The 72,089-nt window shown below is 33.3% G+C and overlaps 1 protein-coding gene and 1 pseudogene across 1 annotated transcript; both read left to right on the forward strand.

Moving 5' to 3' along the window:
* Positions 1-27,814: 27,814 nt before the first annotated feature.
* LOC120165729 (piezo-type mechanosensitive ion channel homolog) lies at positions 27,815-49,151 on the forward strand. The gene is given in 22 exon segments (XM_039175187.1): positions 27,815-28,116; positions 28,870-28,950; positions 29,039-29,198; positions 29,289-29,446; positions 30,874-31,030; positions 31,153-31,339; positions 31,983-32,098; positions 32,624-32,708; positions 32,823-33,038; positions 33,137-33,314; positions 33,648-33,776; positions 39,326-39,499; positions 39,653-39,700; positions 39,703-39,885; positions 40,450-41,997; positions 42,352-44,834; positions 44,948-45,343; positions 45,504-45,662; positions 47,257-47,766; positions 48,017-48,173; positions 48,270-48,414; positions 48,577-49,151. Coding segments are annotated over 22 exon segments (7,458 nt in total). The 5' UTR covers positions 27,815-28,064; the 3' UTR covers positions 48,713-49,151.
* A 6,328-nt stretch (positions 49,152-55,479) lies between these two features.
* On the forward strand, positions 55,480-57,364 carry LOC120165731 (annotated as a pseudogene).
* The last annotated feature ends 14,725 nt before the right edge of the window (positions 57,365-72,089 follow it).

Raw genomic sequence — 72,089 nt, forward strand, 5'->3', positions numbered from 1 at the left:
ATGATGATTTTCATGCGTAGGTTCGGAAAAAAGAAAGAACGTGAAGTGATGAGCATCTTGAGCATCTTTTAAGAAAATCGTACCTAATATCAGTATCAGTAAGACATTTATCTTTAACTTATTACTGGCATGTATATTATATCAGTCTTTATAATTTATCGTATTAATTTTAAAGAGGCATGTAATAATAAACTATGATAATTTATTTTGGGTAGTTTATTTATATTTAAATTTATGCATGAGTATTATATTCACGTTTTATTTTCTTATGTGGTTTTCAAATTAGTATTTTGGAAGTTTTTAGTAGTTTGGGACAATCACTAAAATGTCTAGTGGTTGCCTAAACTTAGATTTGTTTTAAAAGGTTAAATACTATTTTATGATATTTCCTGAACAATTAAATAAATGTAAATTTAATAAGAGGGTGTTTTGTAATGAAACAAATTTTTATGCATTTATGTTCAATGAAATGTCTGTAAGGTTGATGTAACATCTTTAACTCGTATTTGAGACATATATGGGTTATGTGTATTACATTTATTAATATCAGAGCTACAAATTTAGCCGATTCTTGGCCTAAATCGAGTTTATGTTATGTGAAAATGTGTACATGCCACTAGGATGTCGAGATTACTGGTCTAATATGGTTAATTTATTTTTATTGATAATACTTCTCCTCAATAATGTGATTTTAAAAATGTATGCATTATATGTCAGAAGTTACGCTTCAGGGTAAGAAAAGTTGGAGTTGGAGTTGTAAGTAAAGTGGCAATTTACCGTTAAGAGTAGAATGTATGAATGAGATGTATAAAAATTACCTTAAAATGGCCTTTTCTTAGAATTTATTTATAGTAATGAATCAGTTGGGTCTTAGTGCCAGAGTAAAACGGATAAGTATTAATTTTTTGATAAAGGTTCAAAGGATGGTATTCCTGACGAATCTTATGGAATTGACACTTAACGAGTTTGAGATCATCTTCAAAAATAATTTGTTACCTCCTTATAATGGTTGGATAGATTGCCTTAAGAAGCAATTATTTCTTAAGAACATGAAGGGTTCCGAAATAATAGTGATCGGACAAAAAGTGAAAATTATTTCTCAATGTGATTTTGCAGTAATGGCAATGAAGTTGACGTCAAAAGGTTGTTCAACTTTTCTTGTAAATGAAATTGCAACTGAATATTTAAAGTTAGATTGGAGGATATTTTGAACAGTTCAGGAATTTCCAGATGTATTCCCTGATGAATAATATGGATTACCTCCTTATCGAAAAGTGGAGTTTAAGATTGATATTTTTAAAGTACCAATAATAATGGCCCTGTATCTAATGGCTTTGACCAAACTCAGAGAGCTAAAGCACAAACTTAGGAGCTACTTGATTGGGGTTTTATCAGACCAAGGGTATCAACATGAGGTGCACTGGCACTTTTTGTTAAAAACAAAGATGGATCGATACAATTATGAATAAATTACCCTTGCTGAATAAAGTGATGAAGAAGAATAAATAATTTTTCCAAGTATTAATGATATATCAGATCTGTTTAAGGATACTCTAATATTTTTGAAGATTAATCTTTGATTTGGGTATTATTAGTTGATGAATAAAGAGGAAGATGTTTCAAAGACGAGCTGCAAAACCCGATATGATCACTATGAGTTCGTAGTGATGCCTTTTGGGCTGACTTATGCCCCTGCAGCATTCACAGATTTGAGGAATCGGGTGTTTAAATCATACTTGGAGCAATTTGTGGCCACGTTTATTGATGATATTTTTCATTTTTTTCTAAGACTAAAGAGGAACATGACATACATCTCCGCGTTGTACTTTAGAAAATGTGGAATAAAAAGTTATATGCCAAGTTTTCAATTTGTGAATTCTGGTTTCCGTAAGTTGTTTTTCTTAGTCATGAGATTACAATAGAAAGAATTTGAGTATATTTCAAGAAAGTAAAAATTATAGTAGAATGGAAAATTCTGAAGAATATTCCTAAATTCGAGATTTCTTAGGATAGGTTAATTAAGACAACACACTTTATTCCAGTTCGAGCAGATTACTCTATGGATAAGTATGTTGAGTTATACATCATGGAGATTGTATGACTACATGGAGTGTGCGTCTTGATATTTTTCGAAAGGGACCCAAGGTTTACTACGAGAGTTTGTAAATCTTTATATGCAGTTTTGGAAATTCGACTAAACTTAGTACAACTTTTATCCACAAATAGATGGTTAATTTGAGTGAATCATTCATATACTTGAAAACATGCTAAGGGTGTACATTAATGATTTCAAAGGATGATGGGAAAAGTAATTACCTTTAGCAGACTTTTCTTATAACAACAATTATCAGTCAAATATCAAGATGGCTCATTTTTAAACATTGTAAGAAAGAAAGTGTTGAACACCATTGAATTGGTTCAAGATAGAAGGTTGAAATATAGTTGGTTCAGGCTTGATCAAAGAAGTGGAGGTCAAAGTAAAAGTTAATCAAGAGAATCTCAAGATACCTTCTAATAGATATAAATCGTAATATGATTTGAAAAGAAATGATATTTAGGTTCAAGAAGATGATAAAGTATTTCTCAAAGTCACCTTGGAAACAAATCTTTAGATTCGGGCGAAAAGAAAAGGTAAGTCCTAGATTCATTGGCTGTATGAAATTAATCAAAATGTTAGTTTGGTAGCGTATCAACTCGTATTACCTCTAGAGACGAACAAAAAAACTAATAATGTGTTTCATGTATTGATGTTTCATAAGTTTTGATCAACCTCTTTACAAGTTATTAAACCGGAGGAAACTCAGATCCAAATAGATTGTTGTATGAGAAAGAACGATAAAAAAAGGAAATCAAGTTTTAAGAAGATGATAAAGTATTTCTCAAAGTCACCTTGAATAAAGATTTTGAGATTCGAGCGTAAAGGAAAGTTGAGTCCTAGATTCATTAGCCGTATGAAATTGATAAGAGAGTCAGTTCATTAGCATATCAACTTGTATTACCTTTGGAGATAGACAAAAAACTCATAATGTGTTTCATGTATTGATATTTGGGAAGTGACAGAAGACTCTTCGCATGTTATTACAATGAAGAAAATTGAGATCCATCTAGATTTTTGTATAAGGAAGAACTAGTGAAGATATTAGCATATCGAGTTAAAGAGCTGAGAAACAAGATAATTCCATTAGTAAAAGTTCTTTGGCGGAACCATAAAGATGAGAAAGTGCCTTAGAAATGAGAAAAGGATATGGAAAAGCAGTTTTCTAATCTTTTTTACTTTAGATATGTAAATACGTAAGGAAAATTTTATCAGTGATAGAAACGTACATTTTCTTTAAAGTTTGGTGGCTAAAGTATAAACTTTGTAAAATTTTAGGGACTAAAAATATAATTTTAAAAAGTTATATATCTTATTCTGCAAATGAACAGTTTTTTCCTAAAATGAGAATTTTCATGGGAATCATAATTTCGGTATGGTTTTTGTATAAAAAGCTATAGAGTGAAAAAGTTAGGGATATAAATATGATGATCGAATCAAATTGGAATTTCACCAAAATTTTGAAAAGTGCTAGATAAGGGTTGAAAATATTATTTACATACTTTATATTAGTGAAATTTAGGATGAATCGGTGGAATTAAAGTTAATTTGTCATATTTGGCCGATCAGTGCAAATTTAGTGACTAAAATGCAATTTTCAAAAATTACATGGACAAAGTGGAAAGTGAATGCCAAATTGGTTCATATTTGACTATGGAATATTTTAATGGAAGGTATTTCAAAGGGAATTGGTAATTATCACAATTTAGTAAAGGTGAAACTGGAATTTCTCATTAATTGAATTTTAAATTCAATTATATTATAAAGGTGACAAGTGTTTTAAGTGATAATTACATGAAAAAAATCAGCATCTTCCCCAAGCATTTTCCATGAGCTCCATAGCCAAATAGGTGAGGATTTCAATTTGATTTTTAAAGCTTTATGGTTGATTTTTGGATTAAGTTATTTGATAGAGAATTAATCCTCTTGAAAATTTTTATCATTTGGTATAAAACTTCCATGGAAATCATGTTTAAATGTTGAGATTCATGAATTGGGTGGTTGAAGAACATGTTTGATTTTGAAGATTTGATAGAATATTGTTATGTTATTGGTGTTGTAGATTAATTCTAAGGTATGTGTGATGGTCAAAATGAAGTGTAAATACTTATATACCATTTGGCCTAATTAGTATTTTAGAGGATGGTGTGATTTATGAGTTAATTTGATGTTCTAATGAATTATATAGCATGAATTTGATGTAAGGAAGTTGAATGTACGCTGTAAATAAATGGACGAAATACTTTGGAAGGTTCAGCCATAAGCAAATAAATTAGGGGAAAATGTTGAAAAATTTTCTATGGTTTAGAATTGATTTTATAAGTGTTTTATATGAGTTCTAGATCAGTTTGCATCAATTTGGAAGCTTGAAACTGAAAAAGGGCTATTTTACAAGTTTTGAGAACTGTGGGACATTATTGCATAAATTTGTTAATTGGGGTGCTCAATGTTTAATTTTAGTATTGAAATGCTGGAATTTTTAAGTTAGATTAATGATTAAGGATCAAAGTGCAAATTTGGATAAGTATGATGATGGAATTTGAATAGTCTCAATAGTTGGGACTTAATTGTGAGTTTTTAAAAGTGATGGAATTATTTTGTTAAAAAATTACAATGCTGGAAAATTTATTAGTATGATGATTTGTAGAGTTAAATATTAGTTTGGGGATCAAATTGCAAGTTTATTAAAGTAGGTGGTTGAATTCAAAAATTCTAAGGAAATAGATGATGAAATTGCAAGCTTTTAAATGTTAAGGTATTGAATTAAGTATAAAGTTGAGAAAGTGACTTACGAACGAGAAAAGGATATGAAAAAGAAGTTTTCTCATCTTCATACTTTTGGTATGTAAATACATAAGGAAAATTTTGTCAGTGACTGAAACGTAAATTTTCTTTAAAGTTTGGTCGCTAAAGTATAGACTTTGAAAAAGTTTAGAGACCAGAAAAGTAATTTTAAAAAGTTATATATCTTATCCTATAAATGAACAGTTTGTCCTAAAATGAGAATTATCATGGGAATCATAATTTTGGTATGGTTTTTGTATAAAAATCTATAAAGTGCAAAATTAGGGATAAAAATATGATGATCAGATCAAATTGGAATTTAACCAGAATTTGAAGAATGCTAGATAAGGGATGGAAATATTATTTACATACTTTATATTAGTGAAATTTAGCATGAATCGATGGTATTGAAGTTAATTTGTCAGATTTGGCTGAACAATGCAAATTTAGTGACTAAAATGCAATTTTCAATATTTGCATGGCCAAAGTGGAAAGTGAAAGCCAAATTGGATCATATTTGACTATTGAATATTTTAATGGAAGATACTTCAATGGAAATTGGTAATTATCACAATTTAGTAAAGGTGAAACTGGAATTTCTTATTAATTGAATTTTAAATTCAATTATATTATAAAGGTGACAAGTGTTTTAAGTGATAATTATATGAAACAATCAGCATCTTCCCCAAGAATTTTTCGTGAGCTCCATAGCCAAATAGGTTAGGATTTCAATTTGATTTTTAATGCTTTATGGTTGATTTTTGGATTAAGCTATTAGATAGAGAATTAATCCTCCTGAAAATTATTATCATTTGGTATAAAACTTCCATGGAAAACATGTTTAAATGCTGAGATTCATGAATTGGGTGGTTTAAGAACATGTTTGATTTTGAAGATTTAATGGAATATTGTTATGTTATTGGTGTTGTAGATTAATTCTAAGGCATGTGTGATGGTCAAAATGATGTGTAAATGCTTATATACCATTCAGCCTAATTAGTGTTTTAGAGGATGTTGTGATTTATGAGTTAATTTGATGTTCTATTGAATAATATAGCAGGAATTTGATGTAAGGAAGTTGAATTCATGCTTGAAATTAAATGGACTAAATACTTTGGAAGGTTAGGCCATAGGAAAATAAATTAGGGAAAAATGTTGAAAATTTCCTATGGTTTAGAATTGATTTTAGAAGTGTTTTATATGAGTTGGAGATCAATTTGCATCAATTTGGAAGCTTGAAATTTAAAAGGGCTATTTTACAAGTTTTAAGAATTGTGAGACATTATTGCATAAATGTGTTAATTGGAGTGCTTAATGTTGAATTTTAATATTGAAATGTTGGCATTTTTAAGTTAGATTAATGATTAAGGATCAAAGTACAAATTTGGATAAGTATGAAGATGGAATTTGAATAGTCTCAATAGTTGGGACTTAATTATGAGTTTTTAAAAGTGATGGTATTATTTTGTTAAGAAATTACAATGATGGAAAATTTATTAGCAAGCTGATTTGTAGAGTTAAATATTAGTTTGGGATCAAACTGCAAGTTTATTGTTGAATTCGAAAAGTCTAAGGAAATAGAGAATGAAATTGCAAGCTTTTTAATGTTAAGGTATTAAGATTGAGTATATTGTCAAAGTGCTATAAATTTTAGAATATTATGTGAAATGATCATAATGGTGAAGGATTATTATGAATTAAAAGGAAAAGTTGATGATGAAGATCGATATTTATGGAACCGAACGAGGATTTCGGAAAGTTTGAAATTATTATGAATTTATGATTTACTTTTATATCAATTAAGTATCGATTCGTTTCTGTAGATTTTTATATTATTAAGTTTCGATTATGTTAATACGATACTAAAATACAGTTTGACTATTTATTTTATTATACGACATTGTCAGAATATGATAAATCTAGCGATCAAAGTGACTCGAAAAGGAAGAAAAAGTGGGGAATTGAGAAGATTATCATAGAAAATGGTCGATGGTGAGGCAAAGGTTAGTGCATATTTAATGTGTATTTATGTTATCGAACGAACATTGGCTTCCGATGAGCCAATCATGGAGTTATTATGGTAAACAGTGACTCCTATATATTATGTGATTTTTTATTCATGTATAAATTTTCATTTGGTAAGCTAATAGACTTATGGAATAAGCTAAGGGTGTTAATTAGGAGAAGCAGCCTAGTAACTATGACTTGAATTGTAAATTTAGAAAATCACTATAAATTATACAGAAGTGATTAGAAGATGAACTCTATACCATTGGATTTGTATATCAGTCTAGTTTTGTTTAAAATAAACAACTATTGATTTCAAGGTGCATACAAAAATATATGAATTTTTAATCAAGGATAGGTCAAAAAATAGGTCAACATATTCTGCTAAAAACTGTTTCTCTAAGTCAACTTTGAAATTTGCTATAAATTGTACAAGTTGAACTAGAAGAAGTGTCTTATATGATTATATTTATATTCGAGTCTAGTTTTCAGTGGTATAAACGGAATAATTTTTAGTATTAGAGTAATACAGATTTATACTTCTTTAAAGGTAGTGCAAATTGCTAGAGCATGCAATTTCGATAAATTTTGTAGTCCAAGCAATCAAAAGCAAAGGATTTAACCTAAAGCTTATTAAGGCTTATATTTTGATTTATAAATAAAGTGTCAAAGTGAGTACAGTTAGTTTATTTAATTAATTTGATCGAGGATGACTTGTGATAAATCAATCTCGTATTGTTTTAAAGTATGTTATATATTTTGAATATGAATTATTTACATGATGTTTGCATAATGTTTTTAGATGATTAGGGTATTGACCACGTTCTATTTTGACGACGATGAAGTAGAAATGATTCTAAATTTGAAATATTTATTATGAAATGAATAAAATTTGATCCGAAAGCTCATTGTATGTTGCATTGAGAGTCGTAGGTACAATTGGAATGCCATGAGATGGAGTGATTTTGATTATGATCTGGTACATTTGTGTACATTTTGGGTACCACCGTTGGTGCAAATGATATGAATGCACTTGGAGTGCATATTCTGATTCTAATGATAGAATTGTAAACTGCTTATTGTGCACACTTGTCTGATGCATTCTCTTGTATATACATTGGGCTATGAAAGTAAAAGTGAAAATTATGACAAGTATATGAAAGAAAAGAATATGGAAATGAAATGAATGTTCTGAAAATATATACGAATGAGAAGAAAGTGAAATGTTTGATATATATGATGCTTGACTTGCATGATTTTTTATAAAATCATAATATGATAATTTTCAGGTTTTCAAAGAGGAAAATGAGGCTTGAATAGCTCGATTTTAGAGTTTTAATGTTTTCACTTATATTACAATTTTATGTTTTTAAATATTTTATGATATTTATGTTTTATCTCACCTAGGTATTTTACTGCCTCACTTAATTTTACTTAGCACATGATGATTTTCATGCGTAGGTTCGGAAAGAGGAAAGAATATGAAGTGAGGAGTACCTTGAGCATCTTTTCAGAAAAACGTACTTAATATCAGTATCAGTAAGACATATTATATTTGACTTATTATTGGCATGCATATTATATCAGTTTATTTACTTTATCGTATTAATTTTAAAATGTTCTGTAATAATAAAGTAGGATAATTTATTTTGGGTAGTTTATTTATATTTAAATTTATGTATGAGTATTATACTCACGTTTTATTTTCTTAGGTGGTTTTCAAATTAAGTAGTATTTAGGATTCCGAAATAATAGTAATCAAAGAAAAGTAAAAATTATTGCTCAATGTGATATATGCAGTCAAGACAATGAAATTGATGTCAAAAGTTGTTCAACTTTTCTAGTAAATGAAATTGACAACTAAATATTTAAAGTTAGATTGGAGGATATTTTGAATAGTTCAGGAATTTCTAGATGTATTCCCTGATGAATAATCTGGATTACCTCTTGATCGAAAAGTGGAGTTTAAGATTGATATTTTGTGAGTATTGTACCTATCTTAATGGCCATGTATCTAATGGCTTAGACCAAACTCAGAGAGCTAAATCACAACCTTCGGAGCTACTTGATTGGGGGTTTTATTAGACCAAGGGTATCAACATGAGGTGCACTTGTACGTTTTTGTTAAAAAGAAAGATGGATCGATACAATTATGAATAGATTACCCTTGTTGAATAAAGTGATGATGAAGAATTAATACTCTTTCCAAGTATTAATGATCTATCTGATTAGTTTAAGGATACTTTAATATTTTTGAAGATTAATCTTTGATTTAGGTATTATTCGTTGATGAATAAAGAGGAAGATGTTTCGAAGACGGGCTGCAAAACCCGATATGATCACTATGAATTCATAGTGATACCATTTGGGATGACTAATGCCCCTGCAATATTCATATATTTTTGGAATCGGGTGTTTAAATCGTACTTGGATTAATTTATGGTCGCGTTTATTGATGATATTTTAGGTTTTTTCTAAGATTAAAGAGGAACACGACATATATCTTCGCATTGTACTTTAGACACTGTGGAATAAAAAGTTATATGCCAAGTTATCAATTTGTGAATTATGGTTTACGTAAGTTGTTTTTCTTAGTCATGTGATTACAGTAGAAAGAAATTGAGTAGAGTTCAAGAAAGTACAAATTATAGTAGAATGGAAAATTTTGAAGAATATTCTGAAGTTCGAGATTTCTTAGGATAGGTTGACTAAGATAGCATACTTTATTCCAGTTCGAGCAAATTACTCTATGGATAAGTATGTTGAGTTATACATCAGGGAGATTGTACGACTACATGGAGTGTTTGTCTTGATATTTTCCAAAAGGAATCCAAGGTTTTTCAGAGAATTTGTAAATCTCTATTTGCAGTTCTAGAAACTCGACTAAACTTAATACGAATTTTATCCACAAATAGATGGTCAATTTGAGTGAATCATTCATATACTTGAAAACATTCTAAGAGTGTGCGTTAATGATTTCAAAGGATCCTGGGAAAACTAATTACCTTTAGCAGAGTTTGCTTATAACAACAGTTATCAGTCAAATATCAAGATAGCTCATTTTAAAAAATTGTGTGAAAGAAAGTGTTGAACACCATTGAACTGGTTCGAGTTAAAAGATCGAAATATTGTTCAGGTTTGATCAAAGAAGTGGAGGACAAAGTAAAAGTTAATCAACATAATCACAAGATAGCTTTTGACAGATAGAAATCATCATATGATTTGAAAATAAAGGATATCTAGCTTCAAAAAATTATGATAAAGTATTTCTCAAAGTTACCTTGGAAACAGATCTTGAGATTCGGGCGAAAAGGAAAGTTAAGTCCTAGATTCATTGGTTGTATGAAATTATTAAAAGTGTTAGTTTGGTAGCGTATCAACTCGCATTACCTCCGGAGATGAACAAAAAACTAATAATGTGATTCATGTATTGATGTTTCAGAAGTTTCGATCAACATCTTCGCAAGTTATTAAATCGGAGGTAATTGAGATCCAACTAGTTTTTTGTATGAGGAAGAATGAGAAAAATAATCGAGTTTTAAGAAGATGATAAAGTATTTCTCAAAGTCACCTTGGAAAAAGATTTTGAGATTTGGGAGTAAAGGAAAGTTGAGTCCTAGATTCATTAGGCATATGAAATTATTAAGAGAGTTAGTTCATTAGCATATCAACTCGCATTACCTCCAGAGACGGACAAAAAACTCATAATGTGTTTCATGTATTGATGTTTGGGAAGTGACGGCAGACTCTTCGCATGTTATTACACTGAAAGAAATTGAGATCCAGCTAGATTTTTGTATGAGGAAGAACTAGTGAAGATATTAGTATATGGAGTTAAAGAGCTGAGGAACAAAACAATTCCATTAGTAAAATTTCTTTGGCGGAACCATAAAGTTGAGGAAACAACTTGGAAACGAGAAAGGATATGAAAAAACAAGTTTATCATCTTTATACTTAAGGTATGTAAATACTTATGGAAAATTTGAGGACTAATTTTCTTTAAGGGGGGAGAATTTTAATACCCCAAAAACTTTTCAATGACTAAAACATAAATTTTTAAAGTCTGGTAGCTAAAGTATAAACTTAGTAAAAGTTATGGACCAAAAATGTAATTCTCAAAAGTTATACATTTTCGCATGTATATGAAAAATTTTGCATAAAATGAGAATTTTTGTAGGAATCAGAATTTCGATATGGTATATGTATAAAAAGCTATAAAGCGATAAAGTTTGGGATAAAAATTGGATAATCAGATCGAACCATAATTTCACAAAAACGTTAATGACACTATATAAGGGTTGGAAATATTATTTTCATACTTTAGATTAGTGAAATTTAGCATGAATCAGTGGAATTGAAGTTAATTTGTCATATTTGGCATTACAGTGGAATTTTGGTGGACTAAAATGCACCTTTTGAACATTCATGGCCAAAGGAGAAAGTCAAAGCCAAATTGGTTCATCTTTGACTATAGAATATTTTAATGGAAGAAATTTCAATGGCAACTGGTAATTATTTTGATTAAATAACGATGAAATTAAATTTTCTTATTAATTGAATTTTAAGTTTAATTATATTATAAAGGTGACGAGTGTTTTAAGTGATAATTACATGAAAAAATCAGCATCTTCCCCAAGCATTTGTCGTGAGCTCAATAGCCAAATAGGTGAGGATTTCAATTTTTATTTTTGAAGTTTTATGGTTGATTGTTTGATTAAGCTATTAGATATAGAATTAATCCTATTGAAATTATTTATCATTTGGTATAAAAATTACATGGAAATCATGTTTAAATGTTGAGATTCATGAATTGGGTGGTTGAGGAACATGTTTGATTTTGAGAATTTGATGGAAGATTATTATGTTACTGGTGTTGTAGATTAATTCTAAGGCATGTGTGATGATCAAAATGATGTGTAGATGTTTATATACCATTTCACCTAATTAGGGTTTTGGAGGATGTTGGGATTTTTGAGTTAATTTGATGTTCTAATGAATAATATAGCATGAATTTGATGTAAAAAAGTTGAATTCATGCTTGAAATTAAATGGAAAATTTACCTTAAATACTTTGGAAGGTAAATAAATTGGGGGAAATGTTGAAAAAATCCCATGGTTTAGAATTGATTTTAGATGTGTTCTATATGAGTTGGATATCAATTTGCATCAATTTTGGAAGCTTGAAATATAAAAAGGGTTATTATACAAGTTTTGATAATTGTGGGACTTTATTACATAAATGTGTTAATTGAGGTGCTCAATGTTGAATTTTAATATTGAAATGTTGGAATTTTAAGTTAGATTAATGATTAATGATCAAAGTGCAAATATGGATAAGTATGATGATGGAATTCGAATAGTCTCAATAGTTGTAACTTAATTGTGAGTTTTTAAAAGTGATGGTATAATTCTGTTAAGAAATGACAATGCTGGAAAATCTTATTAGCGTTCTGATTTTTAGAGTTAAATATTAGTTTGGGATCAAACTGTAAGTTTATTAAAGTAGGTGGTTGAATTCAAAAAGTCTAAGGAAATATAGGATGAAATTGCAAGCTTTTGAATGTTAAGGTATTGAATTGAGTATATTATCAAAGTGCTGGAAATTTAGTAAATTATGTGAAATGACCATAATGGTGAAGGATCATTATGACTTAAAAGGAAAGGTTGATTATGAAAATCGATATTTACAAAATCGAATGAGGATTTTGGAAGGATTGAAATTATTATGGATTTATGATTTAGTTTTATATCGATTAAGTATCGATTCATTTCTACAGACTTTTATATTATTAAGTTTCGATTATGTTTGTACGATGCAATCATATAGTTTGAATATTTTATGTTATTATATGGCATTGTCAAACTATGATAAATCTAGTGATCAAAGTGACTCGAAAGAGAAGGAAAAGGTGTGGGATTGAGAACATTATCGTAGAAAATATTCGATAGTGAGGCAAAGGTGAGTGCATATTTAATGTTTATTTATGTTATCGAACGAAGATTGGCTTGCAATGAGCTAATGATGGAGTTACTATGGTAAAAGTGACTATTAAATATTATTTAATTTGTACTTATTGTATAATTGTTCATTTGGTAAGCTAATAGACTTATGGAATAATCTAAGGGTGTTAATTAGGGGAAACAACCCATAAACTATGATTTGAATAGTAAGTTTATAAAATCACCATAAATTATAAAAAAAAGTGATTAGAGGATGATCTCTATACAGTTGGATTTATATATCAATCTAGTTTTGTTTAAAAAATGGATATTGATTTCGAGGTGTATAAGAAAATATATTTATTTTTAATCGAGGATACATCAGAAAACAAGGCAGCAGATTTTGCTCAAAACAGTTTATGTAAGTCAGATTTGAAAATTCGCTATAAATTGTACAAGTTAAACAAGTAAAAGTGCCTTTTATGGTTAGATTCATATTCGGGTCTAGTTTCTAGTGGTATAAACAAAATCATTTTTACATATGTATATTAATACAAATTTATACTTCTTTAAAGGTAGTGCAAATTGCCAGAGTATGAAATTTCGATAAATTTTGTAGAGCAATCGAAAGTAAATGATTAAACCTAAAGCTTAGTGAGGCTTATATGTTGATTTATAAATAAAATTTCAAAGTGATTATTGTTAGTTTATTTAATTAATTTGATTGAGGACGACTTGTGATAAGTCAACCTCGTATTGTTTTAAAGTATGTTCTCTATTTTGAATATGAATTATTTACATGATGTTTATATAAAGTTTGTGGATGATTTAGGGTAAGAACTACCCACGTTCTATTTTGATGAAGTTGAAGTAAAAATCATTTTGAATTTGAAATATTGATTATGAAACAGATAAGATATGATCTGAAAGCCCATTGTATGTTGCATTGAGAGTCGTAGGTGCAATCGGCATTTCACGAGGTGGAGTGATTCTGATTATGATCTGGTGCATTTGCGTACATTATAGGTAACATTGTTGTTGCAAATGATATGAATGCACTTGGAGTGCATATTCTGATTCTGATGATAGCATCGTGAAGTGCTTATTGTGCACACTTGTCTGACTCATTTACCTTGCATTCTCTTGCATGTACATTGGGCTATGAAAGTAAATGTGAAAGTTATGACAAGTACATGAAAGAAAAGAATATGGAAATGAAATGAATGTTCTAAAATATACATATGAATGAAAAGAAAGTCTGATGTTTGATATATCTGATGATTGACTTACATGATTTTTGATAAAATCATAAGATGATGATTTTTAGGTTTTCAAATATGAAAATAAGGATTGAATGGCTCGATTTGAAAGTTTCAATGTTTTAATTATATTACAAATTTATGTTTTTAAATATTTTATGATATTTAATTTTTATCTCACCTAGTTATGTTTGTAACACCCTTAACCCATATATTGTACTCTTATGAGTTAAAGATGTCACGTCAAATATTCAAAATATTTTATAAATCAAAATAGGTAAAATCTAGTTTCATTCACAAATCCCATATTTGTACATTTATTGTAAAATAAATAATCAGAGGAATTCAAAATATAATATTTCAACTTCTAATTCAAATCCGATCTCAGGTTGTAACAAGCAGTTATGCTTTGTTCATAAATAAATAAAATTGTCTAGCTTAATATCCCATTTAAAATACCTTTTAAATCATGGTTTAGTATCATAATATATATTTATACTAATTTATATTTAATACTAACCATACTTCTAGTTTGCAAACACTTCATACCCATATACATGTCATCTAGAAAATTTTGAAACATAGTCTGATGTCATTACTGTTAACTGTACATATTCCTTAGTAATAGATACCAAGCTCAGCTCCCTACTCCTTCCGCATTAATTTACCTACTCGTGAAAATCATAACAAGCTAAGTATACACTTAGTGAGGCATAATAAGAGTAAGCAAACATTTTAAAGCATAAGTATGCCATAAAAGATCAAAATAAGAATCAAATCGTATAAAACATAAATAAACGCATAAAAGTGACTTGATAAACCAAATTTTCGTCACATAACCTGTGAAACATTATTTCATATGCATAGCATACTTATCAATCGGTCTATTAAAAATATCCATTAACAGCCTAATATGACAGGTGAGAATGCAAGGCACATAAGTGCTAAACGAAAATATAGGTATCATAGTAACATCAACACTATATTAATATATCAAAATGGTAATTCACAAACTCATTATGAAAAAATCGATGCACACATAGTGCCGAAAGTAAGCAAAAATACTAATACAAAAATTCACCAAATGCATTAAAAAAATCTATCGATAACCACCTAATTCAAGGTATTAACAATGCTTATTATGAACACTATCATTGAACACAGTGCCATGGTACACAAAGTACTACTACAAGTAAACAAAGTAATAGTGTGAAAATAAAATAATGCATTAAACAAAATCGATCGATAACCATCATACTCAAAGTATGTCGAAATGCACCTATGACTCTCAATATACATACAATAGGTTGTTATATCCCAAAACGCAGATTAAACATTTATTTTGAAACACCAATAGATATTAAATAGAGTAAAATAAATCCAATTGTTTTAGGGCAGTTCATATCTTAAAATCCTTCAATAAAGAGTTAAAAACATGCTTAGTAAAAACACTCAACGTGGACTCATCGTAAGTAATCCTTATAACATATAAGTACATAGTAAATACACTCACTTTAACAATATTTATAAAATTCAAAATATAAGCCTAATTAAGCTTTAAGCTTGATCCTCTACTTTAAATTCACTTTTATTAAGAAGTTCATCATAATTTCGTATTTTGGCAGTTTGCACTACCTTTAAAGAAATATTATTCTGTATTAATCTACTCACTCAAAATTATTATGTTTATACTACCAAAAACTATACTCAAATATGAATCGAATCATATAACTAACTTATTCTAGTTCAATTTGTACAATTTATAGTAAATATTCAAAGTTGACTTACAGAATTTGTTTTGAGCAGAATCTGTTGTCCTATTTTCTAACCTATTCTCGATTAAAAATTCATATATTTTGTATACTCCTCGAAATTAGTATCAGATTGTTTTACACAAAATGAGACTGATATACAAATCCAACGATATAAGATTCATCCTCTAATAACTTTCGTATAATTTATGGTGGTTTTCTAAACTTAATGTTCAGAACATAATTTCTTGGCAGATTTCACCAATTTGCATTCCAGCTTATTAACTAATTATATTAGCTCACCAAATGAACAAATATGCATGAACCACAAAACACATAACAATTAGGAGTCACTTATTACCATATTAAATCTTTCATTGGCTCATCACAAGCCAATATTTGATCGATAACATAAGTACAAATTAAATTTGCACTCACCTGGTATCCTTAGCTTGCAAACCTTCCTTAGAGATTCACATTTCATCCTTAAGCTTGTCCTTAACTTTAATAACCTTTTATATTTATTTCAAGCACACAATCTAAATGAGCACCATTACAAATCATATACAAATTCGAACCACATGTTAGAATCTTACTAACATATGCACACATTAGAAAATAAATTCCTAAAAATCTTCCGATGCTCATTCGATAATAATTCCATGTCACGGCATAAATGTTGACCTTAACACTTCCAATTGACCATTAAAATTCCATTTAATCCAAATTTCACATAACATTTTCACTTAAGCTTCCAACTTTTCCATATTTATAATTTAAGCCTCAACTTTTACCAACTTCCCAAAATAATTTAATTTCACATCCTAACTTCAATTTCAACACTCAAACATTAATTTCCAGCATAGTAAATCAACTATTGAACCATTACAAAAAGATACCATAATTTTCATAATTACCAAATAGGTCCCTTAACTTTTATAAAATTACAAAATAGTCCCCAATTTTTTTCTAAGACTTGTATAATACTTCCTACATCATTTACAGTCCCTACATAATTTTTATCATCCTTAAAAGCCAAGGCTAAATAGTAAAAGTCTAGGGTTCCATAATTTCACTTGGTTTTGATTCAATTCGAACATGAAATTAAACTTTATTCAACTTTATAAAATCTCTACAATCAAAGCCCTAATCAAATTTCATCAAATAACAACTTACTCTAATTTTTAGGTTTAGGCCAAAACTACCAAATGCATTTCTAGAAGGTTTGATCATGATTTAATCATCAAACAAGCTTTGAAATGATTCTACAACCTAAAAAACCTCAAAATTCATCGTCAATCCCATAAATCGTAATGTGAACATAAATCCTAGAATTTGGGATCTTTGAACTCAAGCAAGATTAGCATGTAATAATGGTACCAAATGATAAAGCTCATCGAATAGAACAATTTTCTATTTCACGTCTTAATCCAAAAACCGAATAAATTAGCTTAAAAATAAAAAATTGAAATTCTCTTACGTAGGGTATGAAGGCCACAAAATGGAGGAGAAATATGACCAAGTTTTCATAAAATTTTAGTTAACTTCATGTTAATTTATCATGTATTTAAGCTTAAATGAATATAAAATTCATTTAATGAGAAATGACAATTTTACCATTAATGAAATTTGATAATTACATCCATACCAAGCCACATAATCCATATCATCTTTATAAATTCAAATATGAACAAAATATTTTATCCTTTTTCCAATATAACCAAGCAACTTTCCAAAAATTGTAATTTTGCCACTTTGATCCAACGGTCCAAATTAAACATTGAAATAAGTTCTCAAATCCAATGGTTCATATTATTTTCCATATTTTTAAAATGTGGAAATAAATATTTTTAAGCCTAGTTTATCATCCTTCAATTTTTCCCAAAATATCTATTTTATCCGATTTACCGAATTCATATCGAACTTTAACCATTTCTAGTTTTTAACATTAGTTCCAAATCAAGAATATGTTTTCAATAAAACCTCACTTTCAAGAGTAAAATATCCATTTACGGAATAAAAATTCATTTTGGGAAAATTCTCACTTTAGTCCCTACACTTTTCCAAATTATACTTTGGCTACTCGAGGTTGACTCATTGCAAGTCGTCCTTTTATATCATATAAGTACATGGTAAATAAACTCACTTTAACACTATTTATACTAGTCAAAATATAAGCCTCAGTATGCTCTAAGCTTGATCATCTGCATTAAATTCGCTTCTATTAAGAAGTTCATCACAATTTCGTATTCTGACAGTTTGTACTAACTTTAAAGAAAATTATGATGTATTAATCTACTCACTCAAAAATTATTATGTTTAACCCAATAGAAACTAGACTCGAATATGAATCGAACCTTATAAAAACTTCTTCTAGTTCAATTTATACAATTTATAAAAAAATAAACAAAGTTAACTTACAGAATATGTTTTGAGCAGAATCCGCTGCCCTATTTTTTGACCTATTCTCAATTAAAAATTCATATATTTTTATACTCCTCGAAATTAGTAGTCGATTTTTTTACATAAAATAAGACTGATATACAAATCCAACGGTATAAGATTCATACTATAATAACTTCCATATAATTTATGGTGATTTTCTAAACTTACTGTTCAGACATAATTTCTAGGCATATTTCACCAATTTGCATTTTCAGCAATTTGCATTTTCAGCTTATTCACTAATTATATTAGCTCACCAAATGAACAAATATTCATGAACCACAAAACACAAAACAATTAGGAGTCATTTATTACTAGAGTAACTCTTTCACTGGCTCATCACAAGCCAATGTTTGATCGATAACATAAGTACAAATTAAATTTGCACTCACCTAGTGTCCTTAGCTTGCAAACCTTCCTTAGATATTCACATTTCATCCTTAAGCTTCTCCTTAACTTTAATAATATTTTTATCTTGATTTCAAGCGCACAATCTAAATGAGCTCCATTATAAAACATATACAAATTCGAACCACATGTTAAAATCTTACTAACATAAGCACATATTAGAAAATAAATTCCTAAAAATCTTCTATGCTCATTTGATACTAATTCCATGGCACAGCATAAATCTTGACCCTAACACATCCAATTGACCATTAAAAATCCATTTGATCAAAATTCCACAAAACATTTTCACTTAAGCTTCCAACTTTTCCATATTTGTAATTTAAGCCTCAACTTTTACCAACTTCAAAAAATAATCTAATTTCACATTCTAACATCAATTTCAACACTCAAATATTAATTTCCAGCATAGTAAATCAACTATTGAACCATTACACATAGATACCATAATTTTCCATAATTACCAAATAGATCCCTCAACTTTCATAAAATTATAAAATGGTTCCCAAATTTTTCTAAGGCTTAAAGAATACTTCATACATCATTCACAATCCCTACATAATTTTTCCATAATTTTTCTCAACCTCAAAATCCAAGGTTGAATAGTAAAAGTCTAACGTTCCATGATTTCACTTAGTTTTGATTCAATTCGAGCATGAAATCAACCTCTATTCAACCTTATAAAAACTCTATAATCAAAGCCCTAATAAAATTTCATCAAATCACAACTTCTCCTAATTTTTAGGGTTAGGTTGAAACTACCAAATGCATTTCCAGGAGATTTGATCATGATTTAATCATCAAACAAGCTTCGAAATGATTCACCAATCTCAAAAACCTTAAAATCTATTATCAATTCCATAAACCCTAATATGAACATAAAGCCTAGAATTTGGGAAATCAAGCAAGATTAGCATGCAATAATGGTACCAAATGATAGAACTCATCGAATAGAACAATTTTCTATTTCACGTCTTAATCCAAAAACCTAATAAATTGGCTTAAAAATGAAAAATAAAAATTCTCTTACATAGGGTATGAAGGCCACAAAAATGGAGAAAAAAGATGACCAAGTTTTCATGAAATTTTAGTTAATTTCATGTTAATTTTATCATGTATTTAAACTTAAATGAATATAAAATTCATTTAATGAGAAATGACAATTTTGTCATAAATGAAACTTGATAATTAAATCCATACCAAGCCACATAACCCTTATCATCTTTATAAAGTCAAATATGAACAAAATATTTTATCCTTTTCCAATATAACCATGCAATTTTTCCAAGAATTGCAATCTTGCCACTTTGATCCAACGTTCCAAATTAAACATGGAAATAAGTTCTCAAATCCAATAGTTCATATTATTTTTCATCTTTTTAAAATGTGGAAATAATATTTTTTGTCTAATTTATCATCCTTCAAATTTTCCCAAAATTTCTATTTGATCTGATTTATCAAATTCATATCGGACTTTAACCATTTCTAGTTTTTAACATAAATTCTGAATCAAGAATCTAATTTCAATAAAACCTCGCTTTCAAGAGTAAAAAATCATTTATGGAATAAAAATTTATTTTGGGAAAATTATTACTTTAGTCCCTAAACTTTTCCAAATTATACTTTAGCTACTAAATTTTCAAAACTTATATTTTGGTCACTAACCAAAATTTTGGGGCCTCACTAAGTTTTATTTAGCGCGTGATGATTTTTATGTGTAGGTATGAAAAGAGGAATGAACGTGAAGTGAGGAGCATCTTGAGCATATTTCTAGAAAATCGTACCTATTATCAGTACAGTAAGGCATCTTGTCTTTGAATTATTAGTAGCATGCATACAATATCAGTCTATTTACTTTATCGTATTAATTTTAAAATGGCCTATAATAGTAAAATAGGATCATCTATTTTGGGTAGTTTATTTATATTCACGTTTTATATTCTTAAGTGGTTTTCAAATTAAGCAGTATTTAGGCAGTTTTGAGTAGTTTGGGATACAACCACTAAACTTTCTAGTCGCTGCCTAAATTCAAATTTGAGGTTAAATATTATTTTATGATATTTTGCGAACAACGAAATATATGTAAAGTTGATAAGAGGGTGTTTTGTAATGAAACAAATTTTTAAGCATTTATGTTCAACGAAATGTCTGTAAGGTTGATGTAACATCTTTTACTCGTATTTTGAGATGTATATGAATTATGGGTGTTACATTTATTGGTAACATAGCTACAGGTTTAGCTGATTATTGGCCTAAACTGAGCTTATGTTATGTGAAAATGTGTGCATGCCACTAGGATGTCGAGATTACTAATTCGGTATGGTTAAGTGATTTTTATTGATGATGTTTCTTCTTACTATTGTGATTTTGAAAATGTATGTGCTGGATGTTAGAAGTTAAGACTCGGGGTATAAAAGTTGATGATGTTAAAAAGAATATCGAGATTGAAATAGATCCATACATACCCGAGAGGACTTTAGTATATCACCCTAAAAGAGTTTGAGCTGCAAGGGATTTTCCTTCATTCTGTAGAAGAAAAGCCCTAATGTTTATTGAGGTTACTGAATTAGAGGAATCTATTAGAAGGTTTAAAAGGGTTACATGAGAAGTTGAGTCTAATAAGGATCCAGAGATTATTGAATTTACTAGTGATTTTGGGGTTTCTACAGGTAAGTAAATTGTCTGCTAAAGGTTTAAAGAAAGCTAAGTTCTTAGTGAATCATATGATAATTATGCTATACTTCGAAAGGATTTAAAATGAGTTTGAATGAGAGTACTTGTTGATCTGAAAGACTTGAAAGGTTTCAAGATTATAGTAACTGAAGTAATACTACAAGAAAAAAATTATAAGGAATAACTACAAGTGGTAAAGTAGCAATTTACCGTTAAGAGTAGAATGCATGAATGGGTTGTATAAAAAAATTACCTTAAAATTTTATTTTCTTAGAATTTATTTATAGGAACGAATCCACTGGGTCTTAATGCCAGAGTAAAGTGGATTAGTAGAATTGTTTTGATAAAGGTTCAAAGGATGGTATTCCTGATGAATCTTATGGAATTATCACTTGACGAGATTGAGATCATTTTGGGCAATAATTGGTTACTTCCACATCATGGTTGGATAGATTGTCACAAGAAGTAATTAATTCTGAAAGATATTAAGGGTTCTGAAATGAGCAGTAACGGAAATGAAATTGAAGTTAAAAGGCTGTTCAACTTTTCTGTTAAATGAAATTGACAACTAAATATTTGAAGTTAGATTGGAGGATATTCCGAATAGTTTGGGAATTTCCAAATGTATTCCCTGATGAATTTTTTGGATTACCACTTGATCGGAAAGTAAAGTTTTAAGATTGATATTTTTGTGATACAGTACCTATCTCAATGGCCCTTTACCAAATGGCTCTGACCTAACTCATAGAGCTAAAGGCACAACTTCATGAGCTACTTGATTGGGGTTTTATCAGACCAAGGGTATCGCCATGAGGTGTACCAGTAGTTTTTGTTAAAAAGAAAGATGAATCGATACAATTATGTATAGATTACCTTTAGCTAAATAAAGTGACGGTGAAGAATAAATACTCTTTTCCAATGATCAATGATCTATCTGATTTAAAGATACTCTAGTATTTTCGAAGATTAATCTTCGATCTGAGTATTATTAGTTGATGATTAAAGAGGAAGATGTTCCAAAGACAGGCTACAAAACTCGATATGATCACTATGAGCTTGTAGTGATGCCTTTTGTGTTGACAATTGGCCATGAAGCATTCATAAATTTGAGGAATCGTGTGTTTAAATCGTACTTGGACCAATTTTTGGTCTCATTTATTGATGATATCTAAGGTTTATTCTCGATACGGTAACCATCACTTCACCACTGTGGAAATCGTATACAATGTTGTTTCCTTCATCATAGCAATTATCACCACAGTTGCTTTTACAGTTTATGCAAAGAGAGCTTTAAACACTCTTGGTAACCGAGAGTCTGACGTGGAGGATGGGTCTGCCTCTTACCAGGGTAGCCTAGAGATCAAGAAGCTTCTGGATGAAAAGAGGTAAGCTTGTTTGACTAATTGATTTAACGAGTTAGGAATGTATATTGCATGGAAATTAGGTATATGATGATCATTTCTCAGTTTTCATCTTTTGAGACTAGATTTCTGTTGTTGATCTTTGTGTAAATAAAATTAAACAAGGTAAAGTATACCATAAAAAATTTGACATGTTTGCGAAACCCCTTCTTCCCTGTTTGCTTTGCGCCTATGGCATATTAAAATGGTCCGACTAGAGTTGAGCTTTCGATCGAGTCGAGTCTAATCTAGTCGAGTACAAAAATTTAGACTTATTCAAGTTGACTAGCCCTATTTTAGAATCCAATTGACCATGCAACGTGTTTTCAAAAGTCAATCCAAGCTTTAGAGATGGAGTGCCAAAGCGATGAACAGTTAGGTCGATCGATCGAAGTGGGGCAGAAATCGGTTATTTTGTATTTCTCTTTAAGAATGTGAATCCATAGCGACGTTGGGTTGGATAAGTGTCCATTGCAAATTTTAATTAGAAAAGCGTAATTCTGTTTTCTCATGGATCTTAAACCCAGTCCTCCATTAGGTTTTGGTTGACAGACAACTTCCCAGTTTACTAACGAGACATGTGAAGAGGAATAACCCAGTCAACTTGTAATAATGTTTTCTTTTTTTAAATGTTCCTTTTTTCTCATTTTTCTGAATACATTAATGCACAATTTCAGCTCAAAACAACTATCAATCGTGCAACAACTCGGAATGATGTTTTGACTATTAGGGATTCCCTGGAAGTGTCTGCTGAGATGTATAAGGAAGATGCTAATAATGTTCCCGACTATGTTCAGCGCCATCTTATTTCTCTGACTATATGGGAGGAGTTATGGTATGTACAACTGGGTATTACTCTCTTGGCTTCAGTTTCATGGTCATTATCTCTTTTGCAAGTTGAACCTTTCTATAAACTGAAAGTTAAACCAGTTATGCTTATGCAATATTTACTTTTAGAAGTGGTCTTCGTTTCTTCCAAAATTTAGATCATTGTTTTATCCTTCATTTTCCTTAGAGAACTTTGGTTAGTTCCTGGGTTTTGTACCAAAATACTGTAATCTTATATAATCGACAAGATTAAAGATGTCTTCCCTCTAATTGATATAATTTAACTTTTTTTTATTTACACGTAGGTGTGAAAGAATTTATGGATCTTCATGGTGGATTTTAATTTACTATTATTTATAGGAAGGACTTTATTTTTTTCGCAAATTTATTATAAACATTTTATGTTTATTTTAATGATATTTAATATTACTTTTATTGTTATAAGATTTTAAAATATATTTTTAGTTATCATAATAAATTATTTTAGTTATAATAACAAATTTAAATAAAATGCTATTTTGTAACATCAAAAAATTATGATAATTTATTTAGACAAAATAAAAAATTAAATTTAATTAAAATAAAAAATTATGTCAAAAATATTTAGTCAAAATAAAATTTTTGACAAATTTATTTAATCAAAATAATAATTTATAACAAATATTAATTTCTCAATATAAAAAATTGTGAAAAGTAATATTCTTTCACAATAACAAATTGTAACAAAATAATTTAGTCACAATAACACGTTAAATTTAATCAAAGTAAAAAGTTATGTCAAAAATTATTTTGTCATAATATTTTGTCAAAATAAAAAATTGTGACAAATTTATTTAATCAAAATAACAATTTATAACAAATATTAATTTCTTATTATAAAAATTTGTAACAAATAATATTCTTTCACAATAACAAATTATTTAGTCACAGTAAAAAGTTATAAAAAAATATTTAGTGAGGAAATAAAAGTAGTGAAAAAATAAATTTTGTTGTAATATGTATTTTTGTCACGCAAACTTTTTTGTGTGATGTTATAATTTAAGTTAATTGTGACGAAATTTACTTTTGTGATTAAATAATTATTTTTATTTTAACAAATATTTTGTCTTTGTAACTTACATTTAATGACGAAATAGTAATCGTGACAAAATAATTTTTGTTGTCTTATATATTTTCGTCACAAAAACCATTTATATTTGATGTTTAAATATAAGTTAGTTATGACAAAATATACTTCTCGTGAAGAAATATTGTGATAAGTTAATTATAGTAACGAAATTTCATTGTTACGATAAATATTATACAATGGTAACGAACACAATTTTGTCACAATATACTTCTTAAGCCTATAAATTACTAAAAACGACCTGAAATCTTAAAAACTCTTAAACCCCACAAAAACCCGTTATTGGTTGCCATGGTGAAAATGTGGAGTTGAGGGCTCAAATGAAAGCTTTAAAGATGTTGGATTTGTTTCTTACCTTGGTGTAGCTGAGCTAGGGTTGAAATGATACCAAGTTACCTCCTTTAACTATCTTACTTGAAGGATGAAGAAGAAGAAGTGATGAAAGCTTGTAAAAAGATAAAGGCAATGAAGAAAAATATGGGCTTGCTCAGACGGTGATATCACTCAATTTTAATGGAATTCAATGTTATTTTTGAATAAGGGTATAATTGCTTCCTTAGTCCCTTTAATCCTTACTACATATTAAAAACACCCTCTTTGCTCACTATTGGGCTAAATTAAAGTCCAAAGTCACTTCAACTTGGGTCAAATCTTCCCACAAGCTAGAAATTAATCCAAGGCCGACTCAGATTAGCCCAAAACTTTTAACTTGGGATTTGGGGTGTTACATGCATAATCTTGATCTTTAGTAATGTTGTATGCGAAAGTGTTCTCGATGCTATGTTGTTTGAATACTCAATTGTTACCATTTGCTTTGGAATGTTGTTTTGTATGTTTGGACATGTGTCAATATGTTTATAGAATGTGCTAGGTTCATAGTTTATACAAAATGACTTAAAATGCACAATATGGTTATGTGACTTGTGTAAAAGTTGACCTTATATGCATTATTTGACTTTTGATGCTAAATTATTGTATGTTGTGTTAAATGATGTTATGAAGCATGCTACACATGTGTTTTGATATGTTTTAACTGGTTAAAGTATGTTCAAGCATGTTCATAGGTCATAGGATCAATTGCATGGAAGTTTTTTTGGCTTGTTCTTGCATGTTTAACTGAAATATCTGTATTTTCCAGAAAAAAGATCGATCCCTCAACTGAAAGGATCGATCCCTTACCTAAAGGATCGATCCAAAACTTACTTCTTTACAAAGGACCAATACGCCGTGAAAAAAAATCAATCCATTCGTTGTTTGCTAGGTGAAAAGGGTAAAATTTGGTTCCTTAAAGGTTTTAAGTGTTTCTAAGTCTTAATTTCACCATAGTATGTACTTCATTTTAAATTGGAATTTGGCGAGACTTGGTTCATCACCCTTAAATAAACTTAATTACATAATGGAAGTGTCAATTGCATGTTTGCTGCTCGTATGTACTTTTGCATTATGTATGTTTTGGTCCTTAGAATTGCTTGTTTAATTAGGTTTCTGTTTAGCGTTCGATTGATCTAAAACTTTGCATGTGTTTAATTGGCTATTAGTAATGATTCATGGTGAACTTAATTTATGTATTTATTGTTGAATTAATTATGGTATGTAAAATGACTAATTTACAACTATGTTGTATGATTTTGTTTTCTTCGCAATGTTTAATTGTATGTTTGTTGATAGCCTGATTTTGTGGAATCTTGTTATGATACATTGTGTCTCAGATTTTTACTCGTATTTGTTTCCACTTAGTGCGCATGATTAGATTTTGTTTGTTCGATTTGCTTCGAATCTAATGTGCACTCAAAATATCCATGTTAGCCTATGTGGTTGGGTGTTACGAGAGCACCTAATCATAATCATTTTGGGTGACTCAAATGGAAGCCCCGAAGGGTTAGAGTGTCTCACACAGGAGCACCCAATCATAATCATTTTGGGTGTTATTTGGAAGTATTAACTACGAAGCCGGAATAAAATGAGTTATGTGCATATTTATTTTTACTTGCTTACATAAATTTATACCATATGAACCTTATGGAACATTTGTTCATTATTGAGCATTTTTGCTCACTCTTTCAAATGTTTCCTTCTCAAGTTAGGAGTAATGGATATCCGCTAGGAGCGTCATCACTATTGGAATCCCCGACACCGCTTTAGAGTATACCTCTAGATTCTTTTGTTGGGTCTCATATTCATGTATATTTACTTTTATGAGTCTAAAGGTACTTTGTTTGAAATGTATAAGGAGTAATGCAAGTCGAAACCTACCTTATTTTGGAAAATGTTTTAATTATGGAGCTCTTTCTTTCGATAAAGAAAATATTTATAAAAATCTCAAGTAATTCACATGCTTGTTTGTCTTTTATTTGGTTTCTTTCGTATACAAGTTTGTGTTGATCACGATAATGTGGTACATGAGCCCGTAGTGGGTTGGGTGGCAGAGGTCATTTAAGTTGTTTTACCCTTAAGTAAATAACACCATAAGTCATTTCATTATTAGTAAGGTTATGATTGAACAACCACTTATTAATAACATTACAAATATTCATTAAATTTTAAAAAGCCACAAACGAGTCATTCAATTAATCGGGAAAAATTCATTTTGGGGCTTCTTGAAGATTGAAGGCTATATTTGATAATCCAAATAACGGAGAGGTTGTGTTCGTTGAGAAAAAAGAACATATCTCGAGAAGAAGGCCATCTAGTGAAGGATGATGTATATCGAGATTCAAGAAGTTTTAAGTTTTTAAGGTGATTTTATGACTTTTAAGAGAGATTCTCAAGAATCTAATCCAATATATTGAATGGGATAAAAATAAATCTTATGGTATAATTTTGGGTTCATTGATCACTATATACGATGACCCATGATGATTAGTATGGTGGCACATGATCTGATAGTGATTCATTTGTGATAATCGATTAATTGAATGACTTATTTATAAGGTTTTGAAATTGGGTGGCCCATTGTAATTTTGGTAATAATTGAATGAACTATGATACGATTTACTCTTTTTATATTCATAATCTTACTTTTTTTTTATTTCTTTTTATTTTTTATCATTTATTCTCTTTCAATATTTACACACTTTAGGTCATATTGATGATTAGAGTTTGTCCTTAGAAAACCGTAGCTAGTTCTGTTTTATTCCCTCTGATACGTTCTTTTACTGCAAAAACACGTCACCCGAAGTTTCTTCGGGTTTCAAGTCAAAAATTTCTTCTTTCATTACGTTGGAGGAAATTTTTAATTTGACGTGAAATGGGTTTTCACTGATTTTAATGAAAACTGAAAACCCATGAACCGGTTCTGCGTTTTCTGTGAAGCGATCTGGTTGTTGGTGGAATTGAAGTCCTAATCTCATGGGTGGGAGTTTTCTTGCTAGGTTTGCCTTGCCTCTGCTGCTTCTGACGGGTATGCTTTGTTTCTTGTTCTCGTTACTTTAATTTCACTCCTTACAAATTGATATGAAAGACTGAGCATTTCTTCTTCTCCTCCTTCGTCCCATATTCTCTTTTTTATTAGCAATTCCTTTTATGATGTTGGTTTTGTGTTGGAATCTGCTTTATCCATGTATTATTTGAGGTAAGTTTTTGGGTGCGTTTGTCTATCAGTATGATTTAGTAGCCCACATTAAATTTTACTCCTGGATTCTATCCCATGAAGAAATTACTCCAATTGCCATGAGGGATGTGTTAGGCAGTTGAGGAGAGTCTAAATGACCTTTTATTTTATTCTAGCTGGTGTGCTAGATTAAGGATTTTGTTTCCTGCTCACAAGTTCATGATGAGAACACTACTCTTTGCATTTATATGCAACCTTCAATTCATTTAATCTATTGTTTGGGTATTCACATCTGTTTTCGGATAGGTCTATCTTGAACTAGACCGGTATCAAATGTATTCATTTCAAGTTTTATGAAACTTACAAAATCTAATACCTGGATAACCTAGTTTAAAATTAGCTTATGGCACAGCTCATAATGCAGTCTTCGTTTTTATTCTGCATGTAATTTATTATCCGATTTTCCTTACTATGGAACCTGAAAAGGTGGCAAGTGTAGAATGTATTTTTTAGTTAAGAGTCACATGAAAAGTGAAAACTTCATATGTTCTCTGCTATCGAAGTAATTAATTGTTTTTTTTCATGTTCTTTTCTTTCTTGAAGCTGCGTTGCTCAATTGGAGTTTGATCTCTCTTGTTGATTTGATAGCTTTCCTTCTTATTCAGTACACTGCACCCAAAATAGGTAACCAATGAAGATTTTCTGGGAAAATTTGCTTTATTTAAAGTTGTTGTCATTACTCATAACGGAATGTGGGGTTACTTTCCTGTAGGATTCCGTTTCAGGAGGAAATATTTGTTACTATGGCCTGTCATCGTTTTTTCCCTCCTTGTCTTTCTTTCACAAGCTGCATATCTTGTTATATGGGCCGTTGAAGGTTATAAACAAAGTGTAGGAAATGCTTGGTGGATGAAGCTAATTGGTTTTATGATGTAAGAATATATTTTGTTTCTCTAATTCTATTGTCCCATCTGTGTTTCCGCATATTCTGACTTCTTGGCTATTTGGGTATGCTTTTGCAGAATCCAGTCTTGGAAATCTCCCACTGTGATATATTTCTTGGTCACACAACTGCTAGTGGCAGTTGATGCTTTGCTTGATATACACGGGAACAGATTTGGTCTTGTTGCAAGGCAGTATTCTTGTTGGGGTGATTTCTTAACAGTTGTTGAACATTTAGGTTTGTAGGTGTTCCTTATTATTCTATTTCTGTTGAGTTGCACTATGTACTCCCCCCCCTCCCCCCAAAACAAAACAGGCTCAGTTTAGCAACCTGATATGAATGCTTTAGGATTTCTCATTGCATGCAGAGGATATGAGCTACGGCTGATTTTTTCACTTTTTCATGACTAAATCATGTTTAACACTCCTCCCAATTGTCCCTCTTCTAAAGCAGTAGCGAAGTCTTTTTATTCTCCTTTTTTTTTGTTTATCAATGATAGCTAACTTTTTGACTATTGGAACATTTTTCTTGTGCACTTTTGGACCTTGTGAATTGGAGGTCCAATTATTGATCTCTGTAACCTAGGGAAATTTTCATTCTAGATCACTGAACTAAATTTTCACCTTTATTTAGATCACAAACTTTCAATTTAACCCAATTACATCGTTCAACTTTATTATGAATAAAGTAAGTCACTTATACTACTACCGTCAAATAATTCCAACGAAAAAACTGAAATCGGCACTTTTACTAACATGTTTCACATATCATCATCAAAGAATGTTTTATTGATAATTTAAATAATGTTCTGTTACCTTTCATTTAAATAAATTCAAAAAAGAAAAAGGAACTAAAATTTCTAACAAAAATATTTGAATTGTCAATTAAACATTATTTGATAATGATATGTAAAAATATGTTATGTAAAAGTGCCAATTCAGTTTTTCGTTAAAATTATTTTACAGTGTTAGCATAAGTGACTTGACTAATTAATAATGAAAGTTTAATGAAGTAATTTGATTAAACTAAAGGTTTGTGATCTAAATGAAAGTTGAAGTTAAGTTTTTGTGATCTAGGATGTAAATTACCCTTGTAGCCTACTTGAAAGCTTACTACTAGAACTTCTATAAACATTATTTTACCTTTTATTCAATGAAAAGTTCTTTTCATTTTTAGTCGTGGGTTTTCATTTGGTAATAAAATAGGATGTTGCATTTTCTTCTTGCACCAATTATCGGTATTTTATGCATTACAGTTCTACTGTAATTGAGTTGTGTCTCTGCGGTAAAATCAAATGTATGTGCAGAATGAATTAATAATGTATAATGTGCCTGTCTGGTAGGTTGCTATTTCACTGGTTTGCCACAGAAATGATTGTGCCTTTTAATTGTGTTGCAGTCAACTTTGTAACTTTAGATAGAAATCTAATGCCCATTAAGCCTGTGCTGTTTTCAGTTAGTCAGTGCTTTTCCGGTCTCTGACACTAGAGTAAAAGATAGAAAAGTTTAAAATATCTTAAAGCGTTTCTTTCTTGATCTTCTTATTGCTTCAGTTCCTGAACTTCAAATTACAATGAGATTTATTTTATTTTTCTAATTACCTGAGACATTTATATTTATATCGAAACTGATATAGAATTATTTCCATGGTTTACTTCATGAAAGGTTCCCATCTTAAAGTTGCTTCCTGTTTGCTTCTACCTGCTGTTCAGCTGGTTGTGGGAATTAGCCATCCCTCCTGGATTTCTCTGCCATTTTTCATTGGTAGTTGTGTTGGGCTAGTGGATTGGTCTTTGACAAGCAATTTTCTGGGGCTATTCAGGTGATAGCTTCTTGACTCTTTGCAGACCACTGACTATTGTTCTATTTCATTTTCTTTGTCAATGAATTTGTTTTTATCATTTGTTAATGCTTTTATTAGCTTATGTTCTCGTACTTGTCAAGGTTGTGGAAGGCTCTCCAGCTTTACGCAGGCTTCAGCATTTTCTTCCTTTATGTGTATCAACTCCCTGTAGAGTTCTCAAGTATGTTGCAGCGGATAGCTGATTTTGTTGGTCTATTCAAAATATGTTCAACATCTGAGTGGACTGAAATTTGCTCTGCTGTTTCTCTTGTACTTTTTTACATCATGGTACGTACTTGTTTTCTTACCATAGGTCTGATTCTGTTCTAAGATTCTAGCTGAATCTTTCAATGAAGTGCAAAACACCCTTTTCTCAACCTAGAATCTTATACCATGAAATTGACTAGTCTTTCTTGTGTCCGACATTTGTCCATCTAATTTAGTCTTTTCACCATATAACAAATTTAAGATGGTCTGAACTATTCAAATGCAAACCAGCCTTTGGAGTTTGACGACATTAATGACATTATGGATGGAAACTTTGTTCAATTTCCTCACTTCAGTAAGGTCGCTGTTGAAAATTTGAGAACTTCCAAGTTGGAAACCACATGTTTATATAATTTATGTTCTTAATTGTTTTTGACACGTCAAATTATAATTACTAAGAATATAACGGAGAACAAGATTTGAGCAGCTCCCCCATATGCTTAATACATGTTCTAATTTTACCATTAGTGTTAAGTTTTGTTTAGCAATTATACAGATATGCTAACGGTTACCTGAAGTTTGGGTTTTCCCGTACCACATAATATAACAATATTTTGAAAAAATATTTGTTATTTGCCTTCTATTTTGGCCTTTTAAATATTTCTGTGCTGCTTATGCCTTGTTGTCTATTTCCGCTATTTAAACATTCCAACTTGTACTGCAGCTATCATATGTCAAATGTGATTTGGAGGAAATGGATTTTATCATGTCCATGCGAGACAGTAACTTGACAGAGAAACTGCTTCCTTCAAAGCATTCATTTTTCATTCGTGAATCAAGGTAACATACTTCATTGTTATATACTTTGAATTCTTAAAATGAAAGACAAATATTCTGCACACCATAAATTTCAAACTCTAGGGTACTTGATTTGTTCATAGATTTAGTTAATCTAGAAGTTGCTTATTAATCCAACTAACTAGGTATGCTGCTTTACTATTTTGGGCAAGTTTCTCTCTTTTTGATTGAGTTGTCCTGAAAAGAAGTTGTAGTGGGAGGATACAAGATCAAGTTTTCTGATTCAAAATAATGAATTGGCTACTTTACACAATAATATTTGGCAGAATGAGAAGCAACAATTGTGTATTTTAATTGCCAGCACTCAATTACATCTCATTTTCCTGTTCTCCTGGATTTATTATATGTACTGATGTTTTCACCATCATGTTTTTTTTGGATCTTGATACATTGCACAAGATGTTCATGTATCATTTGTGCTTCTATTCTTTTTTAGAAAAAAGAAAAATTCATGCTTTAAATAATAGGTTGTTTTCAGTTTGTTAATGAGTTATTCCAATTCTCCAGTTCCGGTGTAAGGCATACCAATGTTTTACTACGACGAACAGCTTTCCGGACATTCACCATCAACTTTTTCACTTACGGTTTTCCAGTATGATTGCTACCTTTTACCAAATGTTGCTATATTCTCATGGGTCTTTTTATATTTTATCAATATTAAGGTTGATATGTAAATTGTCTAACTTGTCAATGGAAATTTTTACAGGTATCCTTGTTTGCTCTTTCTTTTTGGAGTTTTCATTTTGCTAGTATATGTGCTTTTGGGTTACTGGCATATGTTGGCTACATTGTTTATGCCTTCCCTTCCCTATCTCGTTTGCATCGCTTAAATGGACTTCTCCTTGTCTTCATTCTTTTGTGGGCTGTTAGCACCTATATATTCAACGTGGCATTTGCATTCTTGAATAGGAATTTTGGGAAGGTACTCCTTTCTTTGGAGTGTGTAAATTCTTCTTTTTTCATAAATTAAAATGGTTCAAATTTTTTCTTATGTTTTGATCAATATAAGTGCTTGTGCAGGATATGGAAATTTGGGAGATGGTTGGGTTTTGGCATTATCCCATACCTGGATTTTTTTTGCTTGCACAATTTTGTCTTGGAATTTTGGTTGCATTGGGTAATCTTGTAAATAATTCAGTTTTCTTCTATTTATCTGATGAGAATGCACTATCATCAAGCAACAACTCTGCTGTTGAAGGTATGAATTGTATATTCTGAGTTCTATGTACCTTTTTCTTGGCATCTGCATTTTGGGGACCATCACTAGGTTGGCTTTAGACTATTAGAATTACATTGGAGAGATATATTTCTAGGGTTGTGCATTTATGGAGTTAGATTTCTATTTTACAACAGTGAGTTTGAGGAGTTAGTTTTTTGTTTCAGCTTTAAGATTTAATTTCGATCTTGTCTTCCTGACAGCACATAAAACTCATTATTTCGTCATGCTTTATTTTGTTATATCTGGCATTGCTTTAGACTTCTCTTATCCACTTTAATCTATATATCACTTCCTTATGCCCTTTATTTGCAGTGGATGGGGAGACCAAGGTGTTCATTGTGGCTACAATTGCATGGGGACTACGCAAATGTTCTCGAGCTATCATGATTGCACTGATATTTATCATTGCAATGAAACCTGGACTTATCCATGCTGTGTATTGTATGTTCTATTAAACCTTGTTTGTTCTAGTCCTTGCTTGAGCATGATGTAGGAATTATAGAGATATGATTTGTTATGATTTGATTTTCGGGGCGGTAAGAATTGATGGCTTACAGGGAGGAATAGGAGGAATTCTTAAAGACTCGAATGGCTCTGATTTTATCTCTTTTTCTACTGTTGTGGGACCAGGTCCTCCTATGTTGGCTGAGTTGAAAGCAATTAAAGAGGGAATTGATTTATTTCTTTCTTCCCAATGGCGGCGAGAGGAAGACTAGTGTTAGAGAGTGATTGTTCATCGGTAGTGGAATGGATTTTGAGGCCTTTTACTGCCCCTTCTTTTTTCAGGTCCCTCGTTGGGGACATTTGTGCCTTCTCTGCTAAGGACATTATGGTTAGATGGATACCTAGGAGCTGTAATTGGGAGTCGGACAAGCTAGCTAAGGAGGGAATAGGTTGATCGCTTTTAGCTTTAGATATGTTATGTTCTGTTCTGTTAGGAGGTTTATAGTGTAAAGTGTATCTTATGTAATTCCGGGTTATTAATAAATTGAGGTACTCTTTTCCTCCTTCATTTTGTTGTCTCCTCTTTAGAGGCAACGATGAGGGAGGTTTTTAACGAGACCTCCTATTCCTATCAAAAAAAAATTATTATGATTTGATTTCATTCCTTTAGTTAAGGGATTCTGTAAATATGTTTATGCAATCCCTTATTTTAAGGGATCACATCCTAGGATTAGTATCTTTCCTTTCTTAAGTATTTCCTACTTTAGAGCTTAGGTTACGATTTCTTTCCAACCTAGACCATGTCCGTAACTTCTTCTCCTACATCTCCTTCGTTAACTCAGGAGATCATTTCAAATCCAGAAAATCTTTCTGATTCTAACACTCAAACAAATTCATCCGGTCTGGTTATTACATGCCATCGATTGAATGTTAAAAACTTTCTTGAATGGTCCCAATCGGTTAAGATTTTTCTCTTAGACAGAAAGATTGGGCTATGTTATTGGTGAAATCCAGAAGCCTGCTACGACTGACAATGTTTTTTCTAAGTGGATGCGTGACAATGGTCAGGTTATGACTTGGCTCCTCAATTCCATGATCCCGAGTATCAGCAGAAATTTTCTTCTATAAAACACAGCCGCTGAAATCTGGAGTGCAGTCTGCGAAACATACTCTAGCACTGATAATATTGCCGAGTTATATCACATTGAAGATCAAGCAGCCACTCTTAAACAGGGAACCATGCCTGTCACTCTCTACTACAATACCTTAATTGGCCTTTGGCAACAATTAGATTTGTATCCACAACATGATTGGGCAGATCCAAGAGATGCTACCCTTTACCAGAAAATTGTAACTCAGCGAAGACTTTTTCAATTTCTCCAAGGCTTAAACAAGGAATTGAACGAGGTTCGTGGCCGAGTACTGGCTATTTCCCCTATTCCCTCCCTTTGAGAGGCTTTCGCTATTGTCAAGAAGGAAGAAAGTCGTCGGTGTGTGATGTTGCCTAATGAACCATATTCCACTCCTGAAGGATCTGCCTTACTCATCAATCATCTAATACTTCGAAACGGGGGAGACCTTGGTGTGAACATTGCAAAAAGCTCGGCCACTCCAAAGAGAAATGTTGGAAGATTCATGGTAAACCTCAGGACTGGAAGTCCAAGACCTCTCAAGATAATAAATCTAGCCTAGTCGCTGCCAACTCTGTCACTCGTTTCACCAAAGAACAGATTGATGAACTTCAGAAACTGTTTGAAAAGTTTCAGGGGCCTTATGAGAGTAATCTGGTCATAAAAGAACCAGAAGGTAACCCTTATCCTACAGCTTTTTTATCCTCTCAGTTGACTTCTAATTGGATCCTCGATTCTGGTACAACGGATCATATGACTGGTAACAAGGAGTTGTTTTATAATTTTTTCCCAAACGTCGGTAAGGCAGTCAAAACGGCTGATGGTTCCATGTGCAAAATAGAAGGTCATGGCACTGTGGTTCTCAATGAACATATGACACTTAAAAATGTTCTCTTTGTACCAACTATGGCTTGCAATCTCATTTCAGTTCGTAAGCTTTCCATCGACTTGCACTGCTCTGCAATTTTTACTGATATTGACTGTACTTTGCAGGCACTGAACTCGAAGAAGATGATTGGTAAGCCAGCTTGCAGAATGGCCTCTACATCCTCCCTTCAACTACTACAACCGAGATCTCTAAATCGTTGACTGCTTTAGAACAAAATGATACCGTTATGCTATGGCACTTTCGTTTAGGACATCCTAGTTTCCATTATCTTGCAAAGTTGTTTCCTGCTCTATTCATTAATAAAAAGCCAACTTTTTCTTGCAAAGTTTGCTTTCTTGCTAAACACACTAAATCATCTTATTCTCCTTCTAACTACAAGCCTTCTCACCTTTTGCCTTGATCCACAGTGATATTTGGGGCCCTTCTCGGGTGAAGAATGTTGATAATTGTAAGTGGTTTATCACTTTTATTGATGATCACAGTAGGATAACTTGGACTTATTTGCTCAAAGATAAATCCGAAATTGCTGGTGTTTTTGCCCAATTTTATAACATGGTTCTCACTCAATTTAGAACCAAAATCCAGCTCTTTATATCTGATAACGGCAGTGAATTTTTTGCTAGTCTTTGGGTGTTTTTTTCAGGGAAAAGGGTATAGTTCAGCTTAGTTCTTGTGTTGGAACCCTATAGCAAAACGGCGTTGCCGAAAGGAAAAATAGACACCTCCTTGAAGTTACTCGTTCACTTCTATTTACCACTAATTTTCCAAAATATTTGTGGGGGGAAGCCTTATTAACTGTCACATATTTAATCAACGGAATGCCTAGTAAGAATTTACACTTTAAAACACCTCAATCTATATTTTTGCAATACTTTCCACATTTTAAACATATATCCACCATTCTACCTCTTAAAATCTTTGGTTGTACTGTTTTTATCCAAAACATTGCTACTAATAAGTCCAAGTTAGATCCCAAGTCTATAAAGTGTGTATTGGTTGGGTATTCTTCACTCAAGAAGGGTTATAAATGCTATCATCCTCCTTCTAAAAGATTTTTCACCACTATGGATATCACTTTTTATGAGTAGGATCCCTTTTTCACTCGGGCTGAAATTCAGGGGGAGACATGGAGGGATTTTCAGCCGTGTCAGGTATCTCCACCCACTTTTCATTCTCAACCTTCAGAATTGCCATCATCCTTATCTTTACCTATAGATTTGTCACCCGTAACTATTCCCATTGATCCACCTGTAGTACCTATCACTACTTCACCCATACCCACTTTAAATACCTTTCTTGAAAATACACCTACTCCCATTCAAAATCTTCCACAAACAACACAAATCAAACAACTTCGTTTCTATACAAGGAAAAGAAAACATATTCCTGAGGCTGTTTTGCAATTTGATTCTTGCCGAGAATTGGATTTGGGTCCAGCTGCCGAAATAGAAGAAGAAATCAGTAAGTCTACTTCTACTATAGATGACTTCCCTATTGCTATTAGAAAAGGGGTTAGACAGTGCACCAAGCATCCTATTGAAAAATTTGCTGGTTATAATTCTTTGATGCCTTCTTTTCAAGCATTTATAGCAACCTTGGATAAAGAACAGGTTCCCACAAGCATAACTGAAGCTCTAAAGGATTCTAAATAAAGAAGGGTTGTTGAAGAGGAAATTTCTACACTAGAGAAAAATGCTACTTGGACTGTTACAGACCTTCCTCAAGGAAAAAAGGTTGTTGGTTGTAAATGGATATTTCCTGTAAAGTATAACTCTAATGGCAGTATCCAACGATACAAAGCGAGACTAGTGGCCAGAGGTTTTATGCAAACATATGGGATAGATTTCACAGAAAATTTTGCACCTGTGGCGAAGCTGAATACTGTTCGAGTACTCCTAAGTTTGGCTGTAAATTGCGATTGGCAATTACATCAACTTGATGTAAAAAACGCTTTTCTTAATAACCAGCTAGAAGAAGAAGTCTATATGAAAATGCCACCTGGCTTACAGTCTGCTGAAGGTAGCAACAAGGTTTGCAAGCTCAACAAGTCTCTATACGGGTTAAAACAATCACCCAGAGCTTGGTTCGAGAGGTTTACTAAAGTCATCCTAAAAAACGGCTACAAGCAGTCCCTCGCCGATCATACTCTTTTCATCAAGGTAACCTCTACAAATAAGAAAGCTATTTCTATTGTGTACGTAGACGACATAATTCTTACCGGAGATGATGAAGAAGTGATTTGCAATTTGAAGAAGTTGTTAAATAAGGAATTCGAAACCAAGGACTTGGGAAAGCTAAGGTATTTCCTAGGAATGGAGGTGGCAAGGTCAAAAGAAGGACTTGTGATCAACCAAAGAAAATATGTACTTGATTTACTCAAAGAAACTGGTTTTTTGGTTGTAAGCCGAATGATATACCAATGTAGGCAAGCTTGAAATTTAACAAAGAAGATGGGTCCTTAGTAGACAAAGAGAAATTTCAAAGATTAGTTGTGAAACTAATTTATTTATCCTTGACAAGGCCATATATAGCATTTCCTGTAAATGTGATAAGTCAACACATGACTAATTTTACTGAAGAGCATATGGCAACAGCAAATAGAATTCTCAAGTACTTGAAAAAAACTCCAGAACACGGTTTAATGTTTAAGAAGACACAAGACAGAACTGTTAAGATCTTTACAGACTCTAGTTGGGCCGGATACCTTACTGAAAGGAGATCCACTAGTGGCTACTGCATCTTTGTTTGGGAAAACCTTACAACTTGGAGAAGTAAGAAACAATCTGTCGTTTCAAGAAGTAGTGCTAAAGCTGAATTCAGAGCATAAGCATTGGGAATATGCGAAGGAATTTGGCTACTTAAACTACTAAAAGAACTTGTCACTAATCAAGAGATCACTTTGAAGTTTTGTGTGATAATCAATCTACTATTCAAATTGCCAAGAACCCAGTTCAACATGATCGGACAAAGCATGTTGAGATTAATAGGCATTTTATTGCTGATCAAGTTAACAAAAAGACAGCCACACTTTCATACATTCCTTCAGAAGAACAAGTTGCAGACATTCTGACTAAGGCTTTGCCAAAGCCTGTTTTCAATAAATTCCTATTCAAGTTGGGATTATACAATGTATATTCTCCAGCTTGAGGGGGAGTGTAGGAATTATAGAGATATGATTTGTTATGATTTGATTTCATTCCTTTAGTTAAGGGATTCTATAAATATATTAATACAATCCCATATTTTAAGGGATCACATCCTAGGATTAGTATCTTTCCTTTCTTAAGTGTTTCCTACTTCAAAGAGATAATTTATATATAAAGATGTAATTTGTCCTATTGAAAATAATAAGATTACAGAGAATTACTATGATTTCTACACATAATTATAATTTTACCTTTAACATAAGACCTTGCTTTCCATTGTTCTTCCACAGTTCATAAAAGCAAGTGCAAATTTGTATTATTAATGTGAGTTTATACATGGCAGTTTCTCTAAATGGCTTCATATTTTTATCTCTGCTTCAGTGGTTTTCTTTTTGATCTATCTTTTGAGCCACAACATCAGCAGGAAGATACGCCAGTCTCTGATTCTCCTTTGTGAAGCTCACTTTGCATTATTGTATCTTCTTCAGATTGATTTGATCTCTAATGCTTTGGAGCAAAAAGGCTCCATAATTTTGGAAATCATGTCACAGTTAGGTATGTATTTGTTTTAGGTCATTTAAGTTGATTTGTATGATATAGCTGTGGTTATTAATGAACTTTCTTGATGCTTTTAGGTTGTTTACTTAAAATGAAACTCTTGCGCGGTAAAGCGAAAGAAAGTAAACAATCTTCTCTGAATTTGTGCAGGTCTCCTTAAACATAGCATTTCATTGAACTTTCTGGAAATAGCTTTGCTTGCTGCTTCTGTGCAATTCATAACCATGGGTTTGAGATGCTCTTTTCATTCTCAGCAATTGTGCAACACACCCCTAGCCCCCCTGTTGGGTTTAGCATCTTGAGAGCTGGTCTGAACAAGTCTGTCCTCTTGTCAGTCTATGCATCCCCAAGCACATCCTACTGCCATGATAATCCTTCATATGGTATAATCTTTACGCATGTCAAAGTTTCTATCCAAATTTAACTGTAAAACTTGAAAAAGAAAAACCCTCCGCTATCAGTTACAAATGCTAAAATTATTTTAATATTTAGTCACTCTTTTTTTTCCTTATCTAAGTAAATGCTGAAATATTATGTGCATTGGGTGTAAAAAACTAAGTAGTAAAATTGCCTATCTTATGTCTGTAGTTGTAATCTAAGTAGAAAACAATTTATTCAATTGATTTCATGCTTTACATTTCATTCAAACATTGTAGCAAACTAAAACTAGAACAAGTTGGTCTCATCCCATTATGATATGCGGGTTTTACAGATCTAAATATGATTTTAAATGCTTTTCTATTATTTTCTAGCTGATTTTTACCTGAACATAAGGCACTTATGAGATGACTGATTTCTCATGAAATTGGACTTATAGGAATATTCATGATAGCATTAGGCCATATTTTTTTTGCTGCTACGAACGTGTCTACCAATATTTCGATTACCTTCTACCATTGCAGCTCTATTGACATCGTTTTTGTAATTATTTGTTTGATGTTATTCAGAGAGGAGGATAGCATCATTCCTTAGCGAAATTGGGCAGAAGTTTTTATCAATATATCGATCAAGTGGAACTTACATTGCTTTGATGACCATTCTTCTTACAGTTTACATGGTGATACCCAACTATATATCATTTGGATACATCTTCCTTCTCCTTGTTTGGATTATCGGAAGACAACTTGTTGAGAGAACGAAAAGACGTCTATGGTTTCCATTAAAAATATATGCAATCATGGTGTTCATTTTTGTTTATAGCTTAAGTGTTTTTACCAGCTTTAAGATTTGGCTCTCTGGGTTTATAGATCTTTATTTTTATTTGGGTTGTGACCTTGAAGCTTCGTTGTTGGATAATATTTGGCAATCTCTAGCTGTTCTAATTGTGATGCAACTTTATAGCTATGAAAGGAGGCAGAGCAAGTTCAACAGAACTCATTGTCCCAATCCTTTAGGTTCTGGTATTCTTGGCTTCACCAAGCGGTTTCTGATTTTGCACAGCCAGAAGATCCTGTTTGTCTCATTATTCTATGCATCTTTGTCTCCTATTTGTGCTTTTGGATTCTTATATCTACTTGGCCTTGTCATATGTTCAACTTTACCTAAGGTTTCTCTGATCCCATCCAAATCATTCTTAGTTTATACAGGATTTCTGGTGACAACAGAGTATCTTTTTCAGATGTGGGGTAAACAAGCTGGAATGTTTCCAGGGCAAAAGCATTCTGTTTTGTCACACTTTTTGGGTATTCATGTGTATGAGCCAGGATTTTGGGGTATAGAATCGGGCTTGAGGGGAAAGGTGCTGGTAATTGCTGCATGCATCCTTCAATACAATGTCTTCCGGTGGATGGATAATATGCCAAATGGTATTTCAAACAAAGACAAATGGGAAGAGCCATGTCCTTTATTTTTATCAGCGGAGGATACTTTCACCAAGGGCTTCATGTCTAATGGGGAAGATGAACCATCTTCTAGTGTTGGGGTAGGACCTATAAGACAAGACAGTGTTGTAGCAAGCAATTCATGGTCATCTTTGAACTCTTCTTTTTCTCAAGCACCTCATCCTATATCCTCCAGAGCAGGAAGTTCTGAGGTTAATAATGTGAGAAAATTTTCATTTGGATATTTCTGGGGAAGCACCAAGGAGAGTCATAAGTGGAACAAGAAGCGCATCCTTGCATTAAAGAAAGAGAGATTTGAAACACAGAAGGCTCTCTTAAAAATATATTTCAAATTCTGGATCGAGAACATGTTTAGCCTTTATGGCCTTGAGATTAACATGATTGCTTTGCTTCTCGCAAGTTTTGCTTTGTTGAATGCCATCTCTATTCTATATATTGCAGTGCTTGCTGTTTGTATTGTTTTGAATCGGCAGATTACACAAAAATTATGGCCAGTTCTTGTCTTCTTGTTTGCTTTGGTTCTCATCCTCGAGTATTTTGCCATCTGGAAGAGTATGTTTCCTCTGAATCAACCAAGTCAGTCTGAAATACGTTGCCATGACTGCTGGAAAAGCTCAGCTTCATATTTTCAGTACTGCAGGAGCTGTTGGCTGGGTATTTCTCTTTTAATCTGCTTATTACTTAACTGCCCGGCTTAAACTTAGCTTTCGATGGGGAGAAGAAAATTTGACTATCTTAATGAATCTTATTTTGGCATCATCATGTTTCAAGGCCATGTTTTTATCCTTTTTCTGTCTAAAAGAAGTGGTACATTTGATATGGTTGTTTGATCAATTTTTAGACTGCTTTCCAGCTTAGCTTAAATCGGCTTATGCTCGGAAGAGTTCGTGTTATGCCTGTCTGTCAGTGATTCATGTTTATCTATCTATTCATTGTTCATTTTTATTGTATGTGCACTTTAAAGTATGTTCAGACTAATCTGCTCCTAATTTCCCTTTTTTCCTACAGGACTGATCATTGATGACCCCCGAATGCTTATCAGCTATTTTTTGGTATTTCTTCTGGCTTGCTTCAAGCTTCGTGCAGATCTCTTGTCTGGTTTATCTGGGTCATCAACGTACTGGCAAATCCTGTCTCAACGTGAAAATTCTTTTGTTTGGCGAGATCTCTCTTTTGAAACCAAAAGCATGTGGACCTTTCTTGACTATATTAGGCTTTATTGTTATTGCCATCTATTAGACCTTGTCCTTGTGTTGATTTTGATTACTGGAACTCTGGAGTTTGATATTCTGCACCTTGGTTATCTTGCTTTTGCTCTTGTTTTTTTCCGGATGAGGCTTGAAATTCTCAAGAAGAAGAATAAAATATTCAAGTTCTTGCGTATCTACAACTTTGTGGTCATTGTTCTTTCTCTTGCTTACCAATCACCTTTTGTAGGGGAGTTTAGTTCTGGGAAGTGCAATACTGTGAGCTACATTTATGAAGTCATTGGATTTTACAAGTATGACTATGGGTTTCGAATTACGTCCAGATCTGCACTTGTTGAGATTGTCATATTTATATTGGTATCACTTAAGTCCTATATGTTTTCCTCCCACGAGTCTGATTACGTGTCACGATATCTCGAAGCAGAGCAAATTAGTGCTATTGTACGTGAGCAAGAGAAAAAGGCTGCATGCAAAACTGCACAGTTACAACAGATTCGTGAAGCTGAGGAGAAGAAACATCAGCGCAACTTGCAAGTGGAGAAGATGAAATCTGAGATGCTTAACTTACAAATAAATTTTCGTAGCATGAATTCGGTTGCAACTCTTAGTAATGTTTCTCCTGGCGGTGAAGGGCTACGGAGGCGAACTTCTCTTACTTCAAATAGGGATGCTGGGCCAATGGACAAAGGAGAAGGCACTGTTTGGAAGCAAGAACAAGTTATTAAACAGGATTCAGTGTTCCCCCCTGAAGCACATGCCTTTGCTGCACATATGAAGGGTGAAATTCCTGAAGTAGTGGAATCTCCAAAGAATTCAATGGAATATGCATCGTGTGAGATCACCGAAATTGAATCTTATGCTGATAGTGCTTTTTTAGATCCAGAGAAAAGTAGGAAAAAACAAGAAAAGGAAAATCCTTTGGTTTCTGCAGTACACCTCCTCAGTGATGGTGTCTCCCAGGTACAATCTATCGGAAATCAGGCTGTTAATAACCTTGTAAGTTTCTTGAACATTGCACCGGAAGAATCTGATATGAACGAGCATTCGTCTGCTGAGGATGAGGCATTTGATGAGATGGAGGGTCAAAATATGCAGAATACCCATTTGAACCGCTCGTCTTCCCTGCAATCTGATAAAAGTTCTGATGCCACGAGTTTGCAGCTGGGGCTGATCTTACGGCATATATGGTCCCAAATGTGGTCAAATATTGATGTTGTGTGCTACTGTTTGTTTGTCCTCGCCTTTCTATGGAACTTCAGTTTGCTATCTATGGTGTATCTTGCAGCTCTTTTCTTGTATGCTCTATGTGTGAATACGGGCCCCACTTATATCTTCTGGGTTGTTATGCTGATTTACACAGAAGTATATATGTTGCTTCAGTATCTTTATCAAATTGTAATCCAGCATTGTGGACTGAGTATTGTTTCAGACCTGCTCCGTGAAATAGGATTTCCTGCTTATGAAATCAAATCATCATTTGTTGTGAGTTCGTTGCCTCTATTTCTTGTGTACTTATTTACCCTCTTACAAAGCTCTATAAGTGCAAAAGATGGTGAATGGAAGTTCTCTACTGACTTTCACTTCCTTAGGAGTTCTCCTTATGGAAAAGAGATTCATGTGAACTATAGCTGGAGCGAAAGGGTATCACAGTTGTTTCAGTATGTAATAAATATGGCAAAATTGGTAATTAGAAGCTTTTGGTGGTACTGGAAATCATTGATACAGGAAGCAGAAACTCCTCCATACTTTATTCAAGTTTCAGTGGATGTTCATTTGTGGCCAGAGGATGGGATTCAGCCAGAAAGGGTTGAGTCTGGAATGAACCATCTGCTCAGACTAGTTCATGATGAGAGATGTACTCAAACAATACCACATGATTGCCCATTTGCTAGTAGGGTTCAGGTTCAAAGCATTGAAAGAAGCCGTGAAAACCCAAATGTTGCTTTAGTTGTTTTTGAGGTAGTGTATGCATCTCCCTTGACAGGATGTACCTCAGCAGATTGGTACAAGTCACTAACTCCAGCAAATGATGTGGCGAAAGAAATTCTTGAGGCACAGGGTGCTCGGTTGGTAGAAGCAATGGGATTCCCATACCAAATACTATCTGTAATTGGTGGTGGAAAAAGGGAATTTGATCTGTATGCTTACATATTTGTTGCAGACATGACTGTGTTTTTCCTAGTTGCAATGTTTTACCAATCTGTCATAAAGCACAACAGTGAGTTGCTTGATGTTTATCAACTAGAAGATCAATTTCCTATTGAGTTTGTAATTATCTTAATCGTAAGTTTTTTAACTTTGCTCGAGTATTTTTGTCATTTCCTTGCGTTCTTACTTGGGCTGTGGGATATGTATGTTATCATCTAATCCTAACTGTGTCAAATTCTTTTATGCAGATCATATTTTTCTTGATTGTTGTTGATCGCATACTTTATCTCTGTTCATTTGCAACTGCAAAAGTTATTTTCTACCTTTTCAACTTCGTTCTCTTCACGTATTCAACTACAGAGTATGCTTGGAAGATGAAACCTTCTGACCAGCATGCTGGACTGCTAGCACTGCGTGCAATATTTCTTGCTAAATCGATTTCTCTAGCCCTTCAGGCTGTACAAATCCGACATGGAATTCCTCATAAAAGCACCTTGTTTCGACAGTTTTTGACGAGCGAGGTTTCGCGAATTAATTACTTGAGCTATAGGTTTTATCGGGCTCTACCATTCCTTTATGAATTACGATGTGTACTTGACTGGTCATGCACAACAACATCTTTGACCATGTATGACTGGCTCAAAGTAAGCCCATAGTTTCTTTTATTATTAGTTTTTCTTGATTTTTGTAGTACCTATATAGAATAGTTTTTTTATTTTGAGTTTTACTAAGCTGTAAGCAAGGATTCTTTGATTAAATTATTTATCATTGATTTTTAGAACTGACTTGTTGCTTTCTTCTTAGCTGGAAGACATAAATGCAAGTCTGTACCTTGTCAAATGCGATAATCTGTTGAATAGAGCTCAGCACAAACAGGGAGAAAAGCAAACAAAAATGACCAAATGCTGCAATGGGATATGTCTGTTATTTATCTTAATTTGTGTTATCTGGGCTCCGATGCTGGTAAGGGCTTCATAACCAGATATATGATTTGCAATATATATTTTTCAATGTGCAGTACTTATTACCTAGAAACCATTTGAAAACACTTCTTAGAAGGGATTCAATTTTATTATTGGCAATTTCTTATTCTTTCTCGTTCTCGTATGCCAAGATCTGTTTCCTTCATAATTTTCGGCATGAATAGCGAATTATGTGTATGCATTTTTTAGGTGCCCGGACCACTGAATATGTAAGACAAACACTTGAGTTGGCAATGTTCTGCATTGAACATTTTAAAACAACTCTACAATCGTTTATGTATTTACCACTAATCTCTTGAGTGCACAAATGTTGTCAGGAAATAGCATTTTATCATATATGGATGTGCTAATGTGAAAATGCATATGAACATATTGCAAAGAAATTTTGGTATTATGATTTGACCTGCCATCAATAATTTGTGTTCCTTTTTTAAACTAGATCATTATAGGTAAGATCGGCTGTTCCTTGCTTTTACAGTTCTTTTGAGTTAGGATGTACAATCATGATTCCCCTGTTCCAATTAGGTTACATTTCTTGAACGTATTTGTATCTTTCCTTTGAAGCTTGTGAAGTGTTGACAATATAACATGTTACAATTGTCTTACCGAAAGCAATAACATTGGTATTGTACTTACCTTGGTTTTAAAATGCGCGCTTAGGCGCGAGGCGAGATACAAGAGGCGCGCGCCTCCGGGCTTTAGGTGCCGGGCGCAGCGACTGGAGCTTCTGGGGTTAAAACCCTAACTTACAAAATCTGTCTTTGGTTGAATCCTTTGGTGGTGGCTGCTGGTAATCACTGGTTAGGGTTTCTCTTTTAATCGACATTTTGATAAAGGGAAGGAGAGGAAAGGAAAATTGGGGTATTGAAATAGCAGAGAAGAAGATGAAAGCAATATTGAAACAGTACAATCAAATGAATTTTATAGTGAAGAGTGATGAGGTTAACAGCTATAATGCATGGATAGATGTGCTGCATTTAACAGCAAGATAATGCATTGAATTAGACTTGCTGCATTTAACAGTAGGATTAAATGCATTGAATTAGACGTGCTGCATTTAACAATAGGATTAAATGTTTTGAATTAGACGAGGAACTAGCTCACATCTCTATTTTGACTGATGCATGCATCTAACTGTATAGAAGGAGAAACGACACTTGAAAAAAACAAAAAGGAGATAGCTAGGTTAAGCAAAATAGTCACTCTTCCGTTATAATTATCAATAAATTACAAAATAGTCACTCTTCAGTAGTAAAAAAAAGGTTTATTCTCTCTAAGAAATTCAAGTTTTAGTAGTTGTGTTTGCACTACAAAGTATTAGTGTGTTGTCAAAGTATTAGTTTGATTTATATTATATAGTACAAACGATGCGCCTCGCATATGAAAGGCGCGTGCCTGCGCCTTGCACCTAGGCTTAAAAACCAAGGTACTTACGGAGGCTGTGAACATCATTAATGATTTTACTATAAGTCGTGCAACTATGAACATCTAAGTAAATTGTTACTTGTAATTACGTGGAATGAGCATTCTATATCTTGATCCTTCTATAAACTTATTTTGTTTTGTTCTGCCAGATGTATAGCAGTGGCAACCCGACAAATATTGCAAACCCCATCAAAGATGCAAGTTTTCAAATAGACATCAGTACTGTTAGTGGAAGGTTGACCTTGTATCAGACAACCCTTTGTGAAAAGATTCCATGGGATAAGCTCAATTCTGATGCTAATCTTGATCCCCTAAACTTTTTGGACACCTACAATAAGAACGACATACAATTGATATGCTGCCAAGCTGATGCAAGTACGTTGTGGCTTGTCCCTGATGTGGTTCAAAGAAGATTTATTCAGTCCCTTGACTGGAATATGGACATGGATATCACTTATACTTGGCTGCTGTCAAGGGAACGACCGAAAGGCAAAGAAATTGTGAAATTTAGTAATCCTCTTGATCCTAAGGATCTTCCAGAACCATCTGACATCCAAATGGTTCTCAATGGTTCTACAAACAGCTTTAGGATACATAATCTTTATCCGAGATATTTCCGTGTTACCGGTTCTGGTGAAGTCAGAACTTTCGAGTCAGAGGTACACTCCACTTCCAATTTGGGTTTTATTTCTCTTCCTCTCCTTCCCTTCCATATATGATACTTAATTTAGTACTGTTTCTCACTGTTAGCATTTCTTTTCTAATCATATCAGTGAAAGTGTTATCATTACTTCATTTTAAGCCATTGACCTTTCAGTCTATCAGGAAAGAGACTAAACTAAAGGTAGTGATAAAGAGGCACATAAAAGTTAATAATCTATTATTGACGTATTAAACCTATTTCTGCAGGTTAACTCAGTTGCTAGATCAGTGAGTGCAGAACTTGTAATCAATCGAGCCACTTTTGATTGGTGGTCCTTCCATATTATCAATTCATCTGCGCTTGTTAGCAGTGGAGGTTTCAAAGGACCTATGGCCACCGTAGTATCTGAAGAAACACCACCACGTTAGCTCTCAAAAGCTGTTTCTATGTTTTATGTTTATTGATAAATTTTTTATGATTTTCATTATTATACTGATTAATAATGCAATACTACAACAGAGGGCATTCTTGGAGACACGCTAAGCAAGTTCAGCATTTGGGGTCTCTACATAACTTTTGTGCTCGCTGTCGGCAGGTTTATCAGGCTTCAATGCTCTGATCTAAGAATGAGAATACCATATGAAAACTTGCCTTCCTGTGACAGGTAATCATTTTTTTCTTTTTATTTTTCCAAAATCAAGAAGCATCCTTGTAAGCAAAGCGATGATAAAATTCCATACCCATTGAAGGGTCAACAATGAAAGCACGAGCACTTTTTAATTTGTTTCTTATTTCACCAACATCTGTTTATCCTGTTTTAATGAAGGTTGATAGCCATATGCGAAGATATATATGCTGCAAGAGCTGAGGGGGAGCTTGGAATCGAAGAGGTCCTTTACTGGACCCTAGTGAAGATTTATAGATCACCACACATGCTGCTCGAGTACACCAAACCTGATTAGTTGTAATCAGCGATGCTATATAGGTTGCAACAGTTTCTACAGGTTTTTGATACAAGCTTTGACTAAAACAAACATACTGGAATTATTTAAATTGGTCTTACTTATTCTTCGGTGGCCGAGAAGCTCTATGGTGGTTGTGGTCTCATCCTCCTTGCATACCATGCCAAAGAAAATGCTAAATGCTACACTGGTAAAGATGAACAAGTATCCATGTTATGGAACTGCAATGCAGGTTCTTGCTGTGTGAACTCTGTTTCATTGGTGGGGTAAAAGAAAGCACCCCCTTAGCTTTACATAAAATGGGGGAAAATGGTTTCTTGGAAGGGATTGTGTATTTGTGTACATGTATGTTGTACAATATTAGTTTAAAAAGGACAAAAAATATTGTATATATCGGATTGTATATACTCTTTAAAGTTCTATAACCCCTTCTACTATATACAAGGATGATAATTTTTCTCATACATGTTTTTTTAATAGAACAGATTAAACAAATGAACATAAGAGAGGATTTATGTCTAAGAGAATTGTTTAGTTTTGAATAGTTGGGCAATCTGCCTAAGGTTTGGCATACTTTGAAATTAGTTTTCAATGTTTATACAAATGATTATTTTGTCCTTTATTTTTTTCCCCGAAGCATGGCGTTTTAATATTTTTGTTAAAATAGTCAATGTTGGTTAGAAATTGTTAGTTGATTAATAGTCAACACAAGTTATTAACGTGATATTTTTACATGTGTTTAAATGATATGACATGTCATGTCACTTAAAACAATAAAGACATATATCACGTTACTTAAAATAATGATGTGACATATATTATGTTAATATATATATATATCCAAAGTAAGCAGCTAATAAAATTGCACGTCCAAAATCTGCATTTAACTAACGTAATATTTTCCTTTGAATTATATCTACTGAATCGGCTCTACTATCAGGTAAGAATAACATATATATATGGTTGGCATGGTGCTACCACTATGACGAGAAACATGCTATGTCTCATGGATCACACCAATTTTGTTTAGTCTAGTTGTGAAGTTTCTTTAAGATAATGATATAATTAGTCAATAATTATGTCAGGATCGTTCGATAAAAATGGTGTTATAAAAGAAAGAAATCAAACTTTAATGAGCATAATACAAAGTATTTTTAGTAACTCTAAGCTGCATAAGTCATAGGTTGAAACTCTAAAAAAATTGTAAATATATTAAATTAAGTTGCAACCAAGTTTCTCTCAAAAACATCTTTTGAGTTGTTCAAAAGTCAGAAATCGAGTTTGTAAAATATACACGTATGTGGATACTCGTATGAAGTGAGAGTTTATAATTCATTAGAAAAAATTGAACATGAGGATCATTAGTGAGTATTTCGTTTGATATGCCAAGAGGTTCAAGAGCTACAATTTATATTATCATCTCATAGTACTAAAATTATGGAATGAAGAAACTTAAATTTTTTTGAGAATGACTCATTCAATGCGAGTGATCTCTGTCGGGACACAACTGAACAACTAGTTGAACTACATGATCTATAATAAACTTGGAATCAAGAAATGTAAAATTGTTTACTTTCGTACTCGGAACTTGGAAGTGTAGATCAAAACAGTGTTGTGACGTATTTGCAATGCAAGAATAGCCAAAATATTCATTAAGATTAAGCCACTCTACTTGATTATGAGGAACTAATAAACTTTTTCTTATCTTAAGCAATTCTACTGTGACCATGATTGTTAATGCTACTTGGATTGTGTACAATGGAAGGCTATCCTTAATTATTTGTTTTGTTTTTCCCTTTCTGTGAATAGAGAAATAGTAGTGAAAAAATGGAGAGAATGGAACGAGACAATATCTTGTAATTAACCCCATTGCCCTGGACTCTAGGCTGCTATGCACTGGAAATGTTTACTTTCGCTGACACTTCAAGCTCGGCCATGGTCCAAAGCAAAGAAAGCAAATGATAGTTCTCATTTGTATTCTTCTTTGTCAAGTGGAAATTTTTTTGCCATATTTGGATGTTTTCTTGAATTCTGACCAACACCTCAAGGTTCAGAGTTGGGACAATATTATGTACTCGTTCATCATGCCATAATTTGAAAAGCATTGCTAATCGATATACGTCCTTTGACTGGTGATATTCAAATGAATTCTCAGTCATGTGTAGTTGCCTCTTTTGGCGATATGTAACAAGGGGAATTGGCTTATATATTGCTAAAGGAACATCTATGGTTAATCCAATCTGATATTCTTTAGAAATATCTTTTTCATGTGTCCTACTTGTATTTCTGATAATCATACATTAGTAATACGTTCTGCAGGTGGATCTCTACTTGCTTCATCAAGCAACATTTCCAATTGCAGCAAACAAAGGGATTGCATGCCATACTTCATAATAATTACATCCTCGGCTGTGAGAAGAAGATCAAGCGCTTCCGAGGCATGTTCTTTGATTGGTTGATGATTATGCCCACGAGTCTCGCCTGGGCAGATTGTGAAAAAGACGAAAGACCATGTGATTGCTTTCTGCACAACCAATTGAAGCCCAAGGACCACCCTCGGAGGTGGAGCATCCAGTTGGTTCATCTTCTTCTCGAAAACATATGTGCTTCTAAGCTCTACCATGACATGGACCATTAGGCAGCTGACAATGCAGATGACACGGACCATTAGCAGCTGGGAATGCTCATTTCTTGAGCACAATTTTCTGCATTTAGGGTTCAATCAGGGATCAAGTCCAAATATCCTGTTGAAGTTCACCATAACATTATGCGAATACAATTTGTTGTGTTCTGTGTAAGATCTCTGTGTCGCGTACCTAGGAACTGTTCTTTGGTAGCTTTGCTGAGGATCTAATTGCAATATGTCGAACCCGGGTCTATTGCTTGGAAGACAATTATCCTAACCGTTGGACTACAAACGCTGGTTATTAATGTAAGCATCTGAGACTCTTAAGACTCTGTAAACAGCATAACAATTTTTGAAAATAGATAATATTGTTTTGTATCACTAATAAATATTCGGAGTCAACCAAGGATTTCTCCGGTAACCAGGCCGAGACTCTCCGCTCCATCCTCCAACACCAGCGCGGCGTTCATTCTCCCCGACGTCGGGGATCACCATCTCCTGATTGGCGCCACCATTTTTAGATTCTCCGTGCCGTTTTCTTGCTACGATGATTACGTCGATTATATCAATCAATTAGCCAACGGAAACAACTACAGTGATGATAACGATCCTCCCCACATCTTGTCCGTCCACCCTTTCGTTTGCTTCTTTTTCAAGTGAATATCCTGCTCCACTTATTTCTCTTAAAACTCGTTTAAGAAAAATATATATACTTGACTTTTTGAACTTCTTTGTTTTTGGGTAGTTTACGGTAGAGTCTTTTAAAAATTGATTTTTTTACTAGATTCTAACTCAAATTGATTCTTCTCCTAATTTTATAAATTTGAACTTTTTTTTAATTTGAGTCGAATTATAAAATAAAATTTAAATAAATCAAAATTTTTAGTAATTAGAGTATTGATTTTAATTTTTAGTCGAACCCTTCAATTTTGTGTGATATATGTATATCACACATAAAAAGATAAGAATAAATATATATATATATATATATATTGTATATGATCATAAAAAATCGTTTTAATTGACATCAAATAGTATCATAATATTATAAATATTCATAATTAAGTTTTGATAGAAACTCAAATAACTTGATTCGATTTAAATTTTATAAACTCGACTTGATTCGGAAAAAAATTGAAATGAAGCTTGAGTTATAAAATAGTATTTATCAACTTGAATAACCTAAAATTTTTTAACTCGACTCGACTCAACTTGCTTGCCCCTAAGATAGTTCTGAAACAACTTCAACGAAGCCTAAATCGATACCTTACTTCGATAATCAAATTGAACAATTTTTAACATTATATCTAAATTTAAGTATCATAATATTCTTTTTGAATAATTTATAAATCTAATCAAATATAAATTTTTTAAATATTTTTTATATTATTGAATTATATATAGTCTTGTTTTACATAGAAAAGATAATTGGAATTTAAACTTGAAATTAAATACAAATAAATTTAACCAAACCATTAGGTTTAAGGGTGAGATGACTATCCAGCTCAGTTGGTAGAGCACAAGGTTCTTAACCTTGAGGTCGTGGGATCGAGTCTCACGGAGGGCATTTCATAATTCGGAGGTCTTCTACGGAAACTGCTCTCAACCTGGTATTGGGGGCAGCCTACTATCTTACCTCCCCCTTACCCCATTACATATGGGAACAAGGGACAACCATTTTATTAGGTTTAAGGGTAAAGTACACAAATGATTCCTGACTATACGACAATTCTTTGTTGAGTCACTGACTATAGGACGATGCTTTGTTGAGTTTTCCTATTATAGGACGATGCTTTGTTCAATCCCCCGACTATTAAAAGTTACAAAATGATCTCTGACTATATAGTATTGCTTTGTTGGATCTCTCGACGATTAAAAGTTATAAAATAGTCACCCGACTATTTATATGTTTCAAACTCGACATTTTCTGTTACAATTTTGACGATCATCTAAGCTGAACATTAACATGTTGACTGGATATAATAGTCTTTTAAGATTCTAATATCAGATTTAATCATATCTCAAATTGATTATCCTTCAAAATATTGACTATTGAGTGGAGCTCAAATTCAAGCAAATCACTCTTTGAACTCACCTTATACCCCTAAACTGAGGGGAGATTAGAGAAAAGGTGAAGGTTTCCACCGACGAGGAAGAAAATTGGCCTTAGGGATGAACGAAGGGGAGCGGACGACGTAGTTATCCTTTATAAAAATTTTAAATTATCATTTATTTTTTTATTAATAATCTATTTTCGCCCCTAGAATTTTATAAGTTCATCATCACATAAAATTTTAAAAATTTATCGTTTAAAGTATTAGTCCTTAATTGACCTTGAAGTGGAGGGCCCGAATTAAATAGTTATTATAATTTATGGCTAACATTTATACACCTTAAATAAGGGAGAGTTTAAAATACAACTTGTTAATATAATGCTAAAAAAAGTATAAATTGGTTGTAACCGAAATTTTTTATCAAAACTGAATAACTTTTTAGGCTAAAGATATAAATTTTTGATATTGTCTAAAGATATTATAAATTCTAGGGTAAAGTATACAAATGATCCCTCGACTATAGCATATTGCTTTATTGAGTCAATTGACTATAAAATATTAAAAAATGGTCCCTCGAATAGACGGAGTTGCTTTGTTGAGTCTTTTGACTATTAAAAGTTACAAAATAGTCACTCGATTATATATTGTGTTCCAAACTCATAATTTTTTGTTAAAAAAAATAACAAATCATCTGAGTTGGAAGTTAACATTCTGACTGAGATATGATAGCGTTTGAGATTATGAGATCATATTTTATCATATCTTAGTCAGCAGATTAACGTACAACTCATATTGTCGTCAAATTTTTAACGAAAAATGATGAGTTTGGAACATAATGAATAGTCAAGTGACCATTTTGTAACTTTTAATAATCAAGAGACTCAACGAAGCAACTCACTATAGATGGATGACCATTTTATAACTTCTAATAGCCGAATGAGTAAATAATAAAGTAATATCCAATGTCTCATTAGCATCTTTAACTATGAGTCTCATTAAAGTGTGTATACATATTTTTAATAAAAAAATTAGACACCAAAAATTAATTTATAGTAAATACTTATTTTTATATTAATCCTTGAAAATATTAAAAAAAATATAAACAATACACCAGTTCAATGATATTTGATGTAATATGAAAAAATTCCAACTTTATCTACAAAAATTTGTTTTTCTATCGACATTGACATCTATAATTGTCAAAGTCAAAATATCAGACATTCAAACTCATGTGCGTTTTTATTTTTTAATGTAGAAGTGGATAGTCTAATTTAAGGTTGGTCCCTATTTTATGTACAAGTTTCAAATTTAATCTATATTTTTTAGTTTGACAGAATTTGATCCACTTACTTTGTTGTGTTATTATTTAATCCAAATTATTAACATCTTTAACTATGAGTCTCATTAAAGTGTATATATATATATATATATATATTAAAAAAATATCCATGTTAAACAAATACTCAAGGATGCCTTTTTTTAAAGAAATCAATTGAACTTATGCGGTTGGGAAATATAAAAGAAAAACTTGTGCCTTATGATATTCATTTAAATACATAAGCAATTTTTTTTATTAATATGAGATGCTTACAAAATAAAATTTAGTTGAAAAATTCTCAATCATTTGACAATGAGAATGTTTAAACATCCTTGTAGATGTCATTCTCGAACTCATGACCACTATAAATAATAATCATCACTTTAACGACTGAGACCGCTTGGTTCGTGCTTCACATAAGCAATTTAATTAACAATTTGAACTCATAAACATGATAAAAGTAGGAGAACCAAATTATGTCATATTAAAGTGAAGATATCAAATCTTAAAATCCTGCATAACAGAAGGACCAAACCAAATTATACCATTCATCTTTGGATCTCGGATAACAAACGAAAGGAAGAAACAAGGGCTAAACTTATCCAAACACACATTGAATCTTTCCACTTAACAATAGACAAATAATGTTGTAGCATTCTGACTTTGGGGAAATAAACCAAACCAGACCTTTTTGTTCCAGCTTTTGGTGTCCTTTCCAATCTCCATACAACTCTCAACTAAGGCTTCTTTCAAAACAACTTCCACCAGAATGTACTTTAAGTACCTTTTCTTCTTCCTACTCTCGACTTCCCTCCCGTTTGGGCTTGCTCAAACGTGTCCCTTGTCCTTCTCCATCCTCCTCCCCTTCCTTTTCCAGCCAAACATGCCCCTACTCAACACCTCCTTCCGGTGCAACTTCCTCCGCCAGGGCCTCCGCCTCGTCTTCTCCGACTACCTCAGACGTACCGGATCATTCTTTCCTCCCTCAAACACCTCCCTGTCCTGTTGGCAATCTTTCCAATCTCTCTTCCCAAACTTCAACATCCGTTCCTCGTGCGGTTTCCAAAGTACTGCTTGGATCTCCCAGGGCTGCATGAACTTAACCACAAAGGCCGACTTCGAAGCTTTGATCCCAAACACTACCTTAACCGGCGTGTCCATAGATTGTAACCAGTCATTGAATGGTACTGCTTGTGCTTCATGTACTAGAAGCTTGTCCAATCTGCATGCTTTCTACTTGAGGGACAGTTCAGTTTCAAACGTGTCTGGCTGCGTGGCCTACCCGTCTATTTATGCAGCAGGTGCTGCTATTTACTGGGGAGAAACTGAAACGGCCTTTTGTTTATTTTCACTTGGGTTCCTTGATAGCAGCAATGGTGAGGATAAGAATAAAGGTGTGAGTTTGGGTGTATTGATCGGTGTTTGTGTTGGTTTAGCCGTTTTCATTGTTGGGTGTCTGTTTGGTTTTAGAAAACATCGGGATTCAAGGAATAAAAGGAGGGATAGGATTAGGAATCTTGAGAGCGTTTCTGAATCGGATCCAATTGGTGAAAGTATTGATGTGATCAAGTTTACATTCGATGAGATTAAGGAGGCTACAGGGAATTTCTCTATACATAACATTATAGGAAGAGGAGGTTATGGGAATGTGTACAAAGGCTACTTATCTGATGGCTCTGAGGTCGCTTTGAAAAGGTTTAAGAACTGTTCCGCCGTCGGTGATGCCGATTTCAAGCATGAAGTTGAGGTTATTGCTAGTGTTAGGCATGTCAATCTTGTTGCTTTAAGAGGATATTGTACAGCTACGACGCCATTAGAAGGTCATCAAAGGGTAATTGTCTGTGATTTAATGAAGAATGGGAGTTTGTATGATCATCTCTTTGATCTGACTAAAACGAGACTTAGTTGGCCTATTCGTCAAAAGAGTGCCCAGGGAACGGCTAGGGGACTGGCTTATTTGCACCACGGGGTGCAACCGGCAATCATTCATAGGGATATCAAAGCAAGTAATATACTTTTGGATGACATGTTTGAGGCCAAGGTAGCGGATTTTGTACTTGCCAAGTTTACACCGGAAGGGATGACACATTTGAGCACTAGGGTAGCCGGAACAATAGGATATGTTGCCCCTGAGTATGCTCTGTATGGTCAATTGACTGATAGGAGCGATGTGTATAGCTTTGGTGTAGTGCTTCTTGAGCTGTTGAGTGGAAAGAAGGCGCTCACTGTGAGTGATGAGAACAGAACTTCTGTAGTGGCGGATTGGGCATGGTCGTTGGTGAAGAACAAGAAAGGTTTGGACATTATCGAAGACGGAATGCTGGAGCTAGCGCCGCCAGAAGTTCTGGAGAAATACGTTTTGATAGCAATTCTTTGCTCTCATCCAAAGTTACAATGCATGCCATCTACGGGTAGAGGTAGTGAAAATGTTGGAAACAGATAATTGGGTTCCCTCGATCCCTGACCAGCCAAATCCGCTGGTTGCTCATTTCGATGACATTGAGAGTTCTATAAAAGGTAACGGCTCGTGTCAGGTCTCCGGTTTTGGTGGCTATCAGATGTTTGGTTATGAAAGTAATCATTCTGATGATAAGAGGGAAGGGACAAGCTCAGGCTCTTCAATAGAAGTTTCTCATAAGCATAACACAGCATAATAGGGTCATTGAACTCTGCAATGATGTTCCCTGATAAGTTCAGACTTTGCTTCTGTCGCAGCCGTCTCTTTGGAGACGCCCGGAATTAAGCTTCGACTTGAATAAAATTATTAAAGTCGCCATCAATAATTTATTTTAAAAACAAATAAGTTGATCGGATAGCTCGATTTCTTACATAATCTATATTTTATCAAAAATATGTCGGATTCGGGAGTCGGTTACAGTCAAAGAAATATTAGTACCCTTGAACTGCTCTTTCGGTACTAATTAATTTTCAGTCATCTTAATAAATTGTAGGTTAAATTAAAAAGTAAAGTTTGATCTAAATTACTTATCTCCGATCTATTTAAAAACATACCCTTAAAAAGTCAAAAAAATGTTAGATTGGTAAAGAAAAATGTTGAATCAAAAAAGAAAGAATAAATGTTAAATTATAATGTTTTAAGTAAAAAAAAATACAAATGTTGAGGAATTAACAGAAATAAAAACAAAGGGCTCGTATTAAAACACATAGCAAATAAAAATAATGCAAGGACAAAAAGTCTATTAAACTAAAGATAAAAAAATAAATATAAATATACTAATTGCAAGATTAAATATACACGATTACTAAAATAAAAAAATGAAGTAGAATAAAAGTATAAAAACCCTTAAAACAATAGCTAAATAAATAAAATAAAAAATAAATAGAAAAGACTAATGTCAAAATAGAGGAAAATGATAAATAAAATAAATAAGAAAAAATAAAAACAAATAAAAATAAAAAATAAAAAATAAAAAATAAAATGAAATTAAATTAAATTAAATTAAATTAAATTAAATAATGGAATTAAATAAAATAAAATAATAAGAAAAAAACATAAACAATATATATATATAATATAATATAATATAATATAATATAATATAATATAATATAATATAATATAATATAATATAATATAATATAATATAATATATAAATAATATAATATAATATAATATATATAATATAATATAATATAATATAATATAAATAATATATATAATATAATATAATATAATATAATATAATATAATATAATATAATAAATAAATAAAAAAAAGTAAAATAAAATAATTAAAACGGGAATTAAAAAACAAAAGAAAGACTAAATTAAAATAAAAAAAATTGGGTGGTAAATTAAAAAAGGAAAATTGGGGTTAAAGCTCAGTTTATGGGGCAAAATAAACTTTAAAAAGAAAACGAGGGACCAGAATTGAGATTAGCCCCTTTTCACACGAAAACACGCGGATCCTAGGGCCTTGGATCAGGTCACGGATCGGGTCACGGATCAGGTCGATGGGTCCAATATATAAACCAAAACTCAAAAACATAATTCATTTTTCTCATTTGCTTCAAAACTAATCAAACACACTCCTCCTCGTTTTCTCTCAAATATTCAAAGTGTTCTTCATCTGATGAAGAACACGACCGTCTGGATTCATAGGAACCAGATTGCGGCCACCGCCGCCTCGTCGACCGTCGTTCATCGGCAGCGAAAAATATTTTTTTCGAAAGCTTTTCCCACTCCCACTTCAAAACCTAAATATTTTTTACAAAATCGCCTCGGGGAGGGCTAGATCTGAGAAGAAAGTTCTCGAAACCCTCCCCTATTCATCAGCTCAAGCCTTCTTTTTCTTGTTTTTTACGAAGCAAAAAACAAAGAGAAAAAACAAAATACCCACATGCAAGTACCAAAACCGAGAAAATGAGAGAACTTTTAACCTTTTATTGTTTTTCAAAGCTTTTACAGTGCTTTGACTCCTCTCGTATTTCTGCTATAATTTCTTTGTATTTTTTCCTTGTGTTTACATCAATTTATAGCCCTAAAAGAACCTATTTTTAGTTCGATTTGTTCGGTTTTAGACTCCTAATAGGACTAAACTATTGTGGTTGTTTGTGTTTGTGTTCTATGAAACCACTTTGCCAGAAAATTCGGGGATGGTGACCATGGCGTGAGGCGTGAGGACTCTCATTGCTTGTTTAGTTATGCAGCGCTGAAGAGATGGGCTAGGGTTTGAAAACCCTAAATGCTTTGGGTTAGGCCAATTCATGTCTGAACTGGGTCTCGAGTCGAGTTCCAGATCCGGGCTGCTACTGTTGGATCACTATTGGGTTTGGTGTATAATGGGCCAGCCACTTTGTAATGGACTGCTGGGTTTGAATGTGGGTCTTCGGGTTTGGGCCTGACACATGTAATAAAATAAAACAAATGTAAATATATTATATTATAATGTGTATACCCTATGCAATATAAATATACTATATATTACAAATAAGCACATGAACATTATAATATAATACAAATCGAGCCGGATGAAATTATGTGTCTACAGCTGCCCCTCTTTGCCCATTATCATGTAACGAAAATAGGGAAAAGATTAAAGACACAAATTTCGTCCATCATGAATGTATCATTTAACGTCCTCTATTATGGGAATCGATTCCCATCTCATCGAATATCCTCCGTCGTAGAGTTGAAATCCGATGTTATGTTTGATTTGTTAAAGAATAATGAAATATCTCTCTCGCATGAGGTTGAGTTGAACTGGAAAATTCTGAGTATGATATCCTTCGTCGTAAAGTTAAAACCGAGCTCAAAGTGTTGGAAAGTTTCCCCTGGATCATCTTCTAGCCCAATATACTTCGTCGTAAAGCTAAAATCTGACCTGAAGAATTTAGCATGAAATTGTTTTTTTTCTTGTTGTGTTACGAATGACTCATTCGTCGTGAAGTTGGGTCAATCTTTTGGGTATGATATCCTTCGTTGTGAAGTCGAAATCGTAGGTGGCTCCTTCGTTGTTAAGTTGAGCTTCGATTTGGAAAGTGGCTTTTTGTTGCCAATTTTGGTCAGCCTTGGTCTTCTTCTCGATTTAAAGACCTTGGTGTAAAAATTGACCGGAAAGTAGTTCCTTGCTGCTACCTTGCGGTAAATATACTCTCGAGCTGAACATAATCAATCTCGAAAGTTCTTGTTCACAGATAACTCCTCTCGCCTTGAGTTATGTTGTACTTGGCTAGGAAATAAACCCATGTTTTTACGGATGACTCATTTGCTGTGAAATTAAGTCGATCTATTAGACACGATATCCTTCTTTGTGAATTTGAAATCGTGGATGACTCCTTTGTTGTGAAGTTGATCTTTGAATTGGATATCCTTCGTTGTGAAGTTGACATCCTATCTTGTAAATTGATCACTTCGAGTTCAATTTCTTTCGCTGTGAAGTTGAAATTGACTCTAACAAGAATCTGCAAAATTATGCATATATGCGATGCTATGGATGCAATTCTCTTAGGTGTACCTAAAATGCATATGTGAAATATGTTATTCTAGGATTTGGAGAGAAATCTCAATCTCTGGTTGTCAGTCTTGATGAATCTTGACTCTGGAATCTTGAATTTCTGATTCTTGATCTTTAATTCTTCAACAAGTTTAAATCCGATGTACAAAACTTTATTTTTATCCTTTATTTGGGAAATGCTTTTCAACCATCTCAAGTATAGTGCATGAGCTTTGACTAGCTTCTGAGTATCTGTAATTTTCAAAAAATCTCTGTACAGTAATATACAATTATCTTTTTTAAAAGTGAATAAATCATTAGGTTTAAATTAAACCCAAGATGCTTAAAATTAATTGATTTAGAGAAGTGGTCGACTTTATTTATAAGGGGAAAATAGTACATGACAAACAAAAGTCAATACATAAAAGATATATAACTAGATGCTCTAGAACTCAATAATGTGGGTGCTTCTGAACTGATATGTCATTAGATGACTTTGAACACAACCTTTGCCAAGGGGCATTCGAAAATGCGACAATGTTTAGGAGAGTGCAACATTTCTCCGAGTTGTTAAGTCTGTAGAAGGTTCGGATGTCGTGACGCTTCACTGTCAGGACCCTTTCTGAATCATTATCCAAATCACCTTTCGGGTTTTCAACTTGGATCCATCCTTAGTTTCAAGATGCCCTTTTTGGGTTTTCATCTTGGACCTACCTTATATTCTTTTCTTTTTCTTTTTCAATTTTTTTCTTTTTTCAATTTAAGGCGCTCTTTCGGGTTTTCACCCTAAACTTTTTTTCTCTTTTTTTCTTTTCTTTTTATTTTTCAACTTAGGACGTCCTCTCGAGTTTTCATTCTAAGCGAAGTATTTTTTGACTGTATCCGAATTAATGGGATTTGGCAGTTCTGACCCATCCATTTCAGTTAGGATAAGTGCTCCTCAGGAGAATACCCTTTTCACGACATAAGGTCCCTCCCAATTTGGCATCTATTTCCCTCTTGAGTCCTTTTGAATTGGCCAAATTCTCTTTAGCACAAGATATCCTTCACGGAATACTCTTGGGCGCACCTTCTTGTTATGTGCTTGAATCATTCGTTTCTGGTAGAGTTGACCATGATGAATGTCTTTCAATCTCTTTTCCTTTATTAGGTTCATCTGATCATACCGAGATTCATTCATCCTGCATCATCTAGTTTGACTTCTGACAAGACTCAGAGTGATGCAATTTCTATCTCAATGGGCATCACTGCTTCCATCCCATATGCCAATGAAAATGGGGTTACCCCAGTCGAAGTTCATAAGGAGTTTCGATAAGCAAACAAAGAAAAATTCAATTTCTCGTGCCAATCTTTGTATGTCTGAGTTGTTTTCTCCACTATCTTCTTGATTTTTTGTTTGCTTCTTCTACTGTTTCGTTCATATTCGGTCTATAAGCAGTAGAGTTATGATATTTTATGTTGAATTGCTCACAAGAAGCATCCATCATCTTATTGTTCAAGTTTATAGTATTATCGGTAATGATCATTTCAGGTAAACCATACTAACATATTATCTCTTTCTTCAAGAACTTACAAATAGTGAACTGAGTGACACTGGCATATGATACAGGCTCTACCTATTTTGTGAAATATTCAATTGCCACAAGAATGAACCGATGACCATTTGAAGCCTTTAGATGGATTTGCCTGATAACATCCATGCCCCATATAGAGAAAGGCCATGGTGATGTTATCACATGAAGAGGTTAAGGTGGAATATTTATTTTATCCCCATATATTTGACATTTATGACATCTTATAGCATAATTGATGCAGTCACTTTCCAATGTGGACCATAAATACCCGTATATTATTATTTGTCTCGACATCATATGTCCATTCGCATGCATTCCACACACTATATCATGTACTTCTTCTGCTATCAACTTTGCCTCTTCTGCATCTACACACCTTAACAGGACTTGATCGTGGCTTTTCTTGTATAAGACCTCCCCATCAAGGACATATCCAGATGTCATCCTTCTAATGGTTCTTTTATCAGTTTTGGTGGCTTTCTCTGGATAACTTCGATTCTTGATGTATTGCAGAATGTCATGGTACCAAGGCTTAGTGTCTTTTACTTCCTCGATTTGGTAACAATGAGCCGGGTACTCGTACGAATGCATGTCAATTGGAATCATATCAGACTCACTACCAGCCTTGAATGCGGCTTCCAAGGTAGCTAAAGCATCAACCATTTGATTTTCTTCTCTAGGCACATAATGGAAGGTAACTTCATCGAATTTTTCTAGCAGATCCAATATTAGCTTCCAGTACTCCACCAGCTTTACATCCTTAGTTCCCATTCTCCACGGAGCTGGTAAATCACTAAGGCTGAATCTCCATATACCCACAAGGTCTTTATATTTTGTCCCATTGCAGCTCGAATCCCCAAAACACAAGTCTCATATTCTACCATGTTGTTGGTGCAATCAAAATTTATTCTGCTAGTAAATGGGTAATGATTCATTTTTGGGGAGACCAGGATAGCCCCAATGTCATGTCCTAATGCATTTGATGCACCATCAAAATGCATTTTCCAAGAATCACCTGTGGAAATACTTGCTTCTTCTAAGGATATACCATCAAGTCTTTGTCTGAGAAGTCAAAGTCCAAAGCTCGTAATTTTCAGCAGTTCTACTTGCCAAGAAATTCGATATGGCACTTCCCTTTACATCTTTTTGGCTCACGTACTCCATGTCAAACTTAGATAACAGTATCTGCCATCGGGCTAACCTTCCAGAGAGAGTAGGAACACCCATCATATACTTTAGTGGATCTAACTTGGAAATCAACCATGTGGTATGATACATCATATATTGTCAGAGTCTTCGCATAGCCCAGACTAAAGCACAATAAACTTTTTCGATGGGAGGATATCTGACCTCGTATTCGGTGAACTTCTTTCTTAAGTAGTAGATGGTCCTTTCTTTCCTCCCAGATTCATCATGTTGACCTAGGACATACCCCATTGAATTCTTGAATATGGATAGATATAAGAATAGAGGTTTGGCCAGGATGAGGGACATCAGGATAGGAGTATGAGACAAATACTCCTTTAATTTCTCAAATGTAGTCTGATAGTTCTCATCCCACGTTCTAGGGTTGTTCTTTCGAAGAAGACAAAAGATTGGGTCGCACTTATCGGTTAGCTGAGATATAAATTGTGCTATGTAATTCAATCTACCTAGAAAACCTCAAACTTCTTTTTGTGTTTGTGGGGGAGGTAGATTTTGGATAACCTTAAATTTATCGGGATCGACTTTGATGCCTTTCCTACTGACCACAAAGCCTAACAACTTCCCATATGTTACTCTAAATGTGCACTTGCTAGGGTTCCGTCTTAGCTAGAATTTTCTTAATCCCTGAAAGAGCTTTCTCAGATTCTCGATATGTTCATTCTCGGTTTGTGCCTTGACAATGATGTCGTCGACATAAACTTCAATTTCTTTGTGCATCATGTCATGGAATAGGGTCACCATAGCTCTCTGATACGTTGCCCTAGCATTCTTCAATCCGAAAGGCATCACTTTGTAACAGAAAGTTCCCTACATTAGTCTTTTCCATGTCTTCAGGATGCATCTTAATCTTATTATATCCTGAAAAATCCGTCCATGAACGAGAATAAAATGTTCCTGGCTGTATTATCCACCAAAGTGTCTATGTTCGGCAGAGGAAAATTGTCTTTGGGGTTTGCCTTGTTAAGGTCCCGATAATTGATACACATGCGTACTTTCCCGTCTTTCTTTGGAACCAGCACTATGTTAGTCACCCATTCCGGATACTTGGCCACTTGAAGGAAGCCAGCATCGAATTGCTTCTTGACCTCTTCTTTGATCTTAAGGAGCATTTCAGGTCGCATTCTCCTTAGCTTTTATTGCACGGGTTTGCATCTGGTTTAATAGGCAGTTTATGGACTACCATATCTGTGTCTAGTCCCGACATGTCTTGATATGACCACGCAAATAAATCTTTGTATTCTTGAAGTAAGACTATCAAGTTTTGTCTTTCTTCTGCCGAAAGAGTTGTGCCAATTTTGATCTCCTTTCTCTCCTTTTCGGTGCCCATATTCAAGACTTCGATTTTCTCTTCATATGGCAGTATTTGTTTGTCTTCTCTTTCTACCATTCTCAACAATTCGTAGCTAAGTTGCACTCCTCTTCATTGTCGCATTCATCAATTTCCCCAAGACAAACGGATGATTCAAAATCGACCTCTGGGTCGGGATCATCAGTGCCTGCATTATCGTTATCTTGGGACCTGAAGGAAAATGGAAATGCGTATGCGTGAGAGGAAAACATCCCACACAGAATAGTCAAAAATTAAATTCGAAAGAGAATGAAACAGAGTACTGAAATGAAGAAAGGAAAAACTGAATTCAAAATAAATAAGATAAGGAAAATATTTGTCATGAAAGAAATTGCATTTTTTATTGAATTCAAAACAACATGTTTATTCACCCTTACAAAAGATAACCTACTGCCCCGGGTATAAGAAATAGGGATAGTTTGAATATTACTCTGAAAGAAATTTGAAAATCACAGATAGTTCTTCCGCCGACCAGTTGCTAAGCACAGACCCAAGTGGCAGTGGGCGGATTCCAGATCTATCTGCATCTTCAGCATTCTCTATGATTATGGTGTTGATACTCAAGTCTTTCAGAGTCGTTTCCAAATTTGGTGAGGTGGTTTCAAACACATAACCACCTGACTTGAATGTGTCGTAAAGAGGTGGGAATACTGTGGGTTCCCATTGAAATTCAGTTCCAATTAACCTGGCCATTCTTCTTTCTCGGTTCTTCTGAATTTTTTTCCTCTTTTGTTGGTGACTGGGCTGAAAACCAAGCCCAAATTGATCTAACTTTGTTATATTAAAGACGAGATTAATCCTTTCTTGCAACCGCTTCCCAAATCCTCTTCCTGTCTTGGCACCTCTTCCCAATGTCTGTTTTATTTCCATCTTGGTGCACTTGGAAAGCCAGGGTTTGGAAATCTTTCTTTCTTCAACCACGAATGTGGCATTCATAAATTCTAAGGAGCGAAATGAACATTCTATTGCCTCCTCATCTACTTCAATGTATGGAGCATCCGTGGTCACACTCACCACGATATCTTCTTCGGTATTAATGATCACCAGGGCCCCATCAATGACAAACTTGACTTTTTTGTGCAATGTGGATGGTACTGCACCAGCTTGATTAATCCAAGGCCTTTCTAAAGGGCAGTTGTAGGAAAGCATAATGTCCATCACTGAGAACTCAATATTGTAGGTGGAAGGTCCGATGGTTAAAGGCACCTCAATCTTTACAATTACCTCCCTCTTGATCCCATCAAATGCTTGGACCACGCTCTGGCAGGTTCTCATGTGAGAGGTATCCATTGGCATCCTTTTCAATGTAACTAAAGGCATCACATTGAGGGCTGAACCATTGTCGATTAACACACTCGGTAAGGCGTACCCCTTACAATGAGTGATGATGTGTAATGCCTTAGCTCGACTTTTTCCCTCAGACAGAATCTCATCATCTGAAAATGAGATGAGATTATCATCTTGAATGTTGGTAACCAGTCGATCCAACTTGCTGACTGGTATGTCTTATGTCAAAAACGCCTGATTCATGACCTTCAATAGTGCCTCTGTGTGTGCTTCTAAGCTTAGCATTAGTGCCAACATTGAAGTGTGTGTCAGCAACCTATGCAACTGCTCTACGACGATGTTGTATTCATTGTGCTTCAAAATTTTGAGAAACTCTCTATCTTCTTTCTCTTTTATGGGCTTGTTGATTACCAACACATCCTCCTTGAAGGGTTGAAGTGGTCTCTAGGGGGACTTGGTCTCTTGGAAGTAGCATTTCCCCATAACTTGCCCCACCTCGTTGTCATCTTCTTTCAAGGTGCTCACTTAGCATCTATACTTCCAAGGCACTTACTTGTTGTCCTTGTAAGCAAAAGGTCAGGGTGTTGTGATCACCACCATTGCTTGTGTTTTATCTATTGTCTTTGCTTTAGGGGTAATTATCAAAGGACTACCTATGCCATATCCTCTTTCATATGGTTCTCCAATAGCACATATATCTGTTTTCGGTGAATCTCAGATTTCTTCATTGAATTCCAGCTCCTTCCTATACATCATGAACTGGACTAAAGCTTTAAATTCCAGGCAATCATGCACCTCATGCCCCTCTTCATCGTGGTAACAACAGTGGTTACCATCTCTACTCCTTGAAGTATCAATGTGGTGCAAGAAGCCCTGTTTTCACCATCTGGCTCCATACCCAAGCCAAAGGAGACTTTATTTAAGAAACACCATTTTTAATTTTCCTTCCTTTCTCGATAGTGACTACGTTAATCCCAGTCTCCTGATGATTAGGCAAAGGATTTTTTGCAACATTTGGTGCTCTGGAGTTAAAGTGGGTCCAATTTTTGTTGCGTATTCTTTGTACAATCCTCTTGAAATCGAGGTAATTTTCAATAGTGTTCCCCATCACACCACCATGGTATTCACAGTGAGTGTTTTCATCATACCATCTGGGGTATGGGGGCTTCATTGGTTCCACAGGCTACGGTGACACTACATGAGAATCAAAAAGTTGTTGATATAATTTCTTGTATGACATGGGAATAGATCGAATTGCTCATTCTCTCTTTCTTTCCTAGGTATACTCAGATTTTGTTTAGAAGTATCTGATGGTACAACTGCAATTGTTTTTGTGTTAGAGATTGTAACACCTTTATTGGCATTGTAGGTGTTAACGTTTTTAATCTCTCTATCTTTATTCTTCACGATAGGTTTCTTGCTTGATTCCCCTTCCTCGATTTTGCCTTGTTTTATGGCCAATTCAATCATCTCTCCGGCCATAACTAAATCTGAGAAATTTCCTGATGTGATTATGACCAGATGCCCGAAGTAAAGAGCCTTCAGATTCTACACAAAGAGCTTCTTGGTTTCCTTTTCATCCAATGGTGGATGAACTTGCACAGCCAAATCCCTCCATCTCTGTGCATACTGTCTAAAACTTTTGTTAGGCTTCTTTTCCATGCTTTGTAGCATAACTCGATCGGGTCTCATATCGTTTATGTGTTTGTACTATTCCAAGAAGGAATTAGCTAGATCTTTCCAGGTCTTGATATGAGATTGATTCAGCTGATTGTACCACCGGATGACTGAACCAGACAGGCTCTCTTGGAAGCAATGAATCAAGAGCTGATCATTTCCCACATATCTCGTCATCTTCTGATAGAACATGGTGATGTGGGCTGAGGGAAACTATTTCCATCGAAATCCGAGACCGAGCTTAGCTCTAATGCATCCACTCCATAGTAATTATGGTCCCCTTTGACCACTTTCATTTGGTCTTCCAGCAACTTAATTTTCTCTTCCATCTTTTTTGCCTTGTCTTCCTCATCAAAATCTGGTATGTGGTATTCATCTGGATTATTCTCAGGGTTGGATACAGAAGTCTGTATCTTTACAGCAGATGAGGTTTTCCCTTTTGTAGCAGATGAGTCCCCTTGCAGTCCGAGTAAGATTCTAGGTAAGATAACCACCTGCGGGGTTGCTGGTATAGTTACCCCATCACACGAACCTATCCTGGTGCACTTTCTTGTTGTAAGTCAGATAACTTGGCCACAATCTGATTAACCAAGGACTCTTGGCTCTTCGTGATTGTATCCAGAGTACTCTGATTGTTCTAGTTTATCTTCTCTTCTATCTCCCTCTACAACTTCAACATGTTCTCCTCGAGTTGAGCGATTTTGGCTTCCATTTGTTTTTTTTTTTGTGGGGGTGTTGTGAGGATGATGCGTTTCCAGAGCTTGTGGAGGTAAATTTGGTGTTTGTTCTCTCTTTTGATGAGACATTTTCTGTTAGCTAATATGAATGTAAAAACATGGAAAATAAAAAATAATCATGGAAAATAAAAATGCAAAGTATGAAATGCATGATGTATGAGATTTAGATGTATTGATGCAGAAATGTGTATGTTATTATAAATAATCCTTATCGAGACAAAACTGTTTTATCTTTTAAGAGAAAAAAAATATTTTAAATGTACATCCGGACTAAATCCTCTAGACCCCGAACAGCTTCTAACAGGTTAACAAGTACTCTTCCTTCATCCGTGATTGGTTTAATGCCTTGTCGAACCACTCCAGTTTCTCTTGTTAAACCATGCAAATGACGGATTGCCTTTTGTACTTGCTCTAAGAAATCTCGGATGACTGCATCTCTAGCTTTCACCCTTTACTGAGCCTGTTCCCAACGAAAACGCCACTGTAACCCTCCATCAAAGGGCATTATTTAAAGCTCGCTTGCTTGTTTCTTGAATCCGTCCACAATGGCTTCTTGAATCCTCCACCCGAGACCCGACCCAACCCGACTAAAACAAAATTTCACCTGACTCGACATATAACTTAGAAACCGACCCGACCCGAAATAATAATAAAAATATTATTTTTATTCTATAAAAATAGTGACTTAATTGAAAAAAATTATATATAGAGGGATATTATTATAATTATTCCTAAATATATAAGATAAAAATATATAGTTTGGGTCGGGTCAGGTCGGATATTTTTCACCCTAAACCCAAACCCGACTCGAACATCACACTTAAAAAATCCGACCCGACCTGACCTAAACCTGATTTTTTTTTTAAAAAAAAAAACCTGACCCAATCGGGTCGGGTTCGGGTCCCGTGCCCAACCCTACTTCTAACTCAACTATGGTTTTATCATCCCGTTCTTACTGTTTCTGAAGAAACTTCTCTAAATCAGCTACCTGGATTCTCAAACGCTTGTTCTGGTGCTGATTGTCTATCAAACGCCTCTTAGCAGTCTTTAGTTGTTCTTTCAAAGTCTCTCTTTCATCCTACCCTTCAAACTTCCTTTTCAGGCTGCTCGCTTCACCTTTGTAGTACTCAGAAGACCTTTCATATCGAAATTGCTCTGAACTTGTTCTTGGTACCCTTTTCTTAGGTCCTCGAGCTCAAAACAGATTTTCTTTTCTTCCTTCTCTAATCTGTCTGTTCGATCCTTCTGAGTATCTGTAATACCCCAAAAATTTAGATAATGACCAAAATGAAAATTTTGAAAGTTAGATGGTCAAAGTAGAAAATTGGAAAAAGTTTAAGGAATTAAGTGGTAATTTTCCCAAAAAGAATGTTATTCCATAAATGGATTTAGTGAATGACCAAATTATAAATTTTTAAGGTTTGGTGACCAAATTATAAACTTTGGAAACATTTAGGGACTAAATGGTAATTTTAAAAAAACTTTACCATTGACTTCGAAAATAAAAGAAAATATATATTATTTTCACATTTTTAAATGTTGGAAAATAATATAAATATTTGGATTTTAAGATTTAATTTTATGTTTAATTTGGACAGTTGGATTAAAGTGGCAGGACTATAAGTTTTGGAAAATGCAAGGGTAAAATGGTAAAATAGGAAAATATTTGTTCATATTTGATTTATGGATGAGGATAAGGTTAAGGTGGCATGATTTGGAAGATGATAAGGATAAGTATCTAGATTTTATGGTAATTATTAAGTTTCATTAAGGGTATATTGGTATTTTCTCAATTTAATGAATTTAATATTTATTAAATGATTAATTAAAGGATGATAAGCATGATATCAATCTAAAATATCATGCCAAGATGTTCATATTCTCCAACAAAGGACGTGAGATAGCTTCCAAGGTAAGAAAATATTTTATTTTCAGTTTTTGAGTTAATTACTTTGGAATTCGAGTTATACCGTAAAATAGGAAATTGATCTACGCGAAAAACGCTATCGATTGGTATAAATATTTCTTTCTAATCTTGCTGGAATTCAAAGATCCCAATCTAAGGGTTTATGTTCATGATAAGGTTCATGAAATTGATGATAAATCTTGATGATTTAAAGGTTGTAGATTCGTTTTCAAGCTTGATTGATAATTAAAACATGTTCAATCTTCCTATAAATAATTCTATAAAATTTGGCCAAACTATAAGTTGGAGAAAATTTGTGTTCTGATGAGAGTTGATAAGGGATTTGATTGTAGAGATGTTATAAGGTTGATTGAAAGTTCATTTCATGCTTGAATTGAATCAAAATCGAGTAAAATCATGAAAAACCTAGTTTTGGAACTTTAAACCATTAGGCCTTGGTCTTAAAGATGAGAAAATTATGGAAAAATTATATAAGGTCGGGAAATGATGTAGAGAGTATTCTACAAGCCTTAGAAAAATTTGGGGACCATTTTGTAATTTTTGAAAAGTTGGAGGACCAATTCGATAATTTTTTGAAAATTTGAGAATGGTTGTATAATTGTCTAATAGTTGATGTACTATGCTATAAATTTCTGTTTTGGGATTGAAATGAGTGTTTAGATGTGAAATATGATTATTTTGGAAGTTTGAAAAGATTAGTGATTTAAGTACAACATTTACATAGTTGGGGTACTTAAATATAATTATGCCTTTGTAAAAGCATTTTAACGGTAATAATTTCAGTGCTGGAATTTTTGGTATTAAGAATCTAAGTGATAAAATGGTGAAGGACCATTTTGCGTAAATTTGAAAAGTTGGTTCCAATATAAAAAGGAATTATTAAGTGTTAGGTATTTTGGTAGAAAATGAGTTTCAAGTATATTATGGAGTTGTTATGGGACGTGTTTATGTTAGTACAATACTAACATGTGTATCGTTATGAATTTGTGATTTATACAGATCGTGATTGATTTGTGATCGAAGCAAGTCAAGTAAAAAAGGATTTATTGTGGATTATAGTGAGGCACATATTTTGGAATATATAAAGTGTCATGGTGAGTGCAATACATGCATGACATTGTACATAGATGTTTTATACATCATGTACATAGATGTTTTATACATCATGTACATAGATGTTTTATACATCATGTACATAGATGTTTTATACATCATCAGGAAGACTTGCGATAAGTCGACCTTGTTTATATTAGCATGATATTATGTCATTTTTATAACTTCGATATGACATTGATATGTCACATTGTGAAATTATAATGCATTGATCATGGATAATGTGATATTTTACCATGAATATTATTTCGGGTATGAACTGCCTAATATTAAATTATGATAATATAATTTACCATGGATGGATCGAATAAAATAGACTATATGCCCAAGTAAGTCATTTAGGGACAGGGTATAGTTGGCATGCCATAGAGTATAGAAGCTGCGGGTTTATAATAGCACTATAGTGTGTAAGGGCACTAACTACGGGAAGGTGGATACGACCTTATGTATCATGTCCGGATTAGCACTAGAGTGCAAACCTAGTGTAGATGGTGGGCACGACCTTATGTGTCATATCCGGATTAGCACTATGGCGTAAGCTTAGTGTAGGTTT

Source organism: Hibiscus syriacus, unplaced genomic scaffold (assembly GCF_006381635.1).
Source record: "Hibiscus syriacus cultivar Baekdansim isolate YM2019G1 unplaced genomic scaffold, ASM638163v2 tig00111594_pilon, whole genome shotgun sequence".
NCBI classification, from domain to species: domain Eukaryota; kingdom Viridiplantae; phylum Streptophyta; class Magnoliopsida; order Malvales; family Malvaceae; genus Hibiscus; species Hibiscus syriacus.